A 72,089-nucleotide genomic window follows, 5' to 3' on the forward strand; every position below is an offset into this window, starting at 1 on the left:
TGTTAAGATACTTTGAATAAAAATTACTACGATCCATCAGAAGCTATTAAACAAAATGTCATGAGGAAACTTTGCCTTCAGTGTACATCAAAACAATAATTTGTTATTTATTGTAATTCCTAGTTCTTTTAGAATAGTAAGTAATGGCTAATGAATGCACAAAGCAGACTTTATCAGAATTCATTTAATTGTATTTATTTTTTCATAACCAACACAATATATTTTATATTAAATTACAACTTAATATAAGTAACGTATACATTATATATCCAAAATATATTTGTCTTGAAACAAAGTAATCTTTTTAATAAGGATTAACAAGTTATACTTCTTTTCTTTAACAAGTTATACTAGTAACAACACCATCCGTATATCAACAATACCACCATTCTTGTGCAAGTTAGCTTTAAATCACCTAAATATCTTCTTCTCCGCTTTCGTTTTTTCCACAAGTTGTAACCTGTAGCAAATATCGACGGAGAAAAATACTGCTTTCGTGATTTTCTAAATATTAAGTCGCTTAGAAAACATCTCCAGAAACACGAACAGCCTAACAGGTGTTTACTGCAAATGTTTCTCACCATAACCTCGTTGAAAGTGTTCCAAAACCCGTTGCTTCAGCTGTGACTTATGAATTGGTGTACACGTTGTTCCAAATTTTAATGTAGAAACTTATGAAGGATCAACCAATGATCAGCCTTTCCAAGATTTGATGTAGAAGTTTATGAAAGAACAGTTGGAAAAGACGTTATGCAAGTTTTATTCTTTTTAAAACCAAACTTGAATAGCAGGCCAGATATACAAGAGTGCATGATCAGAATATTGTCGATTACATAAGGAACTTGTTGGTTGTGGATAGATGGATATTCTGAAGGAAAATGTATTACAAAAATTGTAGCCTTTACATTTACCCTTTGAGAATATTCTCATCTTCTATGTCCTTCCACTCAGGCACCAACTCATCTATAGCCTGAAACCAAATATACTCAATAAGAAATTGTCCATAAATTGTAAAGGAAGTCAAAACCAATCTTAAAGCTACAAACTCACTCACTCACTCACACACACATATATATATATATATATATATATATATATATATATATATATATATATATATATAATGTAAGATGTCTCGAAAGTCCCTTGACATAGGGTAACACTGTTATTATCAGAGTTTTAACAAAACGTAAGAGGGAAAACTATTTCCAAATATGATATTTTCAATCTACAGTGAAAAGATCTTTTAAATGGGACGAGCCGTTTGGGCTGTACACTCTTTATGCACCCAACGTTAAACGAAACTTCAACGTTGCCATTTACCTGGACCCACAACATAAGTGAATGAAGTTACTGTCTTTTACGCTAACATGTCGACGGAGAGCCCCCCTTTCAAACAGTAAATTCATTCACTTATGTTGTGGGTCTAGGTTAATGCCAACGTTGCATTTTCGTTTAACATTGGGCGCATAAAGAGTGTACAGCCAAAACGGCTCGTCCAATTAAAAAAAAAAAATCCTTCACTTTAGAGTGAAAACATCATATTTGTAGATGTTTTTTACTCTTACATTTTGTTGTAACTCTGATAATAACAGTGTTACCCTATGTCAGGGGACTTTTGAGACACCATATATATATATAAAGTGTTAATGAACAGGTGACTCCTCACATGAAAGTAAGTGTGGTCGAAAGAGCATAGTTTCGGAGTTATAAGCTACCGAAAACGCGAAAAAATTAACTTCAAAGTTCCGCAGCTCCACTCCTATGGAGCATATTTCAATTGGATGCAAACCAACAATACTACAATATAGCAAACATGAAAAAGTAACAAAATTTGAAGGTTTTCACAATCCGAATATCTGTTTCAGAATCTTCCGGTACTTGTGCGACAATTTTTAGAGAAGCAGTTTGGGACTAGTTAAAATTTTATGAGTACTCCCAAACTGCCTGTCTAAAAATCGTTATGCAACAACTGGAGAATTCTCAAAAATGGATATTTGGATAGGGCACATACTAATGGAGCTATGGACCTTTAAAATTAATCTGGTCACTTCTTCGGCAGTCTTAACTCCGAAACTATGCACTTTTAACCGCAGATTAATTTTTTTTTAATTATAATGTGAGGAATCACTTGTTACAGTTTGTGGTCTAGTTCATTCACACGCTGTACAATGTACTGTATATATATATATATATATATATATATATATATATGGTGCGTCATTTATAAACTCCAATGATTACAACGGGAAGACCAAAAGAGAGGAAGAGGAGCGAAACTTCGTAGGATGCAAGTAGGGGGAGGGGGACACATTAATCTGTATTAGGCATCAACATCCAGTGAACAGGGATGTCAACCCCATATAAAATTAGTTTTTTTTTAAATAACACCACATTAGGTTATTACAAATTTAAAATCTGCATTTAAAGAGAAAACAAACAATGCCAAACTTATTGTTCAATGTTGCAAACCAACAATACTACAATATAGCAAACATGAAAAAGTAACAAAATTTGAAGGTTTTCACAATAGTAATAACGCAAATAAGACAGACGGGGCAAGGCATATCGAATGTACCTTTTGGTAAAATACTACCATGAAGATTTGACGTATTTCGAAGAGATAGGAACAAAATTATAACAAACTGAAAATTTGACTTTTCAAAGGCTTTATTTTGGAAAGTTTAATATGTAACTATCACATTTAATTACGTACATTGCTTTCGAAAAACATTAAAACCATAATAACTTTATTGTTCTTTGATATCTCAAACCGTTCGAGAGATAATTTTCGAGAACAACATTTTGAAAAAGTTCAATTTTTAATTTGTTACAATATTGTACGTATCAATATGTCAAGTATTGAGTGTACTGTTTGACACTAAGGTACATTCGATAAGCTTGCCTCGTATCATTTCTATTGTAGAAGCCTTCAAAGTTTTTTCTTCTTTCCATGAAAATGAAATCTTAAGTTTTACGTCCCACGTTTATGCCAGTTAGGCTAAAGGAGATGGTGATGATGAGAAATGAATGAAATGGTGGAATGAAGAAAGTGGGAGGAAACGGGAGAACCCCGAGAAAACCTATGAGTACGATGTTTGTCCACCACAAAGTCCACACGGCGCGAGGTGGGATCGAACCAGGGACCCTAAGCACCGGAGGTGAACGCTCTACCACTGACCAACCGCGCCCTCTTTTTTCTTTTCATGTTTGGGAAACTAGGGTTGTTAGTTTCCACCACTGAACATCAATTGTGGTATTGTTTGTTTTCTCTTTAAGCGTAGATTTGCAATTTGTAATAAGATAGTATGCAATTTGCTTTCTGAAAAACCTAACTTTATATTACACTAGCAAGACTGTTCTCCGGGTGTTGATGCTTAATATGTGTGTACCCTTATCTTCTAGTTGCTTTGTCACAGTTTCGCTTCTCTCACTTTTTTGGTTTTCCGTTTTAAGGTTGAATATTATAAATGACTCACCGTATATATAAACTAGCAATTAAAAAAGTAACTGTGCAATTGTAATTAGTAATATTAGATTTGTTCTTGCTGTTATTTATAATTCGTGACAAACTACACAATTTATGAATAGTGCCTTATAATTTCTTAAATTACCTATTGATGGGATATATTGTATATACAAACAAGTAGTACTGCCACGTGTACACCACGTGAAGGAGTTTGGTTTGTATGCTATAATATTTTTTTTCAATATTACAATCGAAAATTATTGTAATTTCTACCTCTCCTTTTCTTCGTATATATTAGAAATAGAAAATACTATTGAGACGCTAAATTTATTGCAGAAAACCGCTTCCTGCCATCTATTACCGTTTCAATTCTATAGCGATCAACGTTAAAACCGGAAGTGGTTGATCTTTGCAACTTCCGGTTTGAATACGGTTTCAAGATAAAAAATGGGTTCTTATTCTTGCAATACTAAATTGATTGTGTAAAGCTGCTTCTCGATATACCTAAGTGTTTGCTCTACGTAGATTAATATTAAAACCGGAAGTAGTAAATTTCCCCCACCTCCGGTTATAGTAAGGAAGTACAGTTAAGGATGCTATATTTTAGTTATTAAAATACTCGCCTCCTAGTGTTAATAACTTCACCGATATTTCGTAATCACTATCAGGATTCCTTCAACGGGGCTGTGGCTCGTTATTATGAATATAAGACCACATGGTCCGTTTCTTAGAACAGTAAAATAAAAGTTTTTTCCAAGTTTTATATCAAATAAGGAGTGAATAATTGGTTTGTACACGCCAGTAATATAACTATGTACATTTATTGAAATAAAAATATTAACTCATTACTTATACTATTTCTTATTGATAAAATTAGATGATACCATCTCATCCTTATCCAAATTCCCTTTATCTGTGTTAAACCTGGAATTTTTTGTTCAGATGAAGCAGAATACATTCTCCCACTTCTTACTTTTCAAGGCCTGGAAACTAGCTAATTATACAAATTTGTAATTTCATAAATGAAAGTAAATATTATTATTTTTACCTTTACGTGAAAAAAGGAGAATCTTTGTTGGCTTTCGTATTTTATGAGTCTCCACGTTCCAGCTGTGTCTTTCTTCCTCGCAGTTGATGTTACTACAGGAAAATGTCTTCTCAATAAAGTAAAAAGGACTGTGCTTCTTGTATCTGGAAGAAAAGAATAAGCATTCAGCATCCCTTTCAAACTTAAGAAAATAAACTGTGAAACATTCATTATCGTTCTCTTTTAGTATAAGGCATCACCTTGGAAATACTTGTTACGTTACATAATCAAATTTACAGCCACTGTGTCGCTATTTTAAACCATAAGTTACTCGGTAGTATGTGTTATCATGCTAATAAAAAAAAAAAGCGAAGACTTCCCACGAATAAACTTTATTTCCAAGGCATATTCACAAGTAGTAAGACACTGTAAATATATATTTTGAACATATGTCACCATGCTCGTCAAGGCAATTATTCCAGGGGTACAAAGCATGGTAACTACATTAAAAAAAAAAAAAAAAAAAAAAAAAAAAAAAAAACACCTGGGTCAAGTCACTGAAGCAATGTCACGATTGCCTGCTCCATTTCCGAGACAAAGCATGCTCTTCTGACCCTAAAAGGCCCAGTTATTTTCCATTTTAAACTAGAACTATGACAGTTTAACACTGCTCAGCTAAAAAGGATTGACTCGTAACCTGTTTTGTAATCAATAATAAGTCAATGACCTATAAAACATGTCCTGAGGTCTTGTATTTACTTTCTTAGCAGTTGAGTTACCATGAGAAAAGTGCTACCTTGAACTACTGTAACTGAGCTTCTCCCGCTGAAGGTACTACCTTGAGAAACTATGGTGGAAAATAGCAAACTCTATACCAAAAATGTACATACTTGCAAATCCACGCTATTAGATACATTCTAAATAAAAATTACATACTGCTCTTGGAATAATAAACATTTCTGACCAGTGTATATACACTTATTTATTAAAAACTAAATTAACTTAACGTTGTCTTCATCAAACACTAACTGAAAGAGATATTCAGAGCATAGACATTTATATTATAGAAACTGTTACATTGTATTTTAGTTTTAATAAATAAGTGTATATACTCTGGTCAGAAGTGTTAATTATTCATTGAGTTCCAGAATCACGAAGGATAGAGATACTGCTCTTGATGGCGCAAAGTGTAGTTTTTTTTTTTAAATTATTTTGATATTTCAAAAGAAATGAAATCTGAGTTTTACGTTCCATGGAACTGCGTATAGGCTAAAGCAGAAATCGATTATGGAAATGAATGAAAAAAATGAAATGAAATCTTTGAGTTTTACGTCCCACGGTTATGCCGGTTAGGCTAAAGGAGACGGTGATGATGAGTAATGAATGAAATGGTGGAATGAAGAAAGTGGGAGGAAACGGGAGAACCCCGAGAAAACCCACGCACACGGTGTTTGTCCACCACAAAGTTCACTTGGCGGGGGCTGGGATCGAACCCGGGACCCCAAGCACCAGAGGTGAACGCTCTACCACTGAGCCACCGCGGCCCCCCTGGAAATGAATGAAGAGGAGGAATGAAGAAAGTGGAGGGAAATAGAATAACCCCGAGAAAACCTCTTCACACAGTGTTAGTCCACCACAATTTTCAATAGGCGCGTACTGGTATCGGAACAAGGGCCCCACGCACCACAGATGAACGCTCTAATACTGATCAACCGTAGTCCCTTTTTGATATTTTAAGAATGTCTTATAACAAGAAAGAAGAAAACAAGAAAAGCAGCAGCGACAGAAAGCTATTTACGAAGATACCAAAGAGGGTGGAAATAATTTCAAATAAAACTAAACTGATGTGACTTTCTTCAAGATAGACTGCAGCTTAGTATAAAGAGAAACAAACTTTGTCCTAGGCTTTTGAGTAGGAGATGAAGAAATCGAACCTTCTATCGATAAATAACATTAAATTCAAATAAGCCACAATAAAAGAAACAACTGAGCAATGGTAGTTCTCGAGGAAAGTCACAATGTTAAAAATAAACGTTTTATTGGTATAAACTAAGGAAGTTGATCGACATTTCATTGTTAGCGTATTATACAAAGATTAGTAAGATACATTAAGTTTTCTTCTATTAGACGGTAGTGATAAAATGGCAATTCTTTCCGATATGACTTTCCTCAAGAGATGATATGGATATCTAAAGATTAACGTGGAATATTTCAGTCACACCTCACAAATGCCGGAATGGAATCTTCTGTACAGCCAGTGAATATTCTATATTCTCTACACTTCGACTTACCCAAATGACGCAGCACAGAATATAATATTAACAATAGTAATTAACACTATTGTATCAAACACACTGAAATAAATCAATTTGTATTCCTGCAATTCTGCTATTACAACAATATATTACATTTATTTGCTGAAAACGAAGCAAAGGCAAACACATTCTCCTTATGGGGAAAAAATATCAACACTAACCTGAATTAAGATTTTCTCTTTTCAGTACTGTTGTTAAATATAGTGTCTCTGGCAAACTTCTAGGTTTCTTTACCAAAATTTCCTCCACTTTTGTGTTCAGGTTTAGCCACTTCTCTAAGAGACGTAATACTTTGTATTTATGTGTGAAATCAATCTCAATCTATCAGAAAAATGAAGGAGTAAATACATATGTTTATTTCAAGAACCATTATTTTTCGTAGCAAAATATTTAAATTTCAGTGGGCTAGGTAACAAATAGGCATCGAATAGTTATGCATTTTCCATGTTTCTTATGCAAATGCATATTTATCGTATTTTACGAGACTGCATATTTTATAGCATCTGTTTTTCTTCCAATGCACATTCAATGGTATCTGCTGCAAAGACCATAATTTGTAAGTGAACATGGAAATATAACTCATTTATCGATGATTTTTTTAACAAAATTGCCCCTGCTAGGACGGAAATTCTATTTTTGCACAGATTTTCTATCTTGTTGAGTGATCAGAAATCTGCTACGAAATGTCACTGACCAAATTCCTTGAAATGGAATCCAGTTGAAACAGGGGTCACCTTTATCTATTGATGATAACACTCCAGCAGTTTTGAAGAGACAAGTAAGCTGGTTATGTGTTATCTATGATTGCAGTTCGGCATACCAAACAGAAAAGAGGACATATTTGCATGCATATTTTGAGGTTTTTAGTGCATGACTATCCGAAGCCTTGTAATAAAACATTTTGTATTATGTATTACTAATCTAACATTTTTCCACATCTTTTCTTTCAATATCCCTGTTCTGCGCCTAAACAGTTTTTAAAATATTATACAACCTTTTTAATTTTGCACTCTAATCACGCATAGAGCCGGATTTTATGAGGAAAACGGAAATGTTAGCTTTTTTGACCATTATATGTTTTCCTTATTCAAGTACGACCTTCATTTACATGTACTAAATTGTGAAACGAAAGAAGTACCTTTAGAACATACACTACTTTTTAATCCTAAGTACCTTTACAACATACACTACTTTCGAATCCTATTCCGTCTGCCGCTGGTTGTCTTTATTGGCTATTGAACCGGTGTCTTAGTATACTAGAGCCGCTACCTCTCTGGCTCCGACAGTTCTGCACGTGGCCAAAACAATGTTGCCAATTTGTCGTGGGTTTAACCGTATACAGGTACACTAAGAATAAACAGAAAAAGCAAGCGAATTTAATCGAAATGAATTGCTTAAGAAATCCTGAATTTTCATGGCTTTTTTAAACTTTCCGTGTAAGAAAACTATACAAAGTTTTTTTTTTTTTTTTTTTTTTTTTTTTTTTTTTTGCCTGGAGTAACCAAAACTGCAGGAGAATTAAGTTCTTCGGAACATTTTTAGTTTGTTATGTTCTAAACAGTGGATGTTCCCACACGCAAGACATCAGCAACTCTGTTCACCACACTGGTCACAGGAAGAAGAGGACCTCCATTATCGCGCTAGTTCTCGAAATATTCACGAAGTCTGCATATAAATTCTCGGTTTTGTCCTTTATACACTCCTATTTTCTTTGGCTTCGGTTCTGAAGAACTAACCATTGTCACCAATTAAATACAACAATATTCTTAAGAGCACACCCAAAACGGAAAGGAAACAACTCAAAGTTGCAATAATCGAATACAATCTCAAAGTACTTTTCACTCAACTATGCACAAACGAAAGGAAGAAGAAAGAGTGGCAACAACGTCTGCTTTCCGTGTCAACGCGGTGACAGCTCGGTCACTCATTGGGCCTTGTAGGGGGCGGGGGAGTGTCAGTGTAGTATAAACCCTCGATTTCTTTTTCGCATAGCCGTCAGAGCCAGGGATACAGCGGCTACAGTATAGTGGCCAGCATGTGCAAGTTGTGCAATATTCGTTGCCTAACCAATATCAAGTTCCTGCAAAACTTGTCATGTGTAGTACGGATTCAAGAAATTCAAAAAGGCAGACAAAAAAGCATTATCTCCAATCAAGAAATACTTTATTATCAATTTCAGATACTTTATTAAATTCTAATATAAGTTTATTACTCAATGTTAGAGCCATTAACGGCCATGTACATAACGTTATTTTAACAGTAGTAGCATTCGAAAATGTAAAACTATGCAATATTAGGAGTTATACCGCTGAACACTAGTTCACCGATTAAATTACACATGAAAATGAAATCATTAAGCTTTACATCGCATGGTTATGCCAGTTAGGTTAAAGGACACTACGATGATGAGAAATGAATGGAGGGGCCCCGCGTAGCGTAGTCGCTAACGCTCTCGCCTTCGGTGCGAGCGGTCCCGGGTTCGATTCCCGGTGGGGTCACTCGGTCGAAAAAGTGTAACACGCTTTTTCAGGCCAGCCACCCTGAATGAGGTTTTCCTGGGTTTTCCTCATTCACACCAGGCAAATGCCGGGGTGGTACCTAACTTATAGGTCCCAGGCCGCCTCCTTCCCTCCCCAATCCTTTCTTCCTTCCCTTTCCCCGGATTGTGTGCTCGCCGAGGGACGTCATCCCTCAAATCGTGACGGGCTAAATGGCCTTAGATGCCGAAAGCCCAGAAATCTAAATCCTAAATCCCTAGAAATGAATGGAATGATGGGAAGAATAGTGGGAGGAAACGGGAGAACCATGAGAAAACCCACACATGGTGCTTCTCCACCACAAAGTTCACATGGTGCGAGTTGGGACCGAACCAGGGACTCAATGCACCAGAAGTGAATGCTCTATTACTGATCAACGGTAGCCCTTTTGATATTTTAAGAATGTCCTTTAACAAGAAAGAAAAAAACAAGAAAAAAATGAAATGAAATCTTTGAGTTTTACGTCCCGCGGTTATGCCGGTTAGGCTAAAGGAGACGGTGGTGATGAGAGATGAATGAAATGGTGGAATGAAGAAAGTGGGAGGAAACGGGAGAACCCCGAGAAAACCCACGAGCACGGTGTTTGTCCACCACAAAGTTCACTTGGCGGGGGCTGGGATCGAACCCGGGACCCCAAGCACCAGAGGTGAACGCCCTACCACTGAGCCACCGCGCCCAAAAAAAAAAAAAGTGACGAGAGAAAATTACGTACAAAGATACCACACAGGGTCGAAATAATTTCAAATAAAACTAAACTGATGTGTCCTTAGTATAAAGAAAAACAAACTTTTTCCCAGGCTTCTGAGTAGGAGGTAAAGAAATCGAACTTTCTATCGATAAATAACATTAAATTCAAATAAGCTACAATAAAAGAAACAATTGAGCATTGGTTGTTCTCGAGGGAAGTCAGAATATTAAAAATAAACGTTTCATTGGCATAAGCTAAGGAAGTTGATAGACAATTCATTGTTAATGTATTATACTAAGACTAGTACGGTACATTAAGTTTTCATCTATTGGACGGTGGTGATAAAATGGCAATTCCTTCCGATGCGACTTCGCTCAAGAGCGGCCACTGGAGTTTTAAATTCCTCTTGTACATGTAAAAAATGAAAAGAAATCTTTAAGTTTAACGTCCCACGATTATGCCGGTTAGGCTACAGGAGACGGTGATAATGAGAAATGAGTGGATAGGGTGGAATGAAGAAAGTGGGAGGAAACGGGAGAACCCCGAGAAAACCCACGAGCACGGTGTGTCCACCACAAAGTCCACATGGCGCGAGCTGGGATCGAACCAGGGACCCCAAGCACCGGAGGTGAACGCTCTACCACTGAGCCACCGCGCCCCCTCTTGTACATGTAAGTTCACGATCCTCGTTTATTTGTATACCTACCATCGCTGACGCGCCTGCTCCCTACGGATACACCCCTCCCAACTGCTCGAATATCCCTCTACCCTTCTGCCCTGAATCGGTTAAATAGAGGTCGTGCTTTTTAGTGGCCACCTAGCACAATTTGGTTCATCTTTTATTTACGGAAGTTTTTTTATGTCCTACTATATTTATACATGTCCTACTATATTTATACTGAGCCTTCCTCAAGTCATCTGCATTCAGGGGTATAGGCAGAAGTTTTATCTTGGAGGGGCCCATCGCTTTTTAAGCGGGAGCAGCTACAATGTACAAAGCCAAAAAAAAAAAAAAAAAAAAGTGTTACAGGTAGTGATTTGAAACCTGAAGAAACAGGAAAATTTGGTTTCCGTCCACAAAAATAAAACACTGCTCATTTATTTATTTGCTTTTATCACCATAAATATTATGTACAAGTTAGTTTTAATTATGCGTAACCAAGAACTACTGCCAGGACCAAACGTTATACCTTTGTGCATAACTATTTCAATTTAGGATCTTTTACACACAATCTATCTACAGAAGACGGGAGGGTTCTAGAACGCATGTTCCCCTATATGGATTAGTAGCTAGATTGATTCCTTTCTGTACACCAAAGTTTGATGTTTAATCCACATAGTATTGACGAACGAGCGTTAGCGTGTGAAGGCGGGTTAGATCCCCGCTGCGGCACGTTCTTTCCTGTCTTTATTACAGCTAAATGAGAACGAGGACCTGTGTTCTAGAATCTTGCCCATAAACTGATTTTTTTTTTTTTATTTCACTTAATTTCCTGACAAAAATATTTATTCATTATTCGTGACCAAAATAAAAACACCATAATTATTTTACTAACAGTTATATCTCGCTTCCTGTTTTACATCAAGTTGTGCAAAAAAAAAAAAAAAACAAAAAAAAAACGAATGAGATCCGAACTGAGAAACGGAATAAAAACATCGTTTTTCACCAAATTTTCCAGTTGATAAAAATGTATTCTAAACCACTAGTTACAGCATATAAAAAATATAATGTACTTACAAATCAGTTTAGCACCATTATTTAGGCCTAATGGTAGTATTTACAGTAGCTTTTTAAAATGGTGATATTTTTCCATCAGTAAGAATCGGTAAACTTTGTTATTTTTAAATGACTGAAACGAAGTAATCTAATGGCAATGTTTTAAAAGTTTGGTATTTGGATGCTCAGGAAATCATCTGGGGGACTGGCCCCGACGGAACTCCTATGACTACACCCTTGCTGCATGCACTATCTAGTAAGCTCCTCATTTAGTGCATGCTCTGTTAAAAGAAATACAAAACTTTATTCTGACCTGAAAATGTAAGAAATGTGTCAAAATTTGGTAGAACCGTGTGCTCGAGTAATGCTGAGTATCAAGTTTTCTTTTATTAGACACTAGTAATAAAATGGTAATCCTTTCCGGTGTGACTTCCCTCAAGAACCGCCACTGGAGCTTTAATCCCTCCTGCACTCTGGTGATGAGACGGGGTCCTGAAAATTAACGTGGACTCATTGTTCGTAGTTTCAGTGAAATTTTCCTAATCTAGGAAAATTTCAAAAGTAAATTTAGCGAAAAGGGAAATTTTATGATAAAACGTCAAAATCTACGGCAATTCTCGCACTGACTTATTAAACAATATAAATGTTTAGTTGTTGACTTGAGTTTATCGTCCCTTTGCGTAGCGAGGCTATATGAGACGGGACCTACTGATTAACGGGGAAGGTTCTAGATTACTGGTCCCCCATGTAGGTTAGTAGCTGGGTTGGTTTCTTTCTCTACTAAAGTTTACACATTTAATCTACACAGTATTGCCGAGCGAGCGTTAGCGAATGAAGGCGGGTTAGAGCCCCGCAGGGTACGTTGTTTTCTGCCTTTATTATTGCTCAATGGGAAGGGGGACCAGTAATCTAGAACGTTGCCGATTAACGTGGAATCCGAACCACATGAGCTCCCGCCGGGAATCGAACCCGGATCTCCCACGCCAAAGGCACGTACGAAAACAGTTTAGCCAAGAAGGAGCTCAATATAAATGTTCCATTTTATCTTTGTTCTTCAGAAATAAACCAATGCAATAGCCAGAGTTTAGTGTGTACTCAAAGTAGCATAATTTGCGTCAATTGATGACTGGATGTTTTTTTTTCTTTTTTGTTTAAAAAAGTTAGAAACGAAAAGGAAATGAATAAAATAAATGTAGTTCATACTTCCTTCAATATATTGTCTAACTAAATTAATCTTACAACATACCGTGCATCATAGGAATTAAACACTCAACAATCTAGGGAAAGAGCGCTTCATGGCTAACGGTTAGCGTATTCGCCCTTGGCGTGGGAGACCTGGGATCGATTTCCGGCGCATGCTGATGTGGTTCCATGTTAATGAGTAGGTCCACGTCTCATATAACCTCGCTGCTAAACGGGACGTTAAACTTAAAATCAACTCAATCCACAAACTAGGGAAAATTTGACACGAAAAGGGAAAATTCTGTTTCAGCCAAGGAAAATTTTCTTAAGAGAACCTACGAACACTATGTGGGATACGAACTATGTGAGCTCCAACCTGAGTTACCCACAAAAAAAGTTACATACGCTAAACACACACCCACGAAGGAACATTTTGAGTTCCTTGGGGCATTACTCGAGCAGACAGTTCTACCAAATTTTCACACATTTCTTACATCTTCAGGTTAGGTTAGAGGTTTGTGTTTCTTTTAGCAGGGAATGCACTAAATGAGTAGCTCCATTACTACTTGCAGACTCACTTTACGGTGTCTGACTGTAAATAGTGTGGATGTATCGCATAAAAACTAAAGTGCATAAACCATGAACCAAAAACCAGGCGCTCACTAAAAACCAAGAATGTTATTTAACCGAGTCAGAGCAGGAGCGCAGCACCAGGCCCGACGGTAGCGAAGGGTGCGTCAGCGAATGGGGTATACGCATAAACGAAGGTAGTAGAAGAGCACACTTACACATACAAAACTTACACTATCACTCAAAATTCAACTCAATACGCTGTACACTAATAGTAATTACTTCTATTCACACTCTCATTCCTTTATGAAAAATATTTCACACTGTATTTTACATATGAATTTTCTATTTGGTATAGGGCTAACCCGTTTGCTCGAGCAATCCTTTCACTGGGGCTATATAGCTAGAATAACCCGGATTCTACGTAGAGTCGCTCGAACGTGAGATTCTTAGCTCGAACCTGTAGTCTTCCCGTACCCGTCTCACAGCAACATTTAGGCAAGAGCCCAGATATCTACATTTAGTTATAATAATAGAAGATAACATGCCCTGAGAAGTTTTAACCTGCCTTCACTCGCTATCGCTCGCTCAGCAATACCATGTGAATTGAGTATTGATAAAGGTAACTCTTTACTTTGGGCAAGACAGTGATATACTGTCAGTACATACTATTGCCAAGCGAGCGTCAGCGAATGAAGGCGTGTTAGCGCCCCGCTGGGCACGTTGTTTTACGTCTTTCCTTCTTGGAAACTGTAATTATAATTGCGGGAACCGGTTCAGATTCATTGCTTATTGTCACTGCCTTGCCCAAAGTAAAGACTTGCCCTGATAAAGAAAGGAACCAAACTGGATACTAACCTGCCATGGGGGTGAGCATTCTATAACCTTCCCCAATATTTATTCTGTGAAATTTACTTCGTATAGTATAATGAGTTGCTATAGTAACATTTTCCAACTTTTATCTCCTAATATGCAATTACCCAAAAGCCCAACCTTCACCACAAATTTTCCTGTCAGTTAACTCTAAATGCATCCCTGAACCTTTATTCCATTATATAACTTAGGCAGATGTTGAGGCTGGAAATGGTAACAACCTATGCCTGCTCCGTTCATTATAGGGTGCACAATACAGCTTCCCCACTAAGAAACACTTTCTAAAGCACTAAGAGTGTACTTGGCACATGAATATAAGTATGTTCTCCTAAAACAGGAGAGTACGACAAGCTGTACTTTAATATACGGCTGAGATAATATGAATTATTTTCACTGTTTTAGAAATTGAATTACTCCATTACATAAAACTCTATCATAATTTCGTTTTTGTAAAATATTAAACCTACCTTTAAATAAATCTATCATATCTTCGAGTTCCTATTTCGCAGGAAATTAGCTCTCGAAAACGAAAAACAAACTTTCTTCATAAACACTTATACGAAAAAATAAATAAAAATGGCGGACGAAGTTTATGCTGATTCTAATGTGATTGTGCGCATGCGTAAACATGGAATAGCTGAAACAACTATACTTTTCTTTTAATGGAACTATAAAGATGATCCTTATGACAATAAAATCGTTAACTATATAATATTTTTCATACAGCACATATGAAATTTCTCGTATCATTCTGGTAACATAGCAAATAAGATTAATATTTTTTATGTCACCACAATTATATTTCCAACGACAATGCCAATTTTAACTATATTTTTATGGTTCTCAAAACCTTACTCGTTTTTAGAGTGAAGAACCTCGAGATTACTGGTCGAGCGCCTTGACTACTGAACCACGATCACTACGCGGTAAATGATTCGTCTTTAGTCTGGTTACGTTGGATTACTTTGCCTCCGCTTTCCAAGTTGTATGTTATATTTTTTTTGTTTCAAAACGTCTTTCGTATTTCTTTTATGATGATATAAGTGAATATTTTCCGGCAAAGTTTATATTAATAATTAGAGTTATTCTTAAAACTTTGGTTCACAACTTTGTTTTTTCTCCACACGAAACTTCAAATATGACAGATTTAATTCTCGTATTCTGCATTTGTCTCAAAGAAGTCGCGATGGCAGATCAATAATTTATGTCCGCCACGATACATAGCAGCTTTAAAAGAATGAAAATTACAGCAAAAACTAAACACTTAGACCAAGCGCGCACACGGAACTTTTTGTCGGGAGTGTCCAGGCTTTAAAGGGATATCTAATACATCAACTCACTACGTCTATGTAGTATTGAACGGGTATTGTTCTGCACTCCAAAAGACGATAAGTAATTGTAAAATTCTTCGACCTCTGTTTTCACAAAACAACGGTAGGATTAAATTGTTTTTTATAAGAAAAGAATTCTACAGATGAAGTGTAAGATCAAATTTTCATCCTACATCAATAATTTTTCATGATAAACAAGTATAGTTTTATTTAGAAAGTGTACAAATGTATGTTGAGTTAGCAATGTTTTTAGAATGAGGTCCGGACTCGGACAATTCTGTGTTGTGCTATTTTTCAATTAGTATTGACACCGAAAGTAGTAATTTAAACTTCTTCACGTTTTGTTACAGATTGTAGTTGACATGATATTTATCCTCCGAACATTTAATTGATTCTAGAAAACCCTTTCTTGCTTTGTATTACTGTTTTTATTTTATAGAATTATTAAGACCGGAAGTGGTTGTTTTCTGCTACTTTCGATTTGAATAGAACACGATGAGAGAAGATTGTACTTATTCTTTAAACGCTAAAGCGATTCCAAACACCTACTTCTGGCTATGTCTTATCGTTTTGCTATATGTACTTGATTAATAGTGGAACCGGAAGTTGTAGTTGATTTTGGCATTTCCGGTTTTAGTAGAGAGTTAAGAATCGAAAATGAATGTATTCTTGAGATGCATAAACGATTGCAGGAAACCACTTATGACCACTATTCACCGTTTTTTCTATGTAGTAATTAACGCTAGATCCAAATAATGGTTGATTTCTGATGGTTTGAATAGCATCTATGGTTTGAATATCAACTGCATCAACGCATTCGACTTCTTACTTTCAACTCTACGTCCTGACCATAACTGAAGGTAATTCATCAAGTACTACCTGAGATTAAGGTCCTTAAGAAAGCATATAAAGCGCTCATCATAATTTTAAAACAATTGTATCCACTCTTGCATTTGTCATAAAGCAGTAGTTCTCAATCAATGTGTGGCGACACACTACTCTGTCGTGCAGTCCAATAAGGTGTGTCGCGAAATTGAAGAACTTAAAAATCATGAAGAATTTAATAATTAGTTAAAAATTAATTTTAACCCAGGCTGTACTAGTCAATGTTTCCAGCAGCAGCAACTACTCATAAGGAGCGGAAATGAACGTGTCATCCGAACATCCGAATTAAACCTAGTCCATTTGATAAACATAACAAAGAAATATTCATGCACGAAACATTAGGTCCCATGGACAACGGAGTAAGTCCTTGGGGCCCATTAACCCTGTTAGTATAAAGAAAATTGTAGACTCCCAGACAAATAGCTATTGCATCAACACTATTGATTAGAAAGTCATGGCTTATAGTTCATTCTTTTCAGCATGAAACATGCTTTCCAGAGGTGCTGTGTATTGGCGCCCATAACGTAACTAAACAGAAAAATTGGAAGAATGTCAGGAATATTCCCTCAAAAAATTCCTCTCATCAACTTTGGGCGCCTCTGGACTGGCCCGGGGTAAAAGCACACAATCCAAATATATATCGGAAAATACTACAGAGAGCTACAAATGAATGTACCAAGTTTTGTTTTGATACACAGAACAGGTATGAGGGAAAAGGTTGTATACCAATACATTATGTTTATTCAAAACTAAACCTATGACCAGAGCTATAAAGAGAACATAATATAAAAAATATAAACTGAGTACTATTTACCCGACTATCAAGATTTATACCACATTCTCTGTAGAATGAAGCCATCGTTTTAAACAGCAACTGGGCTACAGTTGTATTGGGATAAACCCACGTTATTCACCAACACCCTCCATTCCCTTTTGTCCTTTATTCTATTCTTACTGCGTCATATTATATCTTCTCCGTTGTTTTAAGGATATACTTCCTTATCGTACACCTCATAGTATTTTTCAAGGTATATTTTAATTGAGTAGTCTTAGAACTGTCCAACTTACCAGGGTGGATGAGGGGGAAATCCTCCCCTGAAGAATTTTATATCTCCCATAATTTTTGAAGTTTCCCATGTTGAATTTCTCGGATGTGCACTTTATTCCCCCTTAAAATGTCCTTTAATTCGCAACTTGACTACTATCGGGTCGGGTGTCACTTCAGAGGACGCACAGCTTCACAACAGAGCTATTTTGGAAGACATTTTTGCGACTGATACCCATTTTTCCTCTCCACATGTCACGGAACAATATGTATGATAACTATTCACTCTAAAAACAGTACCCATGATTTTGCACAAGTATCCATGAAATAGAAGGTACTTCGCTGATGTACCTATGAGAATTCAATGTACCGAAGACTTTAGTAAGTACACACCGCATCTCAGCCTCTTACCCATGAATTAGTGGGTACATGGAAGATTCATGGGTACAGTAAATTCGTACCGAAGAATGTACCCATGACACCAAGGTAACATTAACATACGCCATATTGTGTGTTATCGGTTGATGTGTTGTTTGTGCATTATTTAAATGAAGATTAGAAAGACTCAAGCAACCAATCAAACGAGTCACATATAAAAGTAAGTGGAATATTCTGTATTTATAATTGTATTTGGATATTGTAAATGAATTAACTTGTCTAAAATATATATTATATTTCAATAGTCAAGCAGTAATTTAAGCGATAGTTCCTTTAAAACAATTTTTGATGGTTAAGCTGATTATAAAATGTAAATTTTAAATCTAGTTTTTTTTTTTTTAACATTATAATTTTCGTGACTTTATCTGAATAATATTTCGCCTTTTCCGTGGCTGCCATTAACGTATGTAGGAAAATCAAGAGTCATTTATGGAATTGAAAGTGCAAGGGTAGGTATTCCACACACATGGTTACGTGCACCTTGAACTTCACTGGTTTGTATAGGTTGTGTTTATGACTTCTGGTGCTTACGTTCAAGGGAACGTTTACTAAATCTCTGTACCTTGTGCTTGTGGAAGGACTTCGCCATGTAAGTGTTGTATCGCCGGACCAATTTTTGGAAATTTACAGAGTGAATTGGAGAATTTATTTTGGTTTGAGAGGAAGAGTGAGTGAAAGTCAGGTGAGGGGAATAGTTGAAGTTAAGAAAGTGATTTCTGTAGGCTGTATGATGTTGTAAAGGAATACTGTATGTGGAGGCGGAAATGACTGTTTGGCGGAGAAGTACACTTGTTATGATTTAGTGGCGGGAAAGACAGGGTGGTGATAGCGCGTATATGTCAAGATTGTAACATATCGTGTTTGCGTTTTATAGAATTATACAAAAATAACGAATGTCAGTTGTTGAAATTGTGCGAAAGACACAGTATACTGTTTACAAGTGGAGCTTAACTAATACGAAGTGCTATTGAAGCTAGTATCATTGCCGAAAACCATCTGTTTCACTACCAACTCGCATACCCACCATCGCCGAGACGCCTGCTTCCTTTGGACACAACCAGCACTTAGTATACATTCGGACGCCGTTAGTATCATTGCCATAAACCATCTGTTTCACTACCAACTCGCATACCCACCATCGCTGCCACGCCTGCATCCTTCGGACGCACCCAGCACTTAGTATACATTCGGATGCCGTGTTTATACGCAATTAGAGATGCAAAAAAAGCCGGCTTTTTTGAATCGATAATTTTTTTCACATAAAAAGCCGGCTTTTTTGGAAAAAAACGAGAATTTTGGAAATTTTGGCTTTTTTCATTTTCTTGATTTTTCTATCTCAATACCTTTCTTATAGTATATTCTATAGTTATATAAGAATTCCATGACCTAAATACCATATTTCGCTCTAAAGTTCACCACCACGAATTAAAGCTAACATGAAGAATGTAGTATTTGAGGGCAATTTTAGAGGGTATTTAACTTTTGAGTTATCGAAATTTTTTTCTTCTCGGGATCATTGCAGTTTGTCATCTGTGTTTCATTTCTAAGAGCTTGGTACTCTAGCTTCTAGCACAAAAGTTAAACTTACTCTTTTTCTATATATCCGTCAAAGCGTACGTTTTTCAGTATATCTGTCTAACCGTACTTTCCACATTTCTGTTATCCTGTAGCTGTGCAACGATTTAACAATAATTTTTCGGATACAACCTTGAATACTAATTTATACAAATAATCAGTAGCGGATTTAGAAACGTACTTTGCTACGGTTTTCTCTGATTATTTCGTTTTCTAAAATGTCTTTTTTTTTTTTTTTGAGGAGCTTGAAGTTTATGAGTACAGGCACTGGCGGATCCAGAATATGATCAAGGGAGGGGCTAAACCATAATTTGCCGTTTTATCCAGTGTAAAGCTGAATTGAAGCCCATTTTATCCAATGTAAACCTGAGCGTCAAGGGGGGGCTATAGCCCCGTAGCCCCCCCTTAGATCCGCCCTGAGTACAGGCATAACTAATACTGTATTTCGTTTCGTTTATATATTTAAAGATAATTTTTCGGATACAACCTTGAAGATCATTTTATACTGAGAATCAGTGGCGGATTTAGAAAAGTATTTTGGGAGGGTTTTTTTTCTTACTAATGTTGAGTTTTTCTAAACATTATAATTTTTATTTAACGGGAGCTTAAAGTTTATGACTAAAGGCATAACTAATAGATATTTCGTTTGTTTTAGATATTCCGTAATTTTGGGGAACAGGCTTCAGTCCGAAAAACCGTTCCCTAACCTTCGCAAAATCGTCACTGCTGGTAAGTAGTGATAATAACGATTTAAAAACAATAAGAAAGGAAGTCGGCCAACTCACAGTACACGCACTATTTCTACTTCACAGATGGAATGAAGAAAAACTTTTTCAGAATGGTAGAATGCTGAGTTGAATCCCGTACTTTCCGATAGAAGCGCAAAAGCTCAACTCAGTCATGTTTATTGTGCAGTTGTACTTATCTTAACTTAAATATATTCTGTGGTTCTTTTTTTTTTTTGGTGGTGGTGGGGTGGGGAGAGTTCCATAATGATAGGGTGTGAGCCAAGAACATGGTAATGAACAAATTTTCAATTGCTGAGTTATGCAGCACCAGATAGACAGCAACCCATACCGTTTCGTTTAATTCTTCATGTATAGTCTTATGTGAAAAATCAGCTTTCCGACTTTCAAAATGGATTGTGCAGCAGAAAATCTCTAATTTCTTAAAATAGTAAAATTGTGGGTTACCATGTTCTTACCTCACACCCTTCATACGTTGAATCCCTCTTGTTAAAACAGAAAACTTGAGGACTGAGTAAACGTGATGTTGCTGATATAAAACTGTAGAATTTCAGGAATATACAAAACCAAAAGCTTATTGTGTATCATATAAATCTAAGTACTTTTCTTATGATTTATTTTAATTTTATTTTGTTCCATAAAAAGGGTATGGAATATTTTGAAGTAAAAATACTACATAGAATTTTGCTACTTATTTGAGTATTTTTTAAAAGAAGTATTTACGTTTAGGGTTGGCTGGTTTACACCATCTGTGTTTTTTCTTTTTTAAGTAAACAACTGGTTTAAACCATAATAATAATAATAATAATAATAATAATAATAATAATAATAATAATAATAATAATAACGAAAAATGCGAATCGTGTGAACTTCATGGTGATGTTTCCACACATCAAACCATCTGCATTAGTTTTATTTCCTTTTCACCTTTTAATCATGGTGTCCCATGTTCAATTCTCGATAGAACCACAACCCTTCTTTCATGCGTAAACAAAGTAGCGGTTCGGATGAAACTTTAAGCGAAAGTCTTCTTCTTGATAACCTCGGTATTACGTAAGGATGTTAAGCCTGAACATACGAAACAAAACTAAATTGTATATTTCTGCATGCCTGTTGTTTTATAAAGAAGCCAAGGTTGCTTAAATATATTGATATAAATTGGCAAAATTTATCGATTGCCTACGTAGCTTCCAACATTAGCTAGGATTGTACTTTCAATGATATGAACGTACTAAATTTGTAATTTAATACCTCAGTTTTAGCGTACTGATTATGATACGTTGACCTTTAAATTTTACATGCAAAGCAATAACAGGATTTTCCGTTATTGTTTTACATTTAGAATAATGACGGGATTTCCCCGATGGCTAGGGCGGGAGTTTCTCAATTTAAGAAATTTACTGACCGGACTTCTTTAAGCTTATGTGACCTCTTCCAGCATAACTCCGTTGTTGCATAATAACACCAAGGCGAAACAAACTTATTTCTGTCAATATGTAATATAAATACATAAAGCGAAATATCTAAACCCAAAAAAAAAAAAAACTAGTTTAAACTTCCCCCAAAAAACGGGTTTCTGCATTTTCAAAAACAACCATGGTTCTTGTCAACCCTGCTTACTTTTATATGTAGCAGGTTAAAAAAAATCTTATTATATACATTGGTTAATCCTTTGGAATTCATAATGTAAATATGTTGAGAAGTAAAACTGTTTGAAATATCTTGTTCGGGCCATTCTGCCCTCTGTTTGTTTCATAAAAATTAAGAAGAAAAAGGAGGCTTATGTTTTTTCAGTGTTTGAGCCTATTGTCGACATTTCCAAAACTTGGAACAAAATATATATTTTATGTAGTGTCAGTTTTGCTGTAGAGATGTTTCTGCAGGTCAATGTGATTTCTATTTGTAGTATCTTACTCTGGCGGTCTCTTGTCTTTCTTTTCAAAAATACCGTTAGGCCGCGTCCCGCATCTTTTGTCAGTGTTGTGTTGTGCTTTCCTGCAAAAGCCTCGTGTGCAGGATCTTCAGTGTTTGTGTGTTGTATTTGCTGCATTTTAATACTTATTGATTCCAGCAACTATACAAATTTATACAGTCCAAAATTCCAGATGCAAAATAAATTGTTATTGTTTTCAGTAACTCATTATCTGTTTAATTAAATGCGCAAAACGATAAACTATTGTTTGGTCGGCGTATACATATCTTTTCGAAATTCATGGTTTATTTTCCAGGTTTTATATTATTATCGGCATCAACCACTAATTAAATGACTTTTTGTGTTATAGAGAAGCGAAACAAAATCTGGTTTATCAATTTAAAGCAGAATTTTCAAAAAAGTCCAAAATTTCCCAAGCAAAAGAGCGAAGCAGAAAAAACCGAGTTTTTTTTCAAAAAAGCCGGGTTTTTTTCCGAGCCCTTGCATCTCTATACGCAATAATGATTTTTTATGCCAAATAGTAAAAGTCTACATGCCTCTGTTTTGAATGTAACTGAACCTAACCTAGCCTCACGGAACGTAATGTAATCTAACCAAGTGTAGTACACTTTGGTACTTTTTCTATTTTCATGTGGCCCTCGATATGACAGAAATGCCCCCTTCTCCCTCGGACACCAGTCACAACGTTGCACCCCTCTACCTTCTACGGATACCTCGAAGTCCTTGTACAAGTACATGACAAAGAAAACATACCCAATGTGCACACAGAGAAGGCCTACTTTTATCAAAATGCGCCTCACCTCGTAGGTCTACATCACGAAAGTAGCAACGAAAACTAAAAGGACCTAAATTAACCTGGTCCTAGCTGATATTCCACGAGTTCGTAAAAAAAAAAAAAAAAAAAAAAAAAAGTGAAAGCGATCGAAGGAAAGATTTAGCAACTGGGCCTACAACTCACCAATTTCTCTCTCTCTTTTTTTCTTTCTTTATGAACGGTGCTAGCTTAAACTTGGCCAAAAATAAAATATACGGTTCCTTCGAAATTTCAGAGTTTCTTGCTCAGTATCGCAAACTCAAATAGGAAATGCAATATCTCAAACTAAACAAACAAACGGACAAATATAATTTCGTTAAACTTTCCTGATCCACTCAACAATTTGTCTGTAAATACTGTGATTCTACTCGTGTGTAATTTATAAGACCCCCAAAATAACTTACGCTACTAACATTTACTATTACTCGATACAGCTGGTGGGAAATATTTTGTTGGGTGCCAGTGTCTGCTACACAGGGTTAGCAAAAAAGACGTTTCTTTTAACCGGTGTTTTGGTTTAAATAAATCTCTTAATTTATTTAGTTTACATATGGATATAAATAATTTTATTTGGCCTTAACGTCCTTATGCAACACAGTGATATGAAAGTAGGTATTTTTCCGAAAGTAGACATCGATTATAAGGAAAATGTTTAGCTGTCTGATGCAATAGGAATAAATAGCACGATTATAATACAAATGTGTTGCTTCATCTTTAAAGCACAGTAACTTTTATTTTGATTTATAATTATGAATTAGCTTATTATTGGCAAAATAAAAGTGACAGGTCTCTCCTCTTCTTCTTCGTAAGGTATTTTCATAAGAAGATTGACAGAGGAAGAAAAAGGCAAAAACTGATATCAAAAGAGAAACAACACACCCGTGTCGTTCCAAATGAACCCCTGGCCGGTTCATCTAATGAGAAATCACATTCAGGAAATCCAACAGAAAATGTATCTGACTACTTACTGGAGTTAGAGGTAATTATATTAAAGTATTGCTTTATATTAGCGAGTGACCGTAGGGCAGTTGAGTAGAGCGTTGGCCTCGTATTAGGAAGGTCCTGTGTTCGCGCTCAGAAACCGCTTATCCCTGGTTTCTCTCAGTCGTACTAGGCAAATGCTGTAATGGTGCCTTAAATAAGGCCAGTGTCTACTTTTTTAACCCATTTAACATAGGTAATAGTATTGTACGAAATTTTAACCATTTATTTTTATTTTTTTGCGAAATGTTATTGTTTTGAAAATAAATTTATTAGAAATCGCAACATCAATGTTTCGGATGTCCCTAAGATCGTCATCAGTAATTACAGTAAATTGGGGAAGGAATTTTGAATAGCCTGTTTATGCAATATTCGTGTATTGTAGTAAAATCTGGTAATATGGCAGTAGGATACAGAAGGATATTTTTTTTTTGTTAGAATAGAAGTGCTTGAAATTGGGACCACGCAATTTGATTAATTTCGTTTCTTCGCCTTTGCGTTGTGATCTCAATAAATAATCCGTTATTTTATGAGCCGTAGATAGCAGCAAAATCGAAGTATGTTTTAACAAATATTCGCTTTGATATTTTAAAGATCAAGTAAATGTTCTCTTACCATTAAAATGGTAAAGTGTTGCTATCTTTAAATAGCAGTAATAATTATAGGTACCTTGTACCAATACCTTTAATCACGTGTACTAGTTTTGTTTTCCAATTACACATCACTTTTGAAGAAATTGCTGGAATTACTGTATCAGTGAATGCTCAACATAAAATTCAATGTATATTGATTGCAAAATTCTAAATTTAACACATTAAACTATACTTATCTAAAGTTGCATAGATCTTTCCGCGATCTGCCGCTCTTTTTCCACGGAATTGCTGCAGTTTTTAAATATATTTTTACTGTATACATTTTTCTTTTCCTTCTGACATCCTTCTACCACCAACAGGTTACATCTGTTGCACATAAGAATTTAAAAGTACTTTGAAACCAATTTTGCAGTTCAGAAAGAAGTCTTGTATCACCTTTGACTTGACTTTGTAAATGAGAATGAGAGTTGACCGCAGTAGCCGTGCGCTTTGAAGTGTCAGGCCGCCGACTTCAATGCTCCAGGTTTGATTCTCACTGGAGCATGGTTGTTTGTGGATTTTAGAAATTTAACAGCTAATAGCATCGTACACAGCCAAAGTCGAGAGCTACTAAAATCAGGGTTTAAAAAAAACACCTGCGCCCATATCGGTTTTCTCGGATTTAATTTATTTTTCAAAATATCTAAATGTCTGTGGGTAAAAGTGTTAAAATGTGATTTATATTTCATTTTCAGATATAAGATTTTCATTGTCACAATTTGCAACAAGGGGGCGCGGTGGCTCAGTGGCAAAGCGTTCACCTCTGGTGCTTGGGGCCTGGTTAGATTCCAGCTCGCGCCATGTGGACTTTGTGAAGAACAATCACCGTGCTCGTAGGTTTTCTCGGGGTTTTCCCGTTTTCTCCCACTTTCTTCATTCCACCATTTCATTCATTTCTCATCATCACAGACTCCTTTAGCGCACAAACCATAACCATGGGACGTAAAACTCAAAGACTTCCGTTATTTCAAATAAAAGCGTAATCTATACTTAATTTGTATAATTATCTCAATTAATTCCATAATTATCTCAAGCTGAGTTTTTAAAAATTCATTCAGTACTTTACAAAGGTTCTTGAAAAGACTTAATTAGTATATATTGAATGATGTAGTATGCCTAAAAGTCCAAATTTTGTAAAAATCACTTTCAATTTGATCCACTTAGTTGTATGACTAATATACTCATCAAAAGCTCAATAATCAGGTGGGTTTTTTCAGTTGTTTCCAACCCGAAAAAACTCTCTTTTTTTGGCTGAGCTGGGCCCACATGGGCAAACTCTGACGAAAGTACAGAGTTTTACCAAGAACAAGCGAATTCCAAAGTAAAGTTATAAGTTTTTGTAGTATGTTACCACTAAAAAAACGTACCAAAGTATAACATATTTCGTTTTTAAAATTAATATTGTTAAACATTCTAACAAGTAAACCTTACGTTTGGGTGAATCGAGTTGCTGACTGAGATACATATGAGCAAGTAGTACTAAATGTGGGCAGTATTTCAGTGAAGTTGTAGGTGCGAAGCTCCAGGGGTTTAGGAGATACAGCTACCAGAACATCATATGGAAGTACAGAATAGTCTTCATACAGTTGGAGGTAAAAGCCCTGTAAGACCTCTTGTAACGACAAAAGGTGAATAACAAATATATGGGTACATATTAGGACTAGGGGGTAGTCATATAGTAAGGGTATACCTGACGGCGGCCATCTTGAAATCTTCCATTTCGAATTAAGGTTAAGTTTTTAAAATAGGAATAGGGTCATGTGATACATGATTTAAGGCGCAAATTTAACCAGAAGAACAACGGTGACGTTAATTTTGATTCACGCGCAATTGGTAAAAAGTTACAGGGAAATTAAATATTGTTGCAGCATATGTATTAGTCCTTTACCCCACCTTGTAAATTTTATGTTAATGATAATAATTAAATAAAAAGCAGGTGGATAAATGTTAGGCTTATGGAAGAGTTGCCTTGATGGTGGCCATGTTCAAATCCACCATTTTGAATCAGACAAAAGTTTTAAGCAAAACGCATAACAGTGACACCTTATTAATAGCAAATTTTACCATAAATAAAACGGTATAACCATTTTTGCTTTATCATTAACCAGCATTTGTTACGCCACCATTGTATTTCTGATTAACTTCTAGCCCGAAGTCATCTATTGCATTACCCTATTCCCATTTAATTTTGTGCTGGTTAATGATAAGGCAGAAATGGTTATACCGGTGGATTTATGGTAAAATTTGCTATTATAAGGTGTCACTGTTATACGTTTGTTTAAAACTTTTGTCTGATTCAAAATGGCAGATTTGAACATGGCCACCATCAAGGCAACTCTTACCATAGACCTAATATGTATCCATCTGCTTTTTATTTAATTATTACCATTAACACAAAATTTACAATGTGGGGTAAAGGACTAATACATATGCTGCAACAATATTTAATTTCCCTGTAACTTTTTACCAATTGCGCATAAATCAAAATTAACGTCACCATTGTTCTTCTGATTAAATTTGCGCCTTAAATCATGTATCACATGACCCTATTACTATTTTAAAAACTTAACCTTAATTCGAAATGGAAGATTTCAAGATGGCCGCCGTCAGGTATACCCTTACTATATGACTTCCCCCTAGTCCTAATATGTACCCATATATTTGTTATTCACCTTTTGTCGTTACAAGAGGTCTTACAGAGCTTTTATCTCCAACTGTATGAAGACTATTCTGTACTTCCATATGATGTTCTGGTAGCTGTATCTCCTAAACCCCTGGAGCTTCGCACCTACAACTTCACTGAAATACTGCCCACATTTAGTACTACTTGCTCATATGTGTTTCAATCAGCAACTCGATTCACCCAAACGTAAGGTTTATTTGTAAGGAGTATTTCTATTTGTTTGTCGTCTTTATAGAGAATTAACGTGTTGTCTACATAATGATAGTATGTAAACTACTTTTCAATTTAGATGTAGTTACACTTGATAAGATAATTATTGCATATTTTACACAGCATCAGACACGTAGCCAAGGGTGGGGGTCCGAACCCCCCCCTTCCAGACCAGAATTTAAAAAATAAGGAAGGATGAAACAAAATGAAATTAGAAAAAGAAGGATCGCGTTAAAAATTTAAAAAAAAAATCAGGATGCTTTTGGTTACTCTTTCTTATGAGGAGATTTGTATTACTTGCAATACATGGTGGCGAGGTAAGCGAGATATCCTGGAAGAGTTAGGGAATTTGAAATTTCTAGAAAAGTTACGGAATTCTCAGAATTTCTAGAAAAGTTACGGAATTCTCAGAATTTCTAGAAAAGTTACGAAATTCTCAGAATTTCTGCTACTAGTGAGGGAGATTTCAAGCTACCAAAAGTATAGTACCATTGTGTAACAGCGTGGACATTTTTTTAAATCATTTTTTGACATCGCATCCTTGCAGTATCTAACATGTTATTTCAAAAACAATTTTCTACTGCTTCTTTAACCTGTCATTTGGAACAGACAGTAGTTGACGGAATAATAAAAACAAAAATTTATGTGGAAAAAAAGTTCTGTTAACATCTGATTCAACAGAGAAAGAAACGCAGATATTTTAAATTATTTTACAAGACATTATTGAGTATGTATTTTTATAATAGTTGAGGTCATAATGAAAGGGAATTTTTTTTTTTTTTTGTTTTACTCGAGATTTCTTCATAGTTTCTTATTAAAATACTAACCAACATATCCTCATTTGATTATCCTAACTAACCAATATATGTTGATAGTAAAGTAGTTTAGATTGATCAAGCTACTGGGCATTCAGAATTTAATGTCACGCCCCCCCCCCGTTACGAAATCCTGGCTAAACGAACCAATATATATTCCAGTAAAATAGTTTAGAATGATCGAGCCCCTGGTGTGATGACCACAGTACTTCATGTCACGAACCCCCCCCTTCACGAAATCCTGGCTACGTGCCTGACAGCATTGTTATTTCATGATTTTATTTCTTTATGTAAATATGTACTATATTCTTTATATTTTATTATTAAACATATCTAAACTCATTCTTTTTGGATATATATATATTACAGGCATCGTTTCCAGAAACCTTGAAACCTCAAGGACCAACCCTGTTCTATACTGCCGAGTCCAAAATGCTGTGGGAAGGAAATGGAGAAACAGCTGAGATATAGAAGAGGCCTCCCTGCTGCTCTTATGTATTTATTACGTTAAGAATTTATTATACCCGACGTGGTTTGGACAGTTTCTGGGATGTTGACACGTGACAAAGAAATATTAAACGCAGCGTACTGAAGGAACCATATAAAACACTAAAAATTATAACGAAAACAACTGTAAGAATAACAATTAAACAATAGCAATAAACTTGTTTTTGTATCACTTGAATTATGTTCCTGTATATCAAGTATTTTTAGCACTTCATTTTAAAATAATAATGTTTATTTATTATTTAATAAGATTATATAATGTAGCAGCAAAAATTGTGAACAATAATGTTAAAACATCAAATTTGCATTATCAGCGCCCCCCTCCAATCCAACAAAGCAGTCTGGTCCTTGGTTGTTCTTGAAATTTTTCGCGTAGCTTCCGGATCTGCTTTATTCAATTTGGAATGCTTTAATCGGTGTGAGTCCGCACGCGCAAACTGAAGTATTCTTTCTTCATTCCTAATCCACAGCTTGAAGAAGAATATGTGGCATTTTGCCCTACTGTTACTAAAGAAAATAACAGCTGAGTAAAGAAAATAAGTTTTATCAAAAACTAAAAGCTTAAATTTTAATGAAAGGTATTTGCATTGCTCAGCTGTTTGTTGTTTTATTTGGGTTGATAAAAGCAGAGCTTTGATGTCGAAAATATCATCGATGACATTTTTAAGTATTTTCATTATTTTCATCAGAAAACTTGTAACTTAAACATCCTTCAGGGAAGACTGAACGTCCAAAAGGTACTACAATATTTGCCCACAGTTACGAGGACTTTATATATTTGTGGCAGCATAGAAAGCATCACTAAGGGAAAAGGAAGTCTCAGTTCTGTATGGCATCCAATCTTGGGGGGGGGGGGAATACGATTGTTCGTTCACTAAAGGTGAGATGCTTTCCAAAGGTGATGTTTGATGGATAATATCACACTGATATTCATTCTTTTGCAGAATACCTCTTATAGGAGTTCCATATTATTCCGGAAGGACAGATTCTCCATTTTTTAAATCAGGAGGCGCGTCCTTCCAGTAGGACGAATGGCCGTACTTTATTATTAATATAAAATGTATTTAAACATTACATATCAATTTGCGTTTAAAATAAGGAACAATAAAAGGAGTAATAAAGAACAAAGTACAAGGTATATTCATGTATGATACGATACAATGTAAGTCAAAGTTAGAGCCACCCTGATTACTGTATATTCTGAAGTGAAAGAGGTATAATTGTAATAGGGTTTAGGTGGATGCGAGAAATTTCTAGCAGTATAATGTGTTCTGTAGGCCATTTTGGAGGTAGCCCTGTTGGATTTGTCTGAAAATAATCTTAAATGGAAAAAGGAGCCCACCTCATTTTGTGCTAGTATTTCATGAGAACTTCATTGAAAAAGTGAGTTTTTCATTATTACTATTTATGTAACCAGTTTCATATTGTTCCTAATTTCAGTATCATTTATAAAGTCATCGCTGAAAAGTAGCAGGGTACAAATACTGAAGATTTGACTTCGCCTTTGAATTTCTATTGAAATCTAGGCTTAAAGGTGATGCATCACATGACCCTTGTTTCCATTAGTTTTTTTTTTTTTTAATAGATTAAACCAATATTTCTAGTTGTGAACTGGGCAACAGACTCACGTTACAAATGTTTTCCCGCGCCCACCTAAGTTTTAAACAGAACCATCAATTTTCTTTTTTTAAGCATATTTACGTATCAGATTGATTGCGACTTTTAATGTTGACTGGAAAGTGCTTAGATTACAACCTATAATAGAAAATGTTGTTAAGTGTTGTAATCTAGATATTGACTGAATCACCTTGTGTTTATCAATAAAACAGGTACAAAATGAAATGAAATCTATGAGTTTTACGTTTCACGTTTATGCTGGCTAGGCTAAAGAAGACGGCGATAATTATAAATGAATGAAATGGTAGAATGAAGAAAGTGAGAGGAAATGGGAGAACCCCGAGGAAACCCACGCATACGGTGTTTGTCCACCACAAAGTTCACTTGGCGTGAGCTGGAGTCGAACCAGAGACCCCATGCGCCAGAGGTGAACGCTCTACCACTGAGACACTGCAGCTCCATGTAATAGGCACCCAAGGTATATGAAATTATAGCTCCGGAAGGACTGATTCTCCATTTTTTGATCAGGAGGCTTGTCCTTCCAGTAGGACGAATGTCCGTACTTTATTATTAATATAAAATGTATTCAAACATTTCAAATCAAATAAATATTTGTGTTTAAAATAAGGAACAATACAAGGAGCAATAAGGAACAAAGTACAAGGTATATTCATATATGATACGATACAAGGTAAGTCAAAGTTAGAGCTACCCTGATTACTGTATATTCTGAAGTGAAAGAGGTATAATTGTAAATGGGTTTAGGTGGATGCAAGAAATTTCTAGTAGTATAATGTGTTCTGTAGTTCATTTTGGAGGTAGCCCTGTTGGATTTGTCTGAAAATAATCTTAAATGGAAAAAGGAGCCCACCTCATTTTGTGCTAGAATTTCATGAGAACTTCATTGAAAAAGTGAGTTTTTCATTATTACTGTTTATGTAACCAGTTTCATATCGTTCCTAATTTCAATATCATTTATAAAGTCATCGCTGAAAAGTAGCAGGGTACAAATACTGAAGATTTGACTTCGCCTTTGAATTTCTATTGAAATCTAGGCTTAAAGGTGATGCATCACATGACCCTTGTTTCCATTAAGTTTTTTTTAATAGATTAAACCAATATTTCTACTTGAGAAATGGGCAACAGACTCACATTCTTTTAGCATATTTACGTTAATCAGATTGATTGCGACTTTTAATGTTGACTGGAAAGTGCTTAGATTACAACCTATAATAGCAAATGTTGTTAAGTGTTGTAATCTAGATATTGACTGAGTCACCTTGTGTTTATCAATAAAACAGGTACAAAATGAAATGAAATCTTTAAGTTTTACTTTCCATGGTTATGCTGGCTAGGCTAAAGAAGACGGCGATGATTATAAATGAATGAAATGGTAGAATGAAGAAAGTGGGAGGAAATGGGAGAACCCCGAGGAAACTCACGCACACGGTGTTTGTCCACCACAAAGTTCCCTTGGCGCGAGCTGGAGTCGAATCAGGGACCCCATGCACCAGAGGTGAACGCTCTACCACTGAGCCACTGCAGCTCCATGTAATAGGCACAGTCAGAAACAATATTAACTTAAGTATAGGCTGATGGTATATGAAATTATAGCTTCAACCTATACTTAATATTGTTTCTGACTGTACATGTACCCATGAAATTAAGTTTTGTACCCATGAAATTAGGAGCTTTAGTACCCATGAAAAATATTTGTACCTAAGAAGTCACAGGTACATTGTACCTGCTACCTCTTGGGTACCATGTATCTGCTAAATTCATGGGTACAAAACGGCTGTCTTGTACCTCTGAAATAGTGGGTACTGTATTTACAGTGTACCCATGAAAAATATTTGTACCTAAGAAGTCACAGGTACATTGTACCTGCTACCTCTTGGGTTGAAATAATGGGTACTGTATTTAGAGTGTTGAAACGCTTGCTTCATTTTACATAGAATGTGATACAATTTTTGATATCAGGATAAATAGTACTGCCTTTATATTTTTTATATTATGTTCTCTTTATAGGTCAGGTCATAGGTTCGGTTTTGTATAAACAGAGCGTATTGGTATATAACCTTTCCCCTCATACCTATTCTGACCTATCAAAACAAACATGGTACATTCATTTCTTATCCTCTATGGTATTTTTCAATATACATTTGGATTGCGTGCTTTTACCCGAAGCCACTGCAGAGGATACCAAAGTTGGTGGAAGGGATTTTTGGAGGGAACTTTCGCGACATTCTACCAATTTTCCCTGTTTTATTACGTTATGGGTCCCCAATACATAGTACCTCTGGAAAGCTAGTTTCATGATGAAGTGAATGAACTACAAACCATGACTTTCCAACGGACAGTCATGATGCAATAGCTATTTCACTATGAGTCTGTGATTTTCTTTATACTAACAGGATTAATGGGCCCCAGGGACTAACTCTGTGTGCATACCACCTAATTGTTTGTGCATGGACATATATTTGTTATGTTTATATTTCTTATGTTTATTATTTATGGACTAGGTTTGATTCGGATGTCCAGATGACACGTTCATGTCCGTTCCTTTTCAGTACTGTAGTCAGTCCTTTATAGAAGCTTATGGGATTAATAAAAGTACCGAACTGCTGAGCGTTCTCTAAAGTGTCTCGTGAGTCAAAAAAGGTTGAGAACTACGGGTCATAGAGTGTTATTGACTTGTTTCTGGTTCTAAGTAAAACAAACTCCTCAATTATCCAGACTAATTGTCTGTCACATTGGTATGGATAACATATAACCTATAAAAAAATATAAATGGTTGGTATTTAAAATGGACGCTTCTTCTAAGAAGATAATATTACAGCATATTCCTTTATTTTCATTGTGAGAAAGGGAAACAGTCGAGAACTTTTATACGAAAGCAACATATTTGCTGGCTTTCGAGTTACAAATTAGAAATGTAAGTTTCTTTGCTTTTCAGTAAGCATGAAAAGTTGAAGAAATAGAACAGACAATTTACCTATTTCGTCGATAGTTAAATTGTCTTAGTTTTATATTTTCTTAATCCTAATACCAAATATAGAATAAAGTTTGCTCATATGGAGTCTGACAGAAATATATTTTCTATTAACTGTAGCACATCTATTTGCTTCCTCATTTTACAAGCAGCAAGAGTTTTGTTGCAACGAGATAATATATTTGAGCATTCATTCAATAACTAATTTTATTTTATAGCCCTTTTGTAAGAGCAGTGGAAGGCAGCAAGAATTAAAAGTAAGTTTCTGTATGCAAAACATTTCTAGTGCTTTTTTGTATGCAAATATACAAGGACAGTAAAGGGTTAAGAATGTAAACTTCCCTCTAGTAGTAAATAGTGTAAGTTTTTAAAAAAACGCTACAGAAGCTTCGATTTATATCCCACTGATGTAACAATGCTGTATCTACCTGTTTAGTAGTAGTCGTATAAGAGATATCAAACCAATCACGTTACCATTACGCTTAGATTCTAATCACCGGGTGTTGTGCTGATGCTGGTGAAATACCGTAGAATATGAATTGTTAAAGGATGGATGCATGATGTATCTTTTTCATTTATATTTTCTTCTCAACTGAACAATGTTGACAAAACCTTTAACCATTGAATGACCACAGCTAATGATATTGTGGTGGCCAAGCAAACAAAAATAAGGCCTGTGTACAAACATTCGACTTAAAAGGGAACTTATGGAAGTCGTACATTCTTCTTTACGAAATTTTTGCTGAGCATACTTTCTTAAACCAAAGCTCTAGTAGGGAGTGTGACAAAGTCTTATAGAACATACAAACCACATTTTATGAAAACTGAATACAGTATTTGTTACAAAAACTAACATATTGTAAAATGGTTACAAACTGGCCAAGGTAAAGCATTAATTAATGTTGCTATTCTGTGCAAGACAGGATGCAGGTTCAAACTCCTTATCAGCTATACATATGACCAGCATGCAACTTTCTATCAGAGCCAACTAGATATTTAGATGTTTAAAATACAGTTTTTCTTTATCTCTTATAAGGATTTTTAAGGGGTATACAGAGAATATTAAAGTTAGTATGGTGAAAGTAAGTTAGAATAGTAAAATTTTGAAAACTGAGTTTAACTTCTAATTTCTTTCGTTGTGTAGGTAGTTATTATTCTGAATAGCCAATATTATTCTCAATATTATTTTGTTTAAAACTTTGTGTACCTATCCGTCCGAGCTGAGCACTCGGTTTGTGAAGGGTTGCATGTATTTTTTTTTAATTCTCAGATTTGACATTACCAATCATAGAATATATTTCCTAAATTATGGACTGACAAGTTAGATTCAATCCCTTATTCTGGACTCATTCGAAGCCGAAGCATTGAAAATCATTGAAAAGCTTTAGAAATATGTCCCACACTTAACCAAAGCGGAGTTTATTTTTCTAATGTTATCGTGGAATATATTTCTAATTGGTAAGCGAAGTAAATCTACTTTGTTACTCTTGATTGATTTTCTAGCTTCATTCAGTTGGAATTATCGAGAATCCTTGAATAAACTATTCCCCCAATAATTTCAAAATCACATAGCTTCATGTATAGGCTATAGAATCACGCAAATGCCCGTAGAACAGGTTTTCAATGGATCTGTAAAGAAGAAATGCACTCTATACGTTCTTGACAGATTTAGCACCATATAATTAGGTAATTTGAAAGTATAAAAAGGAAATGTATGTTACATTGCATCAAAATCGATTCATTGATCAAAATACAGACATAAATTTCCAATTGACAAACCCATTGTTTGATTGGTCTTCTGGTCGTACACTAAGAAGTTCTATATTTGTACACAAAATTAGAATGAGAGAGAAAAGTTAAATTGTGGCAGAGCGGACATCTACAGACACTTTCATAAATTATTACACATGACAAGAATTACAGGATATGTTGGGCAGTGAATACTACTAAATAAAACTGAACAGTGTAGGGACGATTATGTAATTTAAAGAAGAAATAATTTGTAATAGATTTTTTCTATGTTCCGTTTCATACGGAATACCAAATTTATTGCAGCGAAATAAGCAAGTTTTCTTTTGTAACTATATCTGTCCAACATAACTGAAATATTAGATCATATTTGATATTTACTTCATAAACTGGTTAATATACTGCAATACGTACTGATAAAAAGTTTTTATTCTCCATATACAAATTTCACATTTTATGAAACGAGGCCGAGACTAATCTGGTATACCCATTTCCTGCTGACATTGTGTTTTCGCAACATTTGGTTTTCATTTTTTTATGTGCAAAGTTCTTATAACAAACAAGGTACTTGAACACTGTTCGCAAACTGAGAAATATAATTGTTAGTTTTTCATTAAAAAAGTTTCAGTTTTCTCTAAATACGTACTTTTTAAGCCTGTAAAATGCATGAATTTCTTTGTTGATCTGAGAACAATGCATCGCACGTCCATAGGCGTGCGCAACGTGGGTGCCATGGGTGTCTTGGCACCCCAATTAGACAAACTTTTTTTATGTAGAATTATTACAAACTGAGAAGAGATTACGTGTAAATTATTTCCCATCTGCATGTGTGCCGTGCGTCGCCGAGCATGTGAGCCGTGCAGCGTCGGGTGCAATGACGCTATCTTTTCTTAGGGGAAGGGGGAGAGAACGACATGCCATATGGTGGTACTATAGACCTGGCACCCACATTCCCAATGTCCTGCGCACGACCTCTGGTGCTTGGGGTCCAGGGTTCGATCCCAGCCCCCGCCAAGTTAACTTTGTGGTGGACAAACACCGTGTGCGTGGGTTTTCTCGGGGTTCTCCCGTTTCCTCCCACTTTCTTCATTCCACCATTTCATTCATTAGTCATCATCACCATCTCCTTTAGCCTAACCGGCATAAATGTGGGACGTAAAACTCAGAAATTTGATTTTTTCATATATGAGCCTGGACCTTCTACGTCAAATGATAACCCCAAACCCTCGTGCATCTTGTGGTAACAAGAGGAAGAGAACAACTCGTCCAGCACCAGTTTGCAAGTTGGTGAAAAAGGACGATCATTATTCGATTCATCCTGTAATCGAGAGCAGCAGTGTGCCTCAATTATGCAAGAGCAACTAATTGACAAGAACAGCATCGAATTTTTCAGTTTGTCTTTCGATAAAGAAATCTATGGTTCTTTGGTAGAACAAAGCAATATATACGCAACTCAAAACAAAAGACATAAATTTAGAGTAACAGAGGAGATTTCGAAGGTTTACATTGGGTTTCTGCTACTTACTGGGTAGCTTTCACTTCCACAAGAATAAATGTACTGGTACTTGGATAGTGATGTACCAGTTCCTCGTGTACGACAAGCTATGAGTTCGAACACTTATAAAAATATATAAGAAAGAACCTGCACGCAGACAACACTGGGATGGACAGAACGGATAGAATGTACAGTTAGGAAATACCTGCAATTACTGAATAGCAACTTTAGACGCTTCCGTTTATTTCCTCGTAATCTAACCATAGATGAGCAAATGATTCCCTACCGTGGAAGGCACTACGCTAAGATGTTCATGAAACGTAAACACATAAAGTTTGGATATAAATGTTGGTGCCTGGCTTCACATTGTGGATACCTCTATGGTTTTTGAAATCAACGTCAGAAAGGACAACGATACCGCTCTTGAAGAAAACACCAATCTAGGGTTAGTAGGAAGTGTAGTACTGAATTTACTCAAAGTTGTTGACGATGCTAGTGCTCACCGTATATTTTTCGACAACTTATTCACATCCTTGAATCTTCTAACTGAAATGAATGAATTGGATCTATACTCTACCGGCACGATCGGAGAAAACAGGACTGGAATATGACCCTTACAGTCCTCAAAAGTCTTAGCAAAGAAAGAGAGAGGCACCATTTATTGCTGCTTTGAGAAAGATAAAGAAATACTAGTTGTTCGATGGAATGATAATTCCAATGTGACGGTCGCTACCAACTGCAACAACGTCTAACCAATTTCAAATGTGGGACGCTATTCTCGAATAAAGAAAACTAAAATAACAATACCACAACCAAATGTGATCAAAGATTATAATGCTAACATGGCGGAGTCGATCTACTTGATAATATGGTGTCGAATTATCGAATCATAGTCCGAGGCAAGAAATGGTGGTGGCCGATTTTTGTGAACTTCATAGCCGTATCTGTGGTAAATGCGTGAAAATTGTGTCGGCTTGTACATCTCAAAGATAAAAAAATAACTTCTCCAAACTTCGCAGGGAAATTACGCGCGATCTTCTAAACATTCCTCTTGTGGCTCCTGGACGACACAGTGATGGACCTACAGAATGTCTAAGCAAATTTGCCGTTCAGATAGCTGTTAGGAACACAACTCCTGAGGTTCATCATCTGAGAAAAGTTAAAAAAGGGTTAGCGACGTAGGTGTAGGGAAGTGGTAGTCAGACTGTGTACTTTACCTCATTTGTGCTGTACCGTTGTATATGAAATATTCAGAGACAGTTGAAGTTGAGATAGTTTTGTATTCGCTTGATAAAATATAAGTTAATGTTGTGCTAAACACATGTCTTGCTGTAATTAGTAAGTTATGTTTTATGACGTGATTCCTTATTAATTTAGACATAATTACCTAATTTGGCCATTTTGGTGTTGTATTAGGTATGAAGTGATTGGGATAAATGTTTGTTTCTAGTATTCTGACGAAAAGTAACGAAAAAATAAAGAAAAACAAGTGGAACTGCAAATTTTATAATTATTCCAATAAACACAACGTTCCCGCTGCGTTTCTAAAACGCAACGGCTTAAAAATCAGTGAATATATCGAGATAGGACAAAATATTTTTCATGAATATATATGGGTAGTCCATAATATACAACATCTTTGAATTCTGTACATTGAAAACAATAGCGGCGAAAAATGGCTTAATAGGAAAAAATCATTATGAATGAAAACGAACGCAATAGACCAATGGTTCTCAAACTTGTTTTTACCACGACCCACATTAAATATTAAAAAGTACTTTGTGGCCCACGTACTTTTATGGTGGTATTTCAAACCAATTAAATTTTGTAAATCATATTTCTAATTTTTTCATATAAAGGTAACACAGAGCTAACACTATTTTCAACGCAATGTCCTACCCAGTAACAGATTTTGACTCACCCATTCTCTTTCCATCTTAACCCAGCATCTCTACTGACTGTACAGCTGGGCAGGATTCTGAGTAACCACTTACTCTTCTCCCCATTAACAAACGCTTTCAATTTTCATTTCCTGAATGCCGCTTACTTTACAACATATGTTTCTGCATCAAAATAAAATTTTCACAATTAACTAACTAACTAACTCTATGGCCTATGGAACCCGGAGGTTCAATGTCGCGTTCACAAAAGCTCTCCACTGACTTCTATCCTTAGCTAACTGCATCCAGTTTCTACTTTGTATTCCAATCTCTGCGAGATTCATCTTAATATTGTTCTTCCATCTGCGCCTAGGTCTTCCTAATGGTCGTTTTCCGATTGGTCTTCCAGTCAAGACTTTCAAAGCGTTTCTATTTTCTTCCATTCTAGCTACATGACCCGCCCACCTAAGCCTCCTAGACTTCACGACCCTAACAATGTTGGGTAAACCATATAAGTTATGTAGTTCCTCGTTATGAAGTTTCCGCCATTCCCCATTCCCATTCCTCTTGGGTCCGAATATTCGTCTCAGGATCTTGTTCTCAAATACTTTCAGTCTATGTTCTTCTCTCAGAGAAAGGGACCATGTTTCGCAACCATACAAAACAACAGGCATGATTACCGTTTTGTTCATTTTAAGCTTCAAATTCCTCGACAGAATTCGCGACGACAAGAGATTTTGAACCGAATAGTAACACGAATTCCATGCTTTTAATCGACATTTAATTTCTTCGTGGATATGATTTTCCTCTGTTAATATTGATCCTAGATATTTGAAACTATCCACTTTATCAAAAGTATTATTTAATATTTTAACGCATCCATAATTTGCCGTATTACGGTCCCGACGCACTTCCATATATTTAGTTTTATCTGTAATTACTTCTAAACCCATGTCCCTGCAAGCGTTTAATAAGATCCCTGCATTTCTTTCTATTGTTCTCTTATCATCCCCTATTAAATTTACATCATCAACATATGCCACAACCTGGTGAATACCGTTCAACTGTAGGCCCTGGTTGCTATCTTTGATTTTCCTTATAGCGTATTCCAGAACGAAGTTAAATAATAATGGCGAAAACGCATCCCCTTGTTTCAGGCCATTTTCGACGTGAAAATTCGTGGCCAAATTTTTCCTACCCGTACTTTAAAAGGAAAAACTTCTCGCGACCCAATGGCCCGCGACCCACCAATGGGTCGCGACGTCCACATTGAGAAACACTGCAATAGACGATATTATGATGTGAAAACATTACAAAATTATCGTAATACAATCAGATAAAATATTTAAAATGGTTAGAAAAGAGCAGAAAATAAAGCTTAGCCTACAGAAAACAGAAAAAACGCTTTACTATTGAGCCTCTGAAGGGGCTATTTGAATAATTATTGTATTATTTAATTTATTTTCATTTTAAAATTAGGTCTCAAACTACTAACTACAAGAACACCACGTGAGAATAATTCTTTTAAAGAAAGGAATCTTATCGAAATTAGAAGTTTTTACGCAATAGTATCGCTGTAGTACGAAAGTGATGAACTAAGAAAGATTAAAAGTTGTTAAAGAAATATTTACTTCACAAGCACTTGCTACACACAAATGGTTTTCTCCTAAATCTTCTACACATATCTATCTCATGATATCATTATTCACATGTTTTCCAGTGAATCAGTCATATTTTCTTACATATTCATATGAAATAATCCTAGGTACTAATTGTCACAGTTCCTCATGTGACAATTTTCTCGAATACATTTACTTCGTAGTCTTTGTCGCAGGTATTAACTGGTTGACACAGATCGCCAAAGGATTATGTTTTCTTATGGGTTCTATTTGTCTTCGTAATTGTCTAGCATCTTTTCCAATATAATAGGCAATAATTTTCATAAACTTTCCCTCGTAATCCCATTGTCGTTTGTGGTACATATAAATTCCACGTTGATATTCAGAAAGTATTTGGTAACTTCTTGGAGCTAAATTTTTCATTGCTTTCAAAACCGAACTATCTAATATTTGTAATTCACCATCACTACCGATGGTGAACATAAAATTTCAATCCCATGCTTATCTAAAAATTCAATTGACTCAAAATAACATATTATTCGCTTTTATAAGTAAGGAAGCGCCACTCACAGACTTAACGGACAAAAGCGATGAAATGGCAACCGAGGCAATTCAAACATTTTGTCTAAAAGATATGCAAACGCTTCAGTAAATATATGCTCTCATACAACTTTGGCTCTTTATATATATCACATTACATCAAGCCAAGGAAATAATTGTTGCAAATCACCTTGCTATGAAAATATTAACATTCCCGCCAGTTGTTGAATAAACTTAGAACAATAGAAACACCATTTTTTACACTAACAACAATCTCAAAATTGAACAGCGCTGATGCGCGTTGGTGCGCACATGAAATGCATTATTATTATTATTATTATTATTATTATTATTATTATTATTATTATTATTATTATTATTATTATTATTATTATTATTATTATTATTATTAAGTATTCTGCCTTTCGCCAGGTCCTGTGATTAATGAGGATTATTTTTTCAATTTTAGATTTTGGCCTTGAAATGTTTCTTCCACTTTTGTCGATCTTCAGCTTCCTCTTTTAACTCACAATATTTTCTCCTATCTTTCAAATAATTGATCAGCTGTGTTCTTCTTCTTCCTATTCCTCGCTTCCCTTCCATCTTTCCTTTTATGGCGGTATGAAGAAGAAAATTTCTTCGCAAGATGTGTCCAATCCAATTAGCCTTTATAGTCCAATGTTCCATATATAGCACTTGACCAACTTCTTAAGTCCAATATGAAGCCTGCTAGTTAAGAGTAATCTTTTCTTGTTGAATGCTTCTTTAGCTATGGCAATTCTTGACCTGATCTCTTTGTTGCACTAAGCGTCTCTCGTCAAAATACTTCCCAGATACTTGAACTTATCGACCTCTTCAAGTTCTCTTTGTTCTACTCTGATACATTAGGGCGTGTTTCCACGGGATATTCTCATGACTTTCGACTTCTCGATGTTAATTTCCATTCCATACAGTTTTCCAGTGCCAACTATTTTGTCAATCATCTCCTATAGTACTCCTTCGGTTTTAGCTATTATAACCGTATTATGCATACCTGATCTTGTTAATGATCTGCCCTCCAATCTTGAAATCTCCAATTCCCATTAATGCTTCCTTCATTAAACATTCACAGTAAATGTTGAATAATTGGGACGACAAACTACATCCTTGTCTGACTCCTCGTCCAATCTCCACACTATTGGTTTCTCCTTCATTCAAGCGCAGCTTCACTCGTTGTCCTATGTACAGGTTTTGAATGAGTCGTAGATCTCTCCAGTTGACTCTGATTTCTTTAAATATTTTCAGATGTTTCGTCCAATTGAAAGCCTTTCCAATATAAAGCTTTCCCAAATCGAAAGCTTTTCGCCAGTCTATGAAGCACAAACGCAACTCTTCCTTTACATCAAGAATACTTTCTGATATAATTTTCATCAATCCAATAGCATCTCTGGTGCCTTTTCCTTCCCGGAATCCAAATTGATCTTCTAATCTCTCATCTATCATACTTTCCAGCCGCCTGTTCAGTATGCGTGCAATGATCTTTCCAGTACGGGAAATCAGGCTAATGGTTCTGTAGTCGCTGCACTTCTTTGCTTTGGCCATTCTCCACTCAGGTAGATCTTGTTAATAAGTGAAGTCAGTACTTTCCTTGCGTTGTCTCCTAATCCCTTGAGCAAATCTACTGGTATGTCGTCTCCCTCAGTGGCCTTTCTCCTTTGCATGTCTTTGATTGCTTGTAGTATTTCAATGTGCAATGTACTGGGTCCTTTTTCATCATCATCCACCTCTATCTTTGCTTCGATCGCAATATCTTTGGGGCGGTTCTTCTGATCATACTTATCTTTTATCTATTCCTCTCAAATTCAAAGGTTTTTTGGTGGTCAGTTGTTACATTACCTTGTTGATCTTCGATGCCGAACATTGGTATACTTTTGTTAGCTTTCCCTCCTAATTCTTGTGCTTTCTGGTACATCAGATCATATCTGCCGCGCTTTTGAAGTTCCATTATTTGTTCACATATTTGCTCCATGTACTTTTCTTTGGCTTTGTCCATTTCTCTTCTCAATTCCTTATTCAGCCTTCTGTATTCCTTGATGTCCGTGTTCTTCGCCCTTCTGCGTTCCTCAGTGAATGTTTTTCTTATTTCAACTCAAAAGTCGTTTGACTCAAATAACCCTGATCTTCCCTAAGTAAGGGTTGGCAAAAAGACTATCAAAAGATCGAAACTTTATATCTGTTTAATATGTAGTATGAGCCAAAAGCAGATTTTATTTGTGCGATATACGAACAAGTAAATTAATAGCAAAGAAAAAGGAAGAAAGCAAACTTGAACCTTACGAACGATGAAATCTTCGTAAGACAAGAACATTAAGGGCCAAAGTTGTTTTACTCGCTTCTTTTCGGAAGTGTGATAATTCTAATGAATATCCTACAATTCAGATGGGCCACGAAGCAAATCCTCTTGAGTAAGCATCCTAGTTAAAATGAATAAAGAAGCATCTCTTAAGTAATTTGGATTAGAAAATGCTGCAGTCGAAACTATTGCAATGCTTAAGCTGCTCTAAAGTAAATCTGCATAAAGGAATAGAACGTTCCTCACACTTAAAATAGAACGTTAGAAGGTACTAACAGTCAAATCACTTCCGGTTTTAAAGCTGATTGCTATAAACAGAACAGATATAAACGATCGTACGTAGCGAGAATAAATTTTCAGTAATCAATAAAGCATCCCAAGACTATATTAATCAACTTCAGTCTAATATCTGTACTAAAATCGGAAGTGAAAAATCTATTACTTCCGGTTTCGTGGAAATATCACGCCATAAAGCAGGATTCCTTCACGTGACTCTCTGATATTTTCTTCTTCTTTTAAAATATGTTCTGATGTACTCTAATGTAAAATGCATCTTCATGCAACTACACAAATTTGTATTTGCTATATAGAGTACGCATTTCTGAATATTACTGACATTACAGTTTCTCAAGTTGTTAAAATTCGTACGGAGCACCACAATGCCGAACGCAATAGATTTAATGTTTGCAAATACTATTCTTAATGTACACTTTAGTTGATCATACTCTAAGATAATTTCATTGAAGCTCGTAGCGTGTTAGAGAAAATATTCTCAGAAAGAATTTACCCTCCCCTCCCCCAAAAAATTAACCAGTGGTTTTGATCCACCCTGAACACCCATGTCTTAACGGTTATGTTACTCTGAGTATAAACACTTGTATTTAAAAAGATGTGAGGCTTTTCTTTCCTTTTAAGCTATATGTCTGAACTTTTAGGAATGTGGATTGCAACCAAGTGATACAGACAATAGTTTGCATCCATTTTGCATCCTGATCGCCTAGGTCACGTGACCTTACTACTTCTAGTACTTTCATTGAAGCCTCAGAAGTCTGAAAGGTCTACGCAAACTAATCGCAACAGTGGTAGAACGCAAGCAGGAAATCAATCGTGCTATTACAACGATATATTCTTGTTATAATGGTATTGTATATAATCTTGTTATAAAGGTATTGTTAACCTGTACCTATTTAGTCAATACCTGATCAGAGGCGCAATAATGTTTACCATGACAACATGTCAATAATAATGTTTTTTCTTTGAACTATATATATATGTTTGACTAGCAGCGTTCACCCCGCTTCGCTGCGGTCACCCCGGAACGCAATAAACTTTGTTACTTAGATAATTTTTACTTTTTCGCTTTCAAGTGATATGATAAAAACCATAGAAGATTGCAGTAAATGTTAACATTATATCGCCTGTCATTTATGTTAACCCGCCCCGCTTCGCTGCGGTCACCCCGGAACGCAATAAACTTTGTTACTTAGATAATTTTTACTTTTTCGCTTTCAAGTGATATGATAAAAACCATAGTAGATTGCAGTAAATGTTAACATTATATCGCCTGTCATTTATGTTAACCCGCCGAGTGACACGGTCATGCGGGTTGCATATAAATACGTTTATTTTTACCTATGATGAACTAACAATACGTTATGGACACTTGAATGGTCAATTATCTCAAGACACTGGTAATTAAAAATTAAAGTGATATGATAAAAACCATCTAGGGTCCAAATCCTAATAACCCCCCAAAAATAAAAGAAATTGGTTCAGCCGTATTAGCGTGATGAGGGAACAAAGGATTTGTACGTTCTCTTTTATATATATAGATTATTGCGCCTCTGATCATATATTGACAAAATAGGTACAGATTAACAATACCATTATAACAAGAATATATACAATACCATTATAACAAGAATATATCGTTGTACTATCAGTACATCAATGAACATGAGGAAAAGTGCTTATAAATTTAACCAAGAGAGTGAAGCTCTGCAGAGTGAGTCGAGGAACATATACGTCTAATAAAACCTTTCATTCTTGAATCGGAATACTTAACTGCTGTAATAAGATAAAATTATTTCCAGTTTTGTAAATATACAGTATTTTCTTAAGCATATTAAATCCGTCACTTTTAATGGCATTCCCTTCAGATCTCGAAAATATACCGGAAACTAATGATTATGAATGTTCACACTGGACAACTCTCTTTACAAAATGCTATTCGTATTGTATACTGAGGTTGATCATATTCTAAGATAATTTCATTGAAGCTCGTAGCGTGTTAGAAAAAATATTCTGAGAAAGAATTTACCCTTCCTTCACCCCAAAAATTAACCAGTTGTTTTGACCCACCCTGAACACCCATGTCTTAGCGGTTACGTTACTCTGAGTATAAACACTTGTATTTAAAAAGATGTGAGGCTCTTCTTTCCTTCAATCAAAAGACTTGTAAAACATGTAGACTTTTAACGAATGGTGTAACACTTTGAGTTTCCAAAGTAACGAAATAACGATTAGTCTGCTCATCTAACACACAAGGATCTCGTTAGATACATTATGGTAGATCGAACCTACATTCAACTTACTGCTACGGGCCGCGGTGACTCAGTGATAAGAGAGTTCACCTCTAGTGTGTGGGATCCTTGGTTCTATTCCAGTCGCGCCAAGTGAGCTTTGTAGTGGAGAAATGCTGTGTGCGTGGTTTTCTCGGGGTTCTCAAGTTTCCTCCAACTTTGTTCATTCTACGATTTCATTCATTTGTCATCATCACCATCTCCTTTAGCCTAACCGGCATAACCATGGGACGTAAAACTTACAGATTTAAACTTACTGCTACAGGTACCTACCTTTGTGCTCTCTTAGATAATCGACTCCTTTCACAAACCACGTCAAAACACTGAAGAAACATCCGAAAACAGTCATATTGTTTACTAAAACCTTCTTGGAAGGAGACTAACTCTTTAGAAAATAAATTAACATATACAAAACTATAGTAACCCTAATTCTCATTTATAAACAGAAAAGTTTTGGTACTATGGAAATAGATGAAGTTTCTAGGACGAAAAAATTTTGACTGAAAATAATGTTGAACAATTTGACACCAAAATCAAAAATTCTTCATATCAATACGGGACCCCTTCGTCAAGAAATGAGTTTAAACTAATCTTAAGCAATGAAAATGCAATTCGAAGCAATTTTCAAATAAAATTCTGTATACTGAACGGAATTTAACTGAAGATGATCCTGAAGACCATTTTCTTCATAATAAATTTTTTCTCGTACCAAACAGGACAAATATATATGTATAATAACAAGCATTATTCAAACACCTAAAAATTGATGTAGGAACATCCACCAAAAATAGGTTCTAGCAAGCAAAGTAAGCCTTTTTTTTGGCATTATTCAATTTGATCAATTGCTACATTTGCTAATGAAATGTTAATGTTACATGTTCTTCCTGAAATACATGCAAAGAAAAAAATATCTTTTGACCAAAAATCACAAAATATTGGATATTTTGGGCCAATTGAATCAGGACCGCAAATTTTTTCAACGGACCCTACATTGAGTTTTCATATTTTCTAAGGAATAAGTACATCATACTGCGTTAACTGATAGCTTGGATTTGGCTACATTATATGTAGTTCTCTAGATATAAAGCATACAAGAAAATTCTTAATTGAAATGTATAGGATCTACTTCCATATAAGCAGTGGTGTATTTAGGGGGTGGCTTCCGGGCTTAAGCCCCCCCGAAATATTATTTAGTATAGTAAAGTAAATGAAATATCTTGCAGAATTTTCACATTTCCAGGCAAAGTCCCCCCCCGAAAGTTAGCAAAGCCCCTCCCGAAACAAAATCGTAAATACGCCACTGAGTGGATAGACAGAACAGGAAATGCCATACGGTATTTTAAACAGAGGAGAATAAATTAGAAAACAGAAATTAATCTGTATGGTTTCTTTTTCTAAATCGTTTAAACATCATTTTTTTAATTTTTAAGTATGGTCGAGGTTGGAGATACAATACGAAACTCAACCATACAAAAAACTGAAAGTGAGAAAAAAAATTATTTAATGGGCAAAAGATGAATTTATTTGAAGAAATAATTTTGTATTGTATTTTGTTTTAGTTTTGTAATTGATCTTTTATTTCATGTCAGCTTGTATTTTGTGCATTAGTAATATATAAAATTAAGAATAAGTAAAGAAGAAAAGAAGGAGAGGGCTTGGGTTTAGATTTTAGGTTTCCATACTGAATTTAAAAGTGCCTCCGTCATCTGGCTGAAGTTTCAAAAACAAGCCAAAAAATAGGAGAGCTATCCAAGAAATATGAAGAGGCAAAGAGTTGATGGTGGATCTAGCCTGGAGCCGGGGGGCCTAGGCCCCAGTTTTTTATTGATAAAAATAATTTAAACTATTGTTTATATATTTTTGGAAGCTTTTAGTAAATTCATGGTGTACATATCATAACCTGGGTTCTGAGTGACACCCAAGAATTATCTTCTAAATCCGCCACTGCAAGGAGACAGTTGAGTCTGTCATTAATAAGACCAACAGTAAGGCCAAGAAGGTAAGGTAATAATAATAATAATAATGTTAATAATAATAACTAAAACTGTCTGCTTTTCCATGCTTTCATAAGATTCTTCTCCTTCGCTCCTTCTCTCTCATTAAAACACCAAACTTCCCACTATTTTTCCTTTGAATAAAGTAGCTTATTATGCCAGGCTTCTTTCCATCCTTCAAATGAGGAGTTAATAAAATAATATATCTACCTACCTACTCTACATATAATCGATTATGCATCCCAAGAACACATTTTATCTCCATCCATAGAAATAGTATACTTTCAGTTTAAATATTGATGCATTTAGAGTTAAAAAAACGGTAATGGATAGCGAGAATCAGTTTTCTGCAATCAGTCACGTATTCCCACAATAAGATATATTCCATCGTCACAGTAATCTCTCTTCTGAAACCGAAAGTGGTACAAATCTACCACTACTTCCGGTTTGAATATTAATTGAGGAAACATCACGTTTTACCAACCGTAATCCTTCGCATGGTGTACACGAGACACGGCTATTTGTTTTCGCACAAACTTAACAAACCAATCTTTGAGTTCTCTCTATAAAGACTGATCCAGTTTGCACCTACTTTCAGTAAGATATTCGAATGTATTTCCAACGAATTTCCCGATCGTCAACACACTTACATGACGGGGGCGCGGTGGCTCAGTGGTAGAGCGTTCACCTCCGGTGCTTGGGGTCCCTTGTTCGATCCCGGTTCGCGCAGTGTGCACTTTGTGGTGGACAAACATTGTGCTCGTGGGTTTTCTCGGGGTTCTCCCGTTTCCTCCCACCATTTCACTCATTTCTCATTATCACCATCTCCTTTAGCCTAAGCGGCATAACCGTGGAACGTTAAACTTAAAGATTTCATGTTGCTTTTTCACACTTACATGACCGCCAACCCCTACGTACTTAACTAGGAAATTTCACTTTCATACTTTAATAATCATCTTCTTTCTTGGATAAGGATCATAGCAAAATACTCCAATTCTAATTATTACAGTTTTTGTCCTATCTTGTAAAAACATGATGAACAGTTGCACTTCGCTCTCATTCATTTGGGTCATCAATTATGTATGTAATTTTCTTATCAATCCGCCTACATTGTCAATAGCAATCGATGATTCTCATATATCATTTTCCTTATACCCAATGACCCTCATCAGTGATCTTTTATTTTCTCTTTGCTGCAAATTTCCACAGCTAACTGACGTATATTGATCATTGTTACTTTGTTAATTACCTGCTTTTTGTTGATTTTGATAAATCGATACTAGTTAATCAGTCACGCTAGGAAATAAAGGGACGTTTCATTACCTGAAGCAACACGTGAAATCTTAGAATAACCACAACCTCTACTCAAGTTATAGTTTTCTTAATTACATGTAAACATTCCAAAACAAAACTAACTTTTTGAGTTCCGTCATTATACAATAATCCAATGCTTGCGATGCGATCAACCACGTATTGTATTTGATTACTAATTAAAATGCCACTTAAAAACTGTTGAAATTAATCCTCAGAATAACTGTAATGTCCTTAAAATTTTACCCAAATTCCTACATTATTCTAAATATTTATAGGATATGGTCGACTAGTAGGCCTTTAATAGCACTTTTACTAGTTTTCACATAACCTTCTTATCATGATAAACTTTCATTAATGTAACTTGAAACACTTCTGATTGCTATCAGAAATCAACTTTTGGCTCTACATGTTATTAATATTCTTAATTTGGGCTGTCTCAAAGCACCCTAAACAATATTCAATATTAATAGCTGAAGCTTTACCGATGACCTGATGCAAATATAGGCTCACCTGTAGCTGTACGTTGGGTATCAATCGAGACTACTTCTACACAATAAAACGGTTCAAGAACATTGTTCTCACTTTCAGTATCAGTATAAAGGAACCCGACAGAGAAACTGTATACTGTGCAGTATTTGGAATAACGCTTGGTTGGGGAATTTGTCTAATCAGTTGTCGAATTGGAGACTGCCTGATCCGTCTTTATGTGCTGTTGTTTCTCTGATTAGGGAAAGCAATGTGGGACTAAGTTGACAACCAGTATTCGAGAATGATCGCTAAGCTGTTGTAAACGGTTTATAATTCTGAAACGGAAGGTTTTCCATCCTATATTTATTAGAACATTTTTTCTTTTATTTGTTTTAATTAGACATCGGGTATGTATACACTTAAAATTCATGAAGTGCATGTAACTATGCTGTTAAATGTATTAAAGTATGCACTTACATGTACTGACAATGCAATAAAAGACAGTATTTTTCAAACATGCAACATAGTTATGTCAACGATTTATAGGTGAAATATAACACCGAAAGTGTATTTTGTCTTTCAGGGACTTCTCTTCAGAATTTATATTTGTAACGGTTACAGTTTATACAGTTCTAACTTTTAAAAACACACAAAATTATGAGACTAAAATAAACACAGTGATATGAGTACATGATCTCTAGTTTTTCTTTACATTTGTATTTATTTATTTATTGAACAAATTCGCAGATACAGCATAACTTTGCCATTTTACACAGGGACATGCTAACAAAAGAAAGAAAAAAACAAGACAACAATAACAATAACATAGAAAAAAGAGTGTAAAAGTAAAACTATTCCGTCAAAACTCGTTTAATTGCTCTTTCAAACACTGGGTAGCTCGAAAAAAAAATGTCCACATCAGGTGTTAATTGATTATAACAGTTTGGTATTCTATAATAAAGAAACCTCTGTATAATAGCCAACCTAGGACGGGCAAGATGGAATAGGTGGGTATTCCGGGTGATGCGGGAAGGGACACGTAAGGATAGTTCCGGAAGTAATATTTCCGATCTTAAGTTTCCTTTAACTATTTTATGTAGATACTTCAGGTCAGAGGTAATTCTGCGTACTTCAGGAGTCTGAATATTAAGATGTCGCAAGAGTTCCTTCTTAGATAATAATCGAAGTGCAGGAACACGAAAACGTACTATAGCGAGGAAGAAATTGAGAACAGAATCAAGTCTGGAGAGATGTGTAGGTGCTGCCATGGCCCATATGGGAGAGCAGCAGGGACGGCGCCAGGAACGCTTGATGGGGTGGGCGGAAAGAGGCGGACCTAGTTGCTGGGTGGGCGGACAACGAAAATGAGAACTGGGCAATGTAGACATTTTTGACAATAATTAAATTTTAATTTTTATACTCTTTAGTTAGCTAATGCTCAGACCGAAATAGGGGAGAAACAAGGATGTGAAAAACAGCTGTGTTGGCCTTATAGAAGGTGCCATTCCAGCATTCACCTGGTAAAACTGAAGAAATGCAGGACTTAGGATGGGCTGCGGGAGTTCGTGGCAATATGCTCGACCTACCGAATTCCGCGTGGCACACACACTACCTCTACTTTCAGCTTTTTAAACAATAATAACGGTGTGTTCTGTGTAGTCGAAGAAGTTCAAGACTGCTTTACCTCCTCTCCCTCCAAGAATGCATATGAATGCATAGAAATAAAAGAAGGTTCAAACAACGCAGACTAACATATAATACTCTACTTTTCGTTAATAACATAAAATACACAATAAGTAGGTAAAGTAAAACAAGGATAAAATAGGCTGCTGCAAACATTTTTATCTTTGAAGTATTTATTACAAGAAAGCAAGAGACAAAAAATGTAAATGAGTAACTTCAGAAGCAATGCTGTCGTCTTCGCTCTCTCCAACATCTAGTTCATTTTCACTTTCCTCGAAATCGAACACTTCAAATTGCGAATCCTGGTTGTCACATGTATTTGTATTTTTTGTATTTTTCCCCATTGAACAAGAAGTATTATCACTAACATCAACGGATTGAAAATCGCGCTTCTTTGAACACCAGAAAGACACCGAGCCTCAGAAGAAATCGCTAAATTTTTTCGACATATCAGCTGAACAAGCACCGACCTCCAAGACTTCTGAACGCAACAGAGATCAACACAACAATTGCTATAATAAGAGCTTTTACAAATCTGTTTAATGCCACACGGGTAAGACATGTGGTACATTGCTGTAAACAATTGCAAGTTGGAACCCTTTTATAAGAAGCTATCGCGCCAACACAAAGCAAGGGCGCCGATTTCTCTGTAAATTTGGGGGGGGGGGCATTCAGATGCAGAAGGCATGCATGAGGATTTTAATACAAATTGAATCCAAATTATGCCAAATATTGTATATTCATAAATAAAATGCGGGGGCGCACATGGGCTTTGGGGGAGCCCGGGCCCCCTTGGGCCCCCAGGATCGGCGCCCTTGACACAATGCACTACTCTCCTCCCTCTCTTTCTCAAAATGAGACAATAGATAATACTGGCCAGCTCTGTCCATTATTTAGTTGGCATTTTAAAAAGCACTTTTTTTTTCAGTGCAGCACATACAAACACTGGCGTTTCAATAGCACGATTGTGCTTGTGCGTTAAACTTCAATTCATTAATCACGACTTTTGGCATCATTATATTACTACAAGTATCTGTCTTAAAATCATTGTCCATTGCAGAGTTAAACAGAGTCATAGAACCTATTACATTACAATCGAAAGTAATACCTATTGCTTGTGAAGTACAGGATGTCACCTTCAGTGCCGGATTTGCGTATAAGCTAAGCAAGCTATAGCTCTCTTGGGCCCAAAAAATTTTAAAGAAAAAGTGGCTGTAATGTCATTTCCAAATAATAAGAAAAAGCAAATAAGATAAAACGCACATACAACAACGGTGTTCTGTACTGTTATGTATTAAGCTCTCATGAAGCAAGTAATAGGGCCCTGTTTTCCAACCCTCCTGCAATGGGATTTCTGTTGCCCAGCCCCACTTATAATGGAACCCTCGTTTCCCAGCTCCGCTTGTAATGGGGATTTTGTTTCAGAGCCCCATTTGTAATCGGGACCCTGTTTTCCAGCCATTACACTTAGCTACTTTAATAAGACTTCACAGCATAAGTGATACAGTATCTTGTATGCGGATAGAAATCTAGTGCTACCCTTTCTTGTACTATTTGGAATTCGACAAGAAATTGAGTCTGGTAACAGTGGATGCTTAAGAAGAAGGCATGAAACGACAAGCTCGCGAAATAATAGTAAAATATAAAGGAATTACAGCCCTAAGTGGCAATAATCTTTACATCGCGAAATTATAGCTATTTTATTTCGCTGTACGTAAGTATGAAAAGTAGTTTGCAGAAGTATTTTCATAACTTTCAGAACTTGGCACTGATTTTCATAGTGATCTATAGAGTTGAGTAGATTTTGAGTTTAACGTCCCTTTCAGCAGCGAGGCTACATGAGACGGGACCTACTGATTAACGTGGAATCCGAACCACATGAGCTCCCACCGGGAATCGAACCCGGGTCTCCCACGCCAAAGGTGCGTACGCTAACCGCTTAGCCACGGAGGAGCTCATATAATGATCTATAGAGTGCAATAATGGATCACTAAAGGCAGGGGCGGATCCAGGGGGCGATCGCCCCCCAGAATTGAATATGTTTTTATTTAAAAAATAAAACATATCCTAAGAATTTTCACCTTTGTATTATAAACGTAAAATAAAACCTATTGACTTCGAACGACTGCCCCCCCCCCTAAACATTCAGAATGTATCCGCCCCTGACTAAAGGAAAGAATAGGAGCACGAATCGTAGTGATTTCATCCATTCGTTCTAGGCATATGAGTCGTTCGTTTGTATATATTAACAGTATTTTATGTATTGTTACGTTCAGAACTGCCCGAATTTACCTTGTGTAAGTTAGTATGCAACAGGCTGAATCCATTAGGTTATCGGCACTAGTTACTACCAGTGGCGTATTTACGATTTTGTTTCGGGAGGGGCTTTGCTAACTTTCGGGGGGGCTTTGCCTGGAAATGTGAACATTCTGCAAGATATTTCATTTACTTTACTATACTAAGTGATTTGGGGGGGGGGGGTTAAGCCCGGAAGCCACCCCCCTAAATACGCCACTGGTTACTACATAGCAAGGCAAGGTACCAACATCTTTTCACGTCGCAGTAAAAAGATGCTACCTACATTTATAGGTCTTATAACAATTTTAGTGCAACAGTTAGGTTTTTTAACGATGTTTTTATGATTTTCAGCCAGAGACGTATCTAGCCAGGGGCCGGAGAGGTCTACGATCCCAGTTTTTTGAGTGACAAAAATAATTGAAGCCATTACTTACATATTTTTGAAAGTTTAGAGTAAACTCACGATATATCTATCATAATCTGGGTTTTAGTTGCCCCTTCTCTAGTTTTAACCTTCTAAGTTCGCCTCTGGTTCCAGCGAATTTGTGTCGTATTACACCTTGTGCAATCTTCGAGGGTTGCATTCCATTTTGAGTTACTCCAGTAACCTGACCTGGAAAAAGCTCACACGATTAGTTGAACTTCAGACAGTAATTACCAACCCTGGATGATATTTAGACTGTATTTACTTACACGGATCCCTGGAAACGTTTCAAACTTTACCCAACTGAATAGAAACAACTGGAAATGAGAAATGATGCGGTCTCCACATATTATAGAAGCATGGCGTGGAGCGTTGATCATAGTTGGTGCAAAAAGATCGGCAAGAGACTTTATTGGTACCAAATTAAACTACCGCTAATTTTACAAATTTTACAGTTTGTCTGTAATGTATTCAAAACAGTAAGTTAAGTTAACGAAATATACACGAAAACGTATTTACTTAATAGATATGTATTAGGTCCATAAATTACCACAAACAGAAAAGGCGAAATTTTGTCGCTGAAAAAGAATGCTAGAAATAAATTGGCCCCATTATCTTCAATAGCTTAGGGTCCCATCAAACTTAAATCCGGCACTGGTCACCTTCATTATTCTACTTCTGTTGCAGGGGTGTCATTTCAGACTTCGCTTGAGGGGGCAAGAACACCAACAACATAAGACTTTCACAGTTTGCACTAGTATATTAGTAGACAATCGATAAAGTATATGTATTCCTCAAAATCTTGCGGGGGGCAATTGCCCCCTCCTGTCCCCCCTTAATGACACCCCTGTTCTGTTGGGGTGGGCGGATGGGTGGGCGGTTGCCCACCCCCGCCCACCCTTAGCGCCGTCCCTGGAGAGCAGTATTCGATCTTGGGCGCTATTAAAGTTTTATAAAAAGTTGCTAATGAAGAAACAGTGCGTAGTTAGGTGAATCGATAAAGAAGTCCCAACATGCACATTGAATTCTTTAGTATTGAGGAAATGTGGTCAGAGAATGTGAGTTTTGAATCAAAGATGACACCATGATCATTGTGACTAGCAGAATGTGTGATAGGGGAATCGTTGATATGATATGTGGAGGGAACTGGAGACTTTTGCAAGGTAATAGTAATACTGTCACATTTCTTACTGTTGAGTTTCAAGTGCCACATTTCACACCAGCTTATAAGGTAATTTATGTCTTCCTGTAGAGCAACTGTGTCATGGAGACACGATATTTCTCTGTATAACTTACAATCGTCAGCAAAAAGCAGAAGGCCACTAGGTTGAGCTGATAAGTGCGTGTAGACATCATCCATATACAGGACAAATAGCAGAGGCCCAAGTACACTCACCTGAGGCACCCCTGAGATCACGGGTTGGGGGTTAGAAGTCGCCCCTGAAAGAACAACTCTCTGTTTCAACAGATGTACTCTGTAAATCTGTTGAACAAATGTACAAATGTACTCTGTAAATTTTAGAGTACATTTACTTTACAACAGTAATACCACTGTATTCCACTGTACAAAAAAAGTTTTCGTTTTTGAGGATTTACTTCTTGCTGTAATTAGACTTACATTGTATCACAAGATGCTTCTCTTCATTTTCTGGTGATAGTTCGTGACGTTTGTAGGTAGAAAATGATCTGTTAACATCAATAGATGTTACCGAATAATATTTATAGAGAGGAACAAGTTTATTATCTATATTTTCTGGCAAGTTGAAATTTAACCCCTTAAGATATTTCCTCATGGCATCAATTGCTTTGAAGTCGGAATTTCTAAAGATAACATTGGTTAATCTCTTATCCACGGAGAGCCCGAATTTACCAGGAAACCACTAGAGCTCCTGCCAAACTTCAACTAAAGCTAAATATTCGCTGAGCTATGTTGTTTGCGTCTCTTGTTTCTAAATTAATGTCAACCCGATACGACATTTTTTTTATCATTATCAGATTTCTCTTAATGTATTGGCAATCGTAAGTATCTTTACTCTACTAAATCAGTTGCTAACAATATAGATATTCCATAAACTAGGCATTTTTCCATTCTCCCATGCCAAAAGGCGTTCTGTTGTATAGACACGTAAATGCATTGAAAAATACAAACTAAAACTGCATTTATTCCATACTTTAAGCAAACATCTGAAATAAAAGAATTATTGGATATGCTGAACATGCTCTTGAGCGTTGATATAACCTTTGAAATATACATTTATAATCACTACAAAAAATTAAATTCAAGCTATATTATTATTGTTAGAATCCCCTATAAAGTTTGGCAGAGATTCATATAAGCAAATAAAACGCATATGCATAAAAATTCCATGTCTAATTATAAAGAATCATCTTATAAATTTATAAGACTTCCTTCCTTATTAACCATAGGAATACAAAAATAAACTTTTCCACAGAAATTACGAAATGAATGAATAGCTACTGGCTGTCTTTTACAATAGTTTTCTCTGTCTGCTTTTCCCTTGCTTATTTGTCAGTTTTTAAAGATGTATTTTTGTTTGTTAATTGATTATTGTACATCGCTGTAAAAAAATGTTTTCTCTTATCCGGTATAACATTCTTTTTAGTGATTTTACAAACAAAATTAAACTTTTTGTTGGCAATTACTGAGTACTAAGGATATTCGGTTGTAGCGAAAGTAGTATTGCAATGGTATGCCAAACTTGAATCATTAAAATTCTAGATTATTGAGATGAAACATATATCTTACACTTTAAAAGTTGATGTTGTACCTGGACAAGTCCAGTTATTGAGGTGAAATCGATACACCTTAAAAATTGATTGTGTATACGGACAATCCCAGTTATTGAGATGAAAACAAAACACCTTAAAATTGATAGTGTAACAGGATAATGCCAGTTATTAAGCTGAAACCGATACACCTTAAAATTGATGGTGTATCAGGATAATGCCACTTATTAAGCTGAAACCGATACACCGTAAAATTGATGCTGTATCAGGATAATGCCAATTATGAAGGTGAAACCGACACTCCGTGAAATTGATGGTGTATCAGGATAATGCCAATTATTAAGCTGAAACCGATACACCGTAAAATTGATGGTGTATCAGGATAATGCCAATTATTAAGCTGAAACCGATACACCGTAAAATTGATGGTGTATCAGGATAATGCCAATTATGAAGGTGAAACCGACACACCGTAAAATTGATGGTGTATCAGGATAATGCCAATTATGAAGGTGAAACCGACACACCGTGAAATTGATGGTGTATCAGGATAATGCCAATTATGAAGGTGAAACCGATACACCGTAAAATTGATGGTGTATCAGGATAGTGCCAATTATTAAGCTGAAACCGATACACCGTAAAATTGATGGTGTATCAGGATAATGCCAATTATGAAGGTGAAACCGACACACCGTAAAATTGATGGTGTATCAGGATAATACCAATTATGAAGGTGAAACCGACACACCGTAAAATTGATGGTGTATCAGGATAATACCAATTATTAAGGTGAAACCGATACACCTTAAAATTAATGGTGTATCAGGATAATGCCAATTATTAAGCTGAAACCGATACACCGTAAAATTGATGGTGTACCAGGATAATGTCAATTATGAAGGTGAAACCGATACAAAAATATAAGTTAGTTAAGATGTTTATCATGTCATTAGGTTGACGGCAGCATAGATGACGAAGTACAGACTTAAATACATTCCCTCATGAAATCCAATCGAAAAGCAATCATTAGGAAAACCTAGGTGCAGATGACAGGAAGGACAATATTAAGATGGATCTCAAAGAAATGGGAATGGAAAGTAGAAACTGGATCCAGTTGAATAAGGTCAGAAATCAGTGGAGAGCTTGTGTGAACGTAGCATTGAACATCCTGATTCCATAGGCCATATTAGTTAGTTAGTAGCTTCTTTACCATAAACACAAGAAACATCAGAGAATATATATACAAATCATTTCATTCCCATCCGGAGATGGGCGGGCCGTAGAAGGTTACGCCTTCTCTTTGGCCAGAGTAATTACAAAACTAATGAAACAATAAAAGATAGATTGTCAGGAGGATATAATTAAATCTGGTGGGGTATGATATTCAGCCTTTGTGACCAACTGGATCGAAAAATATGATGGTGTTTGTTACGGTAGACAAGTGAACCTTCAATAATTGCAGTTTATGAGGGATAGATGGACGGATGGCTGTGATAAATGCGGCGGTCCGGGTTATAATCAGCCGTTTGAGCCTCTCGTTCATAGATAGCCAGGAGATGATCCAAAGGTGGATATGCACGGCGAGGAAGGGCAGGAGTCTGGTCCAGAAGTTCGGCTATAATTGGATGGTTATTAGTGATGTGCTGTATGATATAGCGGGTGCGATAGATGTGATGTAGAAGAAACGGCATTGATGTTTGTTGATAAACAAGTGCTGTTAGTGTTCGAGCTGGAAGTGAGTAAGCTATGCGGATGGCTCGGCGTTACAAGACTTGGAGGCGGTCGTAGTAGTGTTTATTTGCTGAGAGCCAGGCAAGATGGCCGTAAACACCTTATAGGTGTGGAGTAAAAGTGCTGGATAGTGTTGTGTCGATCAAGAACGATTCGATCATTATGAACAAATCATGGCGTGAATCAAATGAATTATGATTCTTGCTAGAAATGAATCGATTCTTCTAATGAATCATTTGTACTTTTCACTGAATTGCTTGTCGTGATCGAAATGAATTGAGAATCACAAAGGGCCAGCTTGTGTGAGGGAATTGGTAGGGTTGCTTCTGCAAATGCGCTTACAGTTCACGGGGAATGCTAAAAGAAAGAAAACCGTACGCGCGTTTTTTCTTCCTGCGTTCGTAGGTGGCGTGCGCTTTTTTTTTTCATCCTGCGTGGTAAGGTTGCTTCTTGCGAAGAGAGGAAGCCGCGTTGTTAGAAGCAGATTACTTTCAAAATAAACTTTTCTGTTCCTTGCTTCTCGTCGTGAAGTACTGACAGTTTTGCTCAATTTGATATAATACGATTTCGTAGTTAGTTTCAACATACTCTTGATAATCGCTTATCTATTTTAATCAAGACACTATACGTACATTGGATAAATATATTACCATCACTTTCAACTGCACTAGCCAAAAAAGTCAATTTTAATGTTTCATAATCAGCTCAAAGTACTATATTATATTCAATCTAAATACAATATTTACACAGAAAAAATGCACTGTAAACTATTTGTACTGTACATAATGGATTTCACAAATGTGTATACATGTATAGAAAGACGAACGCAGATTCTTTCTGGGAAGATAATGCATTGCATCTTTCAGTAGAAACACTTATCCACATGCAAAAAAGTTAGTGGCAAGGGCGCCGATTCTGGTGGGACCGGACCCCTGAATGCTTAAATGTATTTTTATGAATATTCAATATTTAGCATAACTTGAATTAGTCTTAAAATCCTTTAGACCCTTGTCTGCAACCAAACACACCTTAATGCGCCCTCCCCCCAAGTTACAGAGAAATCGGTGCCCTTGTTTAGTGGCACATATTTTTCACTTTACTACTATTGAAATGGATGTAGAGATACAAATGATTTTCTGAGCTTCCATGTAAACACGAGGATGTGGGAGACCCGGGATCGATTCCCGGCAAGAGCTCATGTGGTTCGGATTCTATGTTAACCAGTAGGTCCACGTCTCATATAGCCTCGCTGCTGAATGGGACGTTAAGCTCAAAATCAACTCAACTCAAATTTAGCCAGCTAATGGTTTTCTCTTAAGAATATAGAAGAACAGTGATGATTTCAGGGGTAGGCGAGGAGAAAATACCCCGAGGCTAAGAATTAAACCCTGGGGCATTTCTCAGATTGGGTTCAATTGGGGTTACCAGTATTTTCGCAAATATAAGTTCATTTCTAGCTTATTGAAGTTGTATTGGCTCAATCTTAAAGCGTTCACCTCTGGTGGATGTGGTCCCTGATTTTCTCCTATTTACGCCAAATGGGCTTTATGGTGGACAAACACCATATGTGTGGGTTTTCTCTGAGTTCTCTCGTTTTCGCTCACTTCCTTCATTTCACCATTTCATTCATCCTCATCATCATCGTTTCCTTTAGTCTCGATGAAGATAACCATGGAACGTAAAAGTTTTTAACATTTCATTTCATTCCGCGTTTACTCAATGTCTCCCCGAGAGAAACCTCATAAAATGATCACAATAATATTAAGTATATGTTGATGTGTTAACTCCCTGTCTTCTCTAGCTCAAAAGAATTCAAAAAAATCATTATGTTTTGCCAGTCAAGAATAAAATAGAATATATTTTAGAATGTAATAGGATAAAATATAAATCTTGCAGTTTAACATTCCATGTTTATGTCCATTAATCTAAGAATAACGAATGATTAAGACAAGTAAATGATTATGGAAGAATGGGTGGAATGAGAGTGTGGGAGGAAACGGGAGTACCTGAAAAAACCCACCGACATCATAATGTACACCACAAACTTATTTAGCAGTGGATCAAACCAAGAACCCCCCACACCGGAGGTAACAGCTTTATCAGTGAGCCACGGTGACCTCAGGATAGAATAGAATGGATTGCGAGATAACAATTTACTTTAATTAATCACCCGCCTCTTCTTTAGCCTATAGTGCAAAACTGTAAGACGTAACAACAATAAAATTCATTAACATAATGTGTACTTTACAAAGTGTACATAACCTGGGGAAATAATACGCACCAGAAATGAATATACTACTACGGACTCATTGCATAGTACTTCTGTATTTAAAACCAAAAACATGAATGTAGCCTATACATTGCACTTAGGACTCTATATTTTCCCCATATTAATATGTACGACAATATGAAGTTACAAATAAATTCTTAAAACTGATAGTATCCCGTGAAAATTTTATGGAGTATATTTCAACAAAGTACTTCCTCGAGAACTGAAATTGGCAGAAAAAACGTGGAGATTGCAACAGTATTAGTTTTTGCCTCAAGCCGTAATATCAAAACAAGATGCAAAAATAACAACAATGGGAGCAGAGCAACACCATATTATTGAAACTTCATAATAGCACTGAGCCACCACTCACCCCAATGCAACGCTGGCCGTGTCATCTGGTGTACTTCCTCTCCTCACAAGGAATTTATTAAGTTGCGCAGAAAAGCAATGCAGTAGCCCAAGCGATTCATATGATCGAAAAATTCCCACTCAATTCATATGATCGAATAATTCGTCTGCGCAAAATAGATGCGCGGAAACCTAACTGATTCACTGAACGAATCATTCCCAACCAATTCATATGATCGAATAATTCATCTGCGCAAAATAGATGCGCGGAAACCCAACTGATTCAATGAGCGAATCATTCCCAACTAATTCACTTGCGCGAAGGGAATGCGCTGACAACCAATTCATATGAACGAATTAAATGATCGAATCATTTCAGTGAATCAGACAAAATGAATCGATTCTCCGAAATGAACCATTTTGCCCATCACTAGTGCTGGAGTGAGACCCCAGGAAGTACAACTTAAACGACTCCGCAAATATAAGCGCCGACGTATGTTTTGCTCAAGAGTTTGTAATTGAGATCAAGGTTGATGACAGCCGAAGGGTACTCAAGACAATCTCGCTCGATACCTTACATCGAGCTGAACAAACAAAGATGCCTGGAAGTAAATTTTCTTTCTAATCTTTTGAGAAAATCGAGCTTTCCTTGCAATAAAAGAGTATGCAGTTCCTTGCTACAAGTAATAAATAAAAGATTTTGCTTTGGTGGAATAAATTCTACAGTGTTAGCTAACAAATTGTAGCCACTTTTGTCTGTATTTGCACAACAGCGACATACATAGTCATTTAAGCGTACTGTTTGTGTCTATAACATGAATCAATCTGGAGTTTAAGGGTCCCTTTATGCATACCGTTGCGGTAGTAGTTGCTCAAATCAAGACTAGATTCGAATAGCTGTGCATAGAAAGGGTTTAATACGACATACCCATCAATGGTCGGATTTTAAGATCATGGTGGTTGTAAATCCGTTCCGCCCTGTAGAAAAGAACTCATTTAACTAACATAGTTAGGAAACGAGATTGTTGAATAGCCACTACCGCAACCGCGAGGTTTAATAGACCATAATTGCGAGCCTATCCCCCCCCCCAAAAAAAAATCGTTACTATAATATTGTCGCTTAAATAGAAATGTAGAAAAGGAAGAGATAAAGAATTTAAGTTCAACTTCATGGGAAAGTATATAAAAGTTTTAAAACATTGAATACAAGATGTACAATTTTTCATAATCATACAAAATCCAAGCAGTGGGAAAATATGAATCGTTTCCACATTCTTTGATCTACACAGACCTTTACATTCTTACTGCCCTTATTTAAGTAAAACCATGTCACTCTGTGAGTAACGCTATACAGTCGCTCTCACAATTGAGCGTACACTTGTAGATATTATGTTAAAACTGCTATAACGTCTACGTATATAATATTTTGTTTCGATAAATTAGCATGAATGTATGTTGAAGGAATTTGAAGCTTGTTTAGCCAATGTAAGTAAGAATATGCTGTGTTTGGAAGGATGTATGCGTACTAGGGCCCGCAGGATCTAAAAAACAAAGAGACAGAATTGAGCGTACACCTTAGTATTTGTCTCCATTTCAAGATTGTAGAGGGGGTACAAAGGTGCAATAGGGCTTACTGAGTGAACGTTGCTTCATCAATACCTATCTTGATGCGCCGAATATGTTTTGTCTGAAAACAAGAGCAAAATGACTGGAAGAAAAGAGACAATTATGGAAGTCAGAAACTTAATGGTGAAGTTCGCTTTAAAGGTAAATCATTGCGTCAAATTGGACAGCTTGTGCGTAAAACGCATTCTACAGTGCACAAAATTGTTAACAAATTTAAATATAAAGGGACAGTGCGCAATAAACGAGGGAGGGGTAGAAAATCTATTGTAAATAAGCGAGAGCAGAGAAATGTAGTTATGCAAATAAGAAGAAAGCCATGTCAAAGTGTGCCAAAATTTGCCACGAAAATTCTATTTGAGTCCACTCTTACATTCTGGGATTCAGTAGTATTCAGTGACGAAAGGTCAATGTGTTCGGGTCAGATGGACTGCAGTATATATGGCGGCGACCCAATAAAGCCCTACAACAGGAAAATCTACAGCCTACTGTCAAACACGGAGGTGGCTCCGTAATGTTGTAGGGCTGTATGTGTGCTTCTGGTGTCGGTAACTTCGAGTTTATTGATACCACAATGGACAAATACGAGTATTTGTCAGTGTTAAATAATAATATCAAGGAAAGTGCTAATGAACTTGGTATGGGGTCATTGTATTTTTTCAGCATGGCTACGATCCTGAGCATATTGCCCATATTGTCAAACTGTGGTTATTATATAACACTCCAAAAAGGTTGGAAACTCCACCACAGTCTCCGGATTTAAATCCAATTGAGAATTTGTGCTGGGAATTAGAAAAACAAGTGCAGAAGCATAAAATAACGAATAAAACTGAGTGAAAAAAAGGTTCTGCAAGAAAAATGGAGCAAAATTCTTCCTTCAATGACTCACAAATATGTATACTCCATGCCTAAAAGGTTAGCTGCTGTAATAAAAGGTGGTGCCACAAAATACTGAATATTTTTTCTGTTCAATAATCAAATATTTACGCTCAATATTCAAATGTATTCAAGTGCGTACGCTCAATTTTGAGACTCCAAATACACACACTATTTTGTTTCTAATTTTTTTAATCATTACTTAAATAATGTTTACGAAGAAAATGTATCCTAATTTATTCTAGATCTGTTCAGGAAGTAACATTTTAAGTTTGAAATACATAATTCACTTATGTAGATGTCTTTTGTGCATTTTTATGTTAATAAATAAGGTGTACGCTCAATTGTGAGAGCGACTGTATGTGAACTTCAAAACGTTTAAAGTTACAGTTTACATAAACATCTAGGTGAAATATTTAGATATTTCTAATCCTTATTTTGAACACAAGGCTCCTCAGTCTGGCAGTCAAGCTAATTTCTAATAATTCTTCAGTCAGATTAATACTTGTCATAACTGCACTGCCTAAAGCCAAGAGACGTCATTACATTGCAGGCAATTCCCAGATGGGCCAAAAGCTTGGATAAAGGTGCCCTAAAAATGAGCAAGCCATAAGTTAAGGCTTGCTAGAGGGCTTCAATCTACCTTCAAACCCCTGATACTTTCAGTTATTTGATAGTATGTACAAGGTGCATGTCAAGAAAGGGCCGATAATTGTTTACGTGAAGTTGGCAACACTGATGAAGTTGAACAAGCACATGAGTATGCCCTAGTATTCTTTGATTCAACAGAAATAGAATCAATCAAACGGAGTTGCGAACGTGCAAGTAACAATAAGGAAAAACAACTGCCGTAATACAAAATCCCACGAACTGTGAAGTGGAATCTGTTTTATACGATTTCTGAACGTCAAATTACAAACTGCAGTGGACATCCATTGTGTATTCTGTGCCATCAACAATAATAAATCAAGGGAAAGTCGGGCAATGGTGCAGAGAGTTTCGGAAAGGGCGTTAAAGTGTTCATGATGATTAGGGTAATGGAAGGTTTGGTGTTCAGACTGACGATCTGGAGGACAGAGGGAGATCTAGAATGTAAAAACTGGAAGGAAGGCAGATCTAGAATGTAAAAACTGGAAGGGAGGCAGATCTAGAATGTAAAAACTGGAACAGAGGCAGATCTAGAATGTAAAAACTGGAAGGGAGGCAGATCTAGAAAGTAAAAACTGGAAACGAGGCAGATCTAGAATGTAAAAACTGGAAGGGAGGCAGATCTAGAATGTAAAAACTGCAAAGGAGGCAGATCTAGAATGTAAAAACTGGAAGGGAGGCAGATCTAGAATGTAAAAACTGGAAAGGAGGCAGATCTAGAATGTAAAAACTGGAAGGGAGGCAGATCTAGAATGTAAAAACTGGAAGGGAGGCAGATCTAGAAAGTAAAAACTGGAAGGGAGGCAGATCTAGAATGTAAAAACTTGAAGGGAGGCAGATCTAGAATGTAAAAACTGGAAGGGAGGCAGATCTAGAATGTAAAAACTGGAAGGGAGGCAGATCTAGAATGTAAAAACTGGAAAGGAGGCAGATCTAGAATGTAAAAACTGGAAGGGAGGCAGATCTAGAATGTAAAAACTGGAAGGGAGGCAGATCTAGAATGTAAAAACTGGAAGGGAGGCAGATCTAGAATGTAAAAACTGGAAGGGTGGCAGATCTAGAATGTAAAAACTGGAAGGGAGGCAGACCTAGAATGTAAAAACTGGAAGGGAGGCAGATCTAGAATGTAAAACTAGAAGGGAGGCAGATCTAGAAAGTAAAAACTGGAAAGGAGGCAGATCTAGAATGTAAAAACTGGAAGGGAGGCAGATCTAGAATGTAAAAACTGGAAGGGAGGCAGATCTAGAATGTAAAAACTAGAAGGGAGGCAGATCTAGAATGTAAAAACTGGAAAGGAGGCAGATCTAGAATGTAAAAACTGGAAGGGAGACAGATCTAGAATGTAAAAACTGGAAGGGAGGCAGATCTATAATGTAAAAACTAGAAGGGAGGCAGATCTAGAAAGTAAAAACTGGAAAGGAGGCAGATCTAGAATGTAAAAACTGGAAGGGAGGCAGATCTAGAATATAAAAACTGGAAGGGAGGCAGATCTAGAATGTAAAAACTGTAAGGGAGGCAGATCTAGAATGTAAAAACTAGAAGGGAGGCAGATCTAGAAAGTAAAAACTGGAAAGGAGGCAGATCTAGAATGTAAAAACTGGAAGGGAGGCAGATCTAGAAAGTAAAAACTGGAAAGGAGGCAGATCTAGAATGTAAAAACTGGAAAGTAGGCAGATCTAGAATGTAAAAACTGGAAGGGAGGCAGATATAGAATGTAAAAACAGGAAGGGAGGCAGATCTAGAATGTAAAAACTGGAAGGGAGGCAGATCTAGAATGTAAAAACTAGAAGGGAGGCAGATCTAGAAAGTAAAAACTGGAAAGGAGGCAGATCTAGAATGTAAAAACTGGAAGGGAGGCAGATCTAGAATGTAAAAACTGGAAAGGGGGCAGATCTAGAATGTAAAAACTGGAAGGGAGGCAGATCCAGAATGTAAAAACTGGAAGGGAGGCAGATCTAGAATGTAAAAACAGGAAGGGAGGCAGATCTAGAATGTAAAAACTGGAAGGGAGGCAGATCTAGAATGTAAAAACTGGAAGGGAGGCCGATCTAGAATGTAGAAACTGGAAGGGAGGCAGATCTAGAATGTAAAAACTGGAAGGGAGGCAGCTAGAAGCCAAAGTATAATAGGTGTGTCATGACCTCTATAAACTTCAAAAAATATATAGATAATACCTTAAATTATTTTTACCTCTCAGAAAACTAAGGTGCCTAGGACCTCCAGTCCCTAGCTAGATCCCCCACTTCTGGTGGAACACGGTAATGAAAAAATGCGATCCAATCGCAGTTTCACTACAACTGAACTCGCCAAAGAGTTTCTAGAAGTGTATGTGAAAATAGTGCATCGAATTGTAAGTGACAAGATGGATTATCACATATTGTGTGCAAGGTAGGTGCCAAAAATACAGACAGACGCTCACAAAGAACAAAAAATGACAACTGCTCGTAATTTGTTAGATCGCTGGGGGAGGATGGGGATGACCTATTATCTCACACAATGACGGAGGATGAAACCTGTATATCGTATACCACTGGGGAGTTGAAACAGCAATCAATGCAATGACGGGATTGTGGTTCTGCTAAAGCGAAGAAATTGAAACAAACACCTTCAATTCACGAAATTATGAAAACCGTATTTTGGGATCAAAAAGATGTGATTCTTGTGGAATTCTTGGAACCACGACGAACAATTACAGAAGATATGTATTGCCAAACACTGAATAATCTGGAACGTGCCGTCCAAAATCAGAGAAGAAATGATATGCTCTGGAATTCTTCATAATATCAGGGAACGCTAGGCCACAGCTGCTCGTGTTGTTAAGGCAATTCAAAGATTTCGAAGGAAATATTCAATCATGCCCCTCACAGTCCCGACCTTCTCCCTAGCGATTTAGTTATTCCTTTTTTTACCTGAAAAAGTTGTTTGCATCGAAGCGTTTCAGCGACATTGACATCAGTTTTGGACTGGTCACATTTTCAGGTGGCAGAGTTTTACACAGAAGCTTGTGCCACGTTACTAAACTTTTCTGCAGGTTGATGGTGAGTATGTCGAAAACTAGCCAAGGTATGTACTATTAAATCAATCGCACATTTCTTCTCCATAATTTACATTTCTTCTCCATAATTTTCTTGTTCGTTAAAAACTATCGGCACTTTTTTACGTGCGTCTTGTACGTATTATTGTAACTCCATTCAATCCATTTATACCATATTTGGTTTGAATATCGGTTACAGAAACGAGCTTCATTAACAACTTATGACCTCACTACACCCTGACGGAATTTGCTAGTGATTCATGAAGTAATCCTGGAAGCTTTTTGTTTGCTGGACACGCAGATGGACCGACACATGGACACTGTAAATGTATAAAGGAGTTTCGGTAAAAGAAAGCCCTTAATACTGATGGTAGATGTTTACCTGGAAGTTTCCGTTGCCTCAGTTGGCGGATAATTAACCATGCGTACTATTCCATGAAAGCAGTACGCCATCAGATTGAAAATAGCTCATCTGGACAATTTAAACACACAATTTCCTAAGAGTTTGATTGGACGAAATACTTCAATTGCATAACCAGTCCATTTTTCAGATGTCAAATGAGTGGGAATATGTGAAGAATATAATTTTGTTAGACTGTGGTGCAGAGTATAATTTAACCTGAAATTGAGAACCAACAGTAGCAGCTCTACCGTTGCTAAGGACATTCAATGCACATAACCCCCTGAAACTGGATTTTCGGCAAGATGTGCTAGCAGCAACATATGGTACCCAACAACATGTGCTTTGTAATTACAAATGTTTTACTAAATATTAAAAAGAAGAATCAAGAAAGAACGCTTCTCTCACTTGTGTGATTTAAAAAGACCTATTACGCTGAAAATAATTCATCTCCCTTTTTCCAAATTGAAAACTAGAAAACAAGTTTTTCAGTTATTAATATTAAATTAGGTACTGAAATAATCATAAACTCGTTTTCCCTGGGTATGGATAGGTGGAGCAAATTGTACTTTAGACTTGTTTCCCACTAACGGTTTTATTATAAAATTTTCGCAATCAGCTACCACTTCACAACTCGAACCCTTCCAACTCTGCGCACAACAGACTGGGACCACTACAGATTCTTCTCAGCGACATGTTAGATCCACGCCGGATAATTGAAACAACGGAAGACATAGAGGCCACCACTGCGTCCCTGACCGCAGCCATCAACTCAGCCATAGCCATCGCCTCAACCACCTCAACAACGACTCATCCATCACACCAGACCACTCCAGAAGAACGACGCACCTCAACCTTGATCCACTTGAAGCGTTGGGCCCGGAAGCAGTGGCAACGTACCAGAATTCCCCAGTTCAAAACACTTTGGAACCACCTAGTATCCAGAGTCAGGAAAAGGCTCCTTCGAATTAAAATCAGAAACTGGAACCTCCACCTCCAGGAGCTAGATGCACCCAGCAGGCAATTCTGGAAGTTAGTGAAAAACATCACAAGACCAGAAGCAAACTCCAGAACACTCACACTTCAAACTCCACAAGGAACAATACACGAACCGGAAGAACAGGCAGAACTTTTCGCCCAGACCCTGGAAACCACCTTCCAGATCAACGCTACCAACACGCCAACAACCACCACTGCAGCAGTACATAGATCCTACCACCTCTTACAACGAACTTATCAAAAAGATAGTCGTAAACCTGGTTCGTTTGCTAAAATAAAAATTTGAAGTGGTAGTATTTCTTCCTCATGTAAAAATTAGCTTCGATATGTAAATACCATTAATCTCACCCTTTTTAATAAATATGACAACGTCTATAAATGGTGTTAAACTGGTTTATTATTTGATATAACTTAAATATCCTTTTCTTTAAACTGTTAAGTACACAAACTCACTGACTAGGTAACCATAAAACATGTCCATATCATCAACTATCCCATAATAATCACTTACATATATTAAAAACATTCTTCTTTTGTTAATATGAAATGAACATTCTACTAAGTATAGTGCATATGTATGAGTACTTTCTGCCCAAGGTGCAGGTAAATATTACACAAACCAAAGTATTTTGTTATATAAAAATGTCGCTCGACAAAGGGACTGAATATAAAAGTCATGAGTAGGCTTGGCTTTTATCTTCAAGAACCACTGGTCCGTTTACATTATTGTTGTTTACATTACATATGCCCATCATATTTTAATCGCACCTTGTATATCTATTCATTATATTTCACATATACATATATATATAAATACATTCATAACAATTCTTTCATTTCATCAATATTTATCTTTAATTACATTAATTATATTTATTTCATTATATTATTATTACATTTTCTTATTAAAATATCGTCGCTCATTTAATTAGTCGTCGAAGAGTGCGATTTCAAAAAATGTAAAGGACAAACGTGGGTTACAAATAGTATTAATCTTTACGTGCGCATTAAATAACAAACAAGTTAGATGTTGCATTTAAAGATATACATAGTAGCACTAAGATGTTATAATAAAGAAGAATCTCGTTCAAGTTAGTCGTTGAATAATTAGTTTTATAGAATAGAGCTTCCTTTTAACATAATCTTTGACAACTAAGTTTTCAACACAAATCAATCTAATATAAATAATCTTTGCTTTTAATTAATTATAAATCGAATTATAATTCCTCATATTAACAAGAAAGAATAAAAATCATTTGAAAATTAATTTTCCAGTCTACCTAAAACTCTATGTAAGCATTTCAAGTATTTTTAAGAATCGTTTTCATTATTGATATTAACACATAAACTTTAAAATGAAAATTTACAAGAATCTACAACTAACATGAATTTAACCTAATTTCAGTAACGGTAATCAGGTTACATTCGAACTTGCATACGGTTCTAATAAAGTACACTGTACTGCGCTATCATGATTAGGTTCTACATTATGTTGTACATGTCTTTCATCGTGATTCTGACTTTGGTATGAAGTCCCATCTCTTGATCTCCAATTACGCCTATCCACGTAGTTCGCTGTATTTCTGGAGTTTCGCTCAGTACTTCGATTATTTTTATATCTACTGCTGTTGAGTGATCTGACATCATAATTACCATGATTAGTTAGGTTAGGCCCTACATAACTTTGCTTATTTTGCTCATTTGGATTGCTAGAGTATACTCGGCTTAGGTTAGGTTCTGTATTATTCACACTTCGGATATTTAAATTCCGAACAGGCACCAAATGATCTGAATTATTCTTATTTTTATCCATTCCTGATTGTGGATTCATGGCATGGTATTGAGTTTCGTAGCATTGGACAAGCATCAATAAATGGCTGAAACTCATACACTGTGTGGAAAATAAGATCTGTTGCAATTTAAATGGAAGCAAATTTCGGATCGATGCTATTATTCTCGATTCCGATTGCAAAGGATTAACGACCTTTAATTCGTTGTAGACATTTACAACAAACTCTACAACAGATTTGTGCAATCGAGGATTGAAGTGTTGATTTCTAAGGGTGGCATCTCTATTTGCCAGCAAAAAGTCATTTTCATAATTTGCGATCAATGACGCTTTGAATTCCTCATATGTACTAATGTGATCACGTATTGCTTTAAACCATAAGGAACAAGGTGGGAGTAATACATGGGGTATTAATTTCATATACTGTGATCGATCAATACACATTATATTGCATTCGTCTTGGAATTTCTCTAAGAAAGAAGTAGCATTCTCATTACACTTACCACTGAATTTGCTCATAGCTCGAATTTCACTCATCTTAACGCTTAATTTTACCTTCTTTTTCTCATTCCTTGTTCTTGTTGAGTGATAGTTCCTATCCGTGACATGCTGTGTCGTCGCACCATCTATGTTTCGCTCATCAGTACTCTTCGGACAACTTTCTTCTAGTATAATATCTTCATCAGACCCCGACGAAGGCGAGTTCATCTCTGGCGAGTGGGGCAACTCAAAGCGATCACTACCCAAGTTATTACGGTAAATGTTGTCTTTAGCCTGTAACGTTCTAATCTCTTCTTGAATAGTAGCTAATAACTGTGTATTTACACGTATGTTATTAGAGTTGTTGCTGACCTGGATCTTTTGCTGTTTAATGGAAGATTCTATTACTTCTAAATCTTTTTTTACAGCACAGATTTCTTGATTTTGGTGATTGTGCTTTTCTTGACAATCATCGGATATCCTTTTTAACTTTTCCTCCAACTGTGAGGATATGTCGTTCACCACCTGGACAATTGTCTGTTTCGTTTCATCTGATTTCTGTTCTATCCGTCTACTTAATTCTTCATATTGCTTATTAGATTCGTCGAACTTTTAATCCATTCGTCTACTTAATTCTTCATTTTGCTTGTTAGTTTGGTCAAACTTCTGTTCCATTTCGTCAAACTTCTGTTCCATTTCGTCAAACTTCTGTTCCATTCGTCTGCTTAATTCTTCATTTTGCTTGTTAGCTTCGTCAAACTTCAGTTCTATCTTCTGTTCCATGGTCTTGTTAGCTTCGTCAAACTTCTGTTCCATTCGTCTACTTAATTCTTCATTTTGCTTGTTTATCTCGGTAGACATCTGCCTGAATTGTCGCTGTAAAGCTAACAAGAGTCGATCCTCTGATGACAAACCTGGTGTTACACTAGTTTCACCTTGGTCACTAGTATTTGATTCCTGCTGCATTGCTTCGTTGTCCATTTTTCTTATGATTACCTTACCACTTCGCAATATGGTTAAGTTCTTATTCATTAACTGTAGTATAAAAGTAAATTCAACCTTACTCTTCTTCTTCGGGAACTGAATTTACAAAGTCCCGGGTGAGGTAAACCAAATTTTTACAACGAACTTATCAAAAAGATAGTCGTAAACCTGGTTCGTTTGCTAAAATAAAAATT

General features: G+C 36.2%; 1 long non-coding RNA gene and 1 other non-coding gene across 6 annotated transcripts; one reads left to right on the forward strand and one right to left on the reverse strand.

The window, feature by feature from the left end:
- Positions 1-744: 744 nt before the first annotated feature.
- On the reverse strand, positions 745-14,990 carry LOC145676853 (uncharacterized). Of its 5 annotated transcripts, none has more exons than XR_014129487.1 (4): positions 14,846-14,974; positions 6,973-7,132; positions 4,518-4,660; positions 745-970 (listed from the first exon to the last, which is right to left on the reverse strand). It is a non-coding gene; the product is annotated as an uncharacterized LOC145676853 (long non-coding RNA). The 5 variants fall into 5 exon arrangements; XR_014129490.1 differs by lacking the exon at positions 6,973-7,132 and adding an exon at positions 7,998-8,158 and having other exon boundaries at positions 14,846-14,940; XR_014129489.1 differs by lacking the exon at positions 6,973-7,132 and adding an exon at positions 7,985-8,158 and having other exon boundaries at positions 14,846-14,940.
- Positions 9,235-9,309, forward strand: TRNAR-UCG (transfer RNA arginine (anticodon UCG)). The gene has a single exon. It is a non-coding gene; the product is annotated as a tRNA-Arg (tRNA).
- Positions 14,991-72,089: the final 57,099 nt, after the last annotated feature.

This window comes from Thermobia domestica, unplaced genomic scaffold (assembly GCF_964235325.1).
Source record: "Thermobia domestica unplaced genomic scaffold, izTheDome1.hap1.1 HAP1_SCAFFOLD_428, whole genome shotgun sequence".
Lineage (NCBI taxonomy): Eukaryota > Metazoa > Arthropoda > Insecta > Zygentoma > Lepismatidae > Thermobia > Thermobia domestica.